Source organism: Carcharodon carcharias, chromosome 32 (genome assembly GCF_017639515.1).
Source record: "Carcharodon carcharias isolate sCarCar2 chromosome 32, sCarCar2.pri, whole genome shotgun sequence".
Lineage (NCBI taxonomy): Eukaryota > Metazoa > Chordata > Chondrichthyes > Lamniformes > Lamnidae > Carcharodon > Carcharodon carcharias.
The window spans coordinates 5,831,503-5,898,443 of NC_054498.1; the positions used below are offsets into that span (position 1 = coordinate 5,831,503).

A 66,941-nucleotide genomic window follows, 5' to 3' on the forward strand; every position below is an offset into this window, starting at 1 on the left:
TGCTGAGAATGAGGTGGGATTGTCCAAGGCAACTGGGCTGGCTTGATAAAGGATAAGTGGGACAGAGACAGGAAACGTTCCACTTCCTTTACCAGGAGCTGTGGAATTTAACCCAACAACACTGCAGCCGCCTTCAACATTGCATCTGTTTTTTGAGAAAAAACTCAACAGTTATGAGGTGACCTGAGAGAAACTGAGGGGAAACCAGCCCCTAAAGGAGTGGAATAGAGATTCTGTCAAACCAGTTGAAGGTTAACTTCATGTTTTTCTTGGTGGTGGGAGATCCCATTTACTGTCAACTGGGGTCGACAATGAAAGTTGGTAAGAACAGTTTAATTTAATCATTGAAGTGATTTCTTTTCTTAATTGAAGTGTTGTTGAAAGTGAAGAATTCAAGAATCTGTCTCTTCTCAGATTGCAATCTGTTTAATTGAATTGGCAGCGAATGTTGTCTGGTCATTTTGAACAAAGCACAGGTTGTGTGAAATTTCTAATGAATCCATCAGAAGTAATGTTTAAGGGTAACATTCCCCTTTTCCTTCCAGAGATCAGATTTGTATTGCGTTCCCAGTGTCTCGATGTAAAGTATCGAGGGTTTGTGGAATAGGATTAATTCATTTGTTTCAGTCTTTCATTTAAATCTCTTCAATCATCACTAACCCATTACATCCAACGGGGCCTCCGTTGGGTTAAGGTGACTCCAAGATGTCTGGTTTGATGATAAAAGCATGGGACAGAGTTGGCATTCTGTGCCAGATTCAGTAATCAGATACCTAGGCCTGAGGGGTTGGCAATGCTGATCATTGACCAGCCTGCCTGGTTCATTATTAGCTCTGCAAGCGTTGATCACCAGACTCTGCATAGCGTTGCTGCCCAGCGTCCTAATAGATTGCTTCGTTTTGCATGGACAGTCAAAGGGCAGTCGATCTACCCTGGTAAACCTCATCATGGGTTTGACTGGTTTAACTCTAACATTGCTGCACTGTCAGAGGTGCCATGTGTCAGATGAGACATCAAACCAAGGCCCAAACTGAGGGGAAAGATCTTCTCTTATCATCACTCCGCAAGAAACAAGTCAGATTAAACTCCAGCGAGATTCTTCACTGGAAAATTGATGTTAATTTCAATGGTGATCTATTTTTGGAGGTTATTCGACATGCCAGTTAGCTGGTTCAGACATGTTATTTGCCTCTGTGGTGTCTGGAATCAAAGACTGCAATCTCAGGGTGGGGTGGGAGTGCCTACGTAAGCCATGAAAAGACGATTGTAAAATTCTGAACAGTCAATGTCAAGGTGGGATTGTAGGGGGGCAGTGGTGGGGTGAGGCAGTAAATATCCTTATATTCTGGGAGGTTTATTTGTGACTTCACGGTCACTGACATTGTCAAGTCTCCAGTCGAGCAAGGTGGTTTCTGACAACAGATTTACTGAGCAACTTGTGAGATGTGGGGTTGACAGTGCCTCATGAATAATGCATGTATTTCTGGGCCTTTGTCACCTTGGATAGTTCCTTGTTGATGGGGGTTGAAGTGGAGAAGCCTGTGCTGGAAACATTCTGTAATGGTGAAGCTCATGGCTCTCGAATTCTCTCCCCAAACAGCAAGTGTCCCTTTGAGAAACTTAGGTGAAGGGTCAAAGTTCACAATAGCGGAAGCATGAGCAAGAGAGAAAACTGAGCAAATCTGGCAGTTTGGCAACATCATGTTTGTTTTAGGAGACTCTAGGTTTCGGGATTAAATGGAAGACAAGGGGAGGTGAAGGTTTTCAAAGCTTTGATTTTCAGGAAGGAATGAGTTAGAGCAAGAGATTTCAACACTCAGGAATTGGGAAGAGGAAGAGAAAACAAAGTGGGGCATTTGGACAAAAGAGGAACATCCAAGATAACAAAAGAAAATAGAGAAATAAAGGTTGTGTGTGAGAGAGAGGTGGGGGGTGGTGGGGTTGTGGTTGAAAGCCAAGAAGGAGGTGTTGTGTAAAGGGATAATAGGTATGGGCTATGCTAATATATGACGTAGATGATGATGTATCACTGACGCTAGTCAGTCATGTGTTAGACTCTCTCACTCTTAGAGAGAGAGGTTGGAGTCTTGTCTAAGAGCTCTGTGCCTACTCTGTATCCTGTTTAGAAATAGTACTAATAAACAAGTGTCAAGCAGATATCAGAGAATGTCTACAGTTTGTCTATGGGCAACGGGCAGTGGGTAGTGGGCAGTGGGCCATGGGTAGTGGGTAGTGGGCAGTGGGTAGTGGGCAGTGGGTAGTGGGTAGTGGACAGTGGGTAGTGGGTAGTGGGTAGTGGGCAGTGGGCAGTGGGCAGTGGGTAGTGGGCAGTGGGCAGTGGGTAGTGGGTAGTGGGTAGTGGGCAGTGGGTAGTGGGCAGTGGGCAGTGGGCAGTGGGCAGTGGGTAGTGGGTAGTGGGCAGTGGGCAGTGGGTAGTGTGTAGTGGGTAGTGGGTAGTGGGCAGTGGGTAGTGGGCAGTGGGCAGTGGGCAGTGGGTAGTGGGCAGTGGGCAGTGGGCAGTGCCTCCAATGGGGAAAGATGACCTCACAGCAGATATCAGCTCATGCCATCTCCAAACTGGATTTCAATTGCCTGGAGCAAGAATGAGGAATTTTACGGAACATTTTTTTTCTCCTTATTGACCCTGGGTTTTTTTTGGCCTGTCCCAGTTGGTCACATGGCTGATGACAGGTTGCTGGGGGGGTGGCGTTGGGGGTGAGGTTAGTAACAAGATGGGGGGAAAGAGGTAGAAGATGGGCTTGCCATAGCTCCAGCCATCATGGTGTGTGGGTTAGGCTTGATGGAGAATTTCCCATCCATCATTTTGATATGTTCATATTATAAGTACATATTCACAAAATCAAACCCAGTTACTTAACCTACCTTTCTATAATTGGTCATGGAATAAAAATATCTCCAAGTTTCTTTGCTCTAAACAGAATGGATAAGGTCTCTGTGATATTAAACTGTAGAGAGCTGTGTTTCTTTGTACCTTTACAGGCCGACCAGGGTCTATCGTCTCCCCGAACCGGCCGTCCACTGCTGACACTAGTGAAGATAAACCAGGGTATTGATGGGACAACCTGGAATCGAGAGCTGGTAGACCGGCCTGGAAGCTGGTGCCAGGGGTGTGGGTGCTGAGCTCAGAGTCACAGGGCTTGGGGAACCAACTCATTCGCCGGGTGAAGTTTTGAAAAAAAGAAAACCTGTATTTATAGCGTGTTTCTCATGACCACCGGATGTCTCAAAACTGCTTCCCAGCCAATGAAGCACTTTTTGAAGTGTAGTTACTGTTGTGATGTAGGAAGCATGGCAGCCGCTTTATGCACAGCAAGACCCCACAAACAGCAATGTGATAATCACCAGATAATCAGTTTTTTTTGTGATGTTGATTGAGGGATAAACATTGGCCAAGACACCGGGGACCTTTTCTTCCAAACGGTGCCAGGGGGATCTTTCACATCCACTCAAGCAGGCACATAGGGCCTCAGTAATAGCGTCTCATCCGAAAGACAGCACCTACAACACTGCAGCACTCCCTCAGTACTGCACTGGAGTGTCAGCTTAGATTTTTGAGCTCAGGCCCTGGAGTGGGCCTCGAAACCAGAATCTTGAGGTCCAGAGGCGAGTTTGTGGCAGTATTTCTTTCTCTGTCCTTTGGCACGTGGTTAGTTATTTCTGCTTTCCAGAGGTCACGCTTGATTAACCAACCACACTGAGGATGGGAAGAAGGTAAATACAACTGAATGACTGATCATTAATCTCCCTACAAGTGAAACTGATGATAAGGCTTGTGTTTGTGGTCACCACGGAGCATGAACTAGTGAAAGAATCCATTTTGAATTTACTGCTCCCGCAGTTACATTAAAAATGAGCAACCTTCAGAGCTTGATCCCAGCAACCTTGGGATCCAATAGCAGTGGACAACCATATCTATCGTTGGCAAAGACAGCTACCCAGGCAATTCTATATCTGCTCATCTTAATCATTGCTCTTCCATTGAACACCCTGGTCCTGGTGTTGCTCTACAAGTGTCGACCTCTAAGGAGCATCCCCAATATGTTTGTGGTGTCCCTGGCCCTGGCTGATTTTCTGATTGCTCTTTTAGGCCTGCCCGTCATCGTCATAGCAACCATTGCCCAGAGCTGGCCCTTGGGTGGGACCATGTGCCAAACCTCAGGCTTCCTAACCTTCTCGCTGAGAAACGTCTCTATCCTGTCGGTGGCTGGGATTGCGGTGGACAGGTATTACGTTATTGTGAGGCCGTTTATACTCACCATAACGAGGGACAAAGCTAAGAAGATGATCGTGTTCCTGTGGTGGAGTGGGCTGCTCTGTGGAATCCCACCGCTTTTTGGTCTCGGCCTTTACAAGTTCTCTCCTACAAGATGTTTGTGTGATTACAGCTGGTCCGATGGAGGCTCCAGTCTGGCTTATGGGATCTACCTTTTCATTTGGATCTACGTGACATCTTTGCTCCTGGTCACCATCTCCTATTACTTCATATACCAAGTCACCCGTGACCACATGAAGCACAAAGCCCAGCGTTTCACCAGTAACCTGTCTCCAGAGCAGGAAGGCAGCTCCATCCCTACAGAGCTGAAGTCCTTCAGACTATTGCAGGCCAGCCTTTCGAGAAAGTGGGCGAGCTTCATATCTTCCAACTCAACCTTTAACTTGAACGCATCCAATGTAGCAATGGAGTCGAAAACAGCAAGAACCATTGTTGCTGTGATAACAAGCTGCCTTGTGACCTGGGTGCCCTACTTCATTTTGAACTTTCACCCTGGCTCTTTGTCTGACAGCAAGGTTCCCAGGATGTTGGACTTCTTAGCAACTTGGCTGAGCTTTGTGAACTGTGCCCTGAACCCAGTTCTCTACGCCCTCCTGAACCAACAGTTCAGACGCTGCTTCAAGGAGAACATTCGCATGTGGTTTAGACTCTCTGCCCAGCAAGTTTCAGAAGAGGTTCCAGGACCAGCTGTCATTGCCCAGAATGGGGGCATCACCAATGGCCGAGCGGACAATGGAAATGACCTGGCTCCTTTCTCTGTCATTCGAGGTAATGTCACCTTTCTCCTTGTTTCATTCTGAGCTTGGGAGAGGAACTTAACTTTTAGATGGTTTAAATTTCTGGCAGGTAATAAAGCACTTGATAAAGCACTACATAATTGACTTATTCTAAAAATAGAAGCACATGGAATTAAAGGGTCGGTGGTAACTTGGATTAGGGATAAGTGAGCCTTTGACTTACTGGCAGCTTCCTTAGGAAGGCAAATGGAATGTTGCAGGGGGAATGGAGTATAAAAGTAGGGATGTTTCGCTAGATTTGTAAAGGGCGTTGGTGAGGACACACCTGGAAGATTGTGTACAGTTTTGGTCTCCTCGTTTAAGAAATGATTTAAGTGTGTTAGAAATAGTTCAGAGGAGGTTCACAACTGATACCTGGGACGGTGGGGGGGAGGGGGGATTATCTTACCAGGATAGGTTGGACAGACTGGGCCTGTATCTGTTGGAGTTTAGAAGAATGAGAGATGATCTTTTGGAAACATGTAAGATCCTGAGGGGACTTGACAGGGCGGATGCTGAGAGGGTGTTTCCACTTGTGGGGGAGACTAGAACCAGGGACACAGTTTAAAAATAAAGAGTGTACCATTTAAGATGGAGATGAGGCAATTTTTTTCTCTCAGAGAGCCGTGAGTCTTTGGAACTCTCTTCCCCAGAGAGTGGTGAGGGCAATGCTGTTGAATATTTTTAAGGCAGAGGTAGATAGATTCTGGACTAACAAGGTATCGAAGGCTATCAGGGGCAGGCGGGGATGTGGACTGGAGGCCACAATCAGATCAGCCATGATCTCGTTGAATGGTGGAGCACTTTCGAGGGGCTGAATGGCCTACTCCTAATTTGTATGTTTGATGCCCACTTCTCGAATGAGAGGGTGCGGGGTTCAAATCCCCATCTAGACATTTCTGACAAGTGGAGACTGGAGCTTTGGTTCAGAATTAAGAATTGACATCCAACGGGATCGTTGTGTCTGTTGGCTGTGTGGATGACCCCTCTGTATAGGACTAACCACCCTCTGCCACCATCAGACGGTAGAAAGATAGTCACAGTCATGGGAAAAGGCAGACTCTTAATCCTTCCACTGTTCTCCCAGGGGAGGAGTAAGAAGATACAAGAACACCCCCTGTGTGTGATGTGTGGGGATGTTGGGTATGGATAGGGTCACATTCATGTGTGATTTTCCCTGCACACAACTCACAGTCGATAGCTGAGAATGTGCATTGGAGTAAGATATTACAGAATGCTCAGTAAGAGTGAAACCTGGACCTCAGCAGGGAGACAACATCTTCAGGAGAGGACAGGACTGTGTATTATACCCTGGTTTCACACTCACTGCTCAGATCTCTTTCTCCCATGGCTTCAAACCTTTAGCTTGCTCTTTGTCCTGGCTCTTTGATGATTGTAAATCTGGACAGGAGATACATACCTATTAATCATAGCCTTAATCATGTGAAATTGAAGACAGGGATCTCAATTTCAGGGCCCCTGAAAACTGCAACACTGTCTCTGCAGGTCAAGGGCCCATTGTTTCTGCTCACTGGCTCCTCTTTGGTGTATTAAGGCGCCATTTGGTTATCACACCCAACTGGTCCCAGGAAGATGCCATAGGGCGTTTACTGTTGTTAGAGAGGAGGATGGAGAAAGGGTAACCTGATAGAAAGAGTAAGGAAAAGAGACAACCCCAATGTACAGGCAGCATTGAATGAGGGAATGTGAGAGGCACTGAAGAAAAGAAGAGTGAGAGAGCCAGAGAGAGAGAGGGGACAATGAGAGAAAGTGAGGAGCAGAGAGAGAAAGTGTAAGAGGTATACAAAGAGTGAGAGGTATAGAGAGAGGAAGAGTACCAGAAGAGACATTGAGAAAGTGAGAGAGAAATGGAGAGATAGTTGCAGGAAGGGAGAGAGAGAGCTTTTATTTTCTCTGTGGCAGTGACACAGGGAGATTGACCAACATAGAACTAACTGGAATTGGGCTCACACATTGGGGGTAACAATGTTTACTGACTCCAAACACAAGGCAGTATTTTTTGGGCTGGAGGAAAGTTTGTAGTGAAGTTCCCCTGGAGTCTGTATTGGGACCCTTGCTTTTCCTGATTTTTATTAATGATCTAGATCTTGGTGTGCAGGGGACAATTTCAAAGTTTGCAGATGATACCAAGCTTGGGAGTTTTGTGAACTGTGAGGAAGACAATGTAGAACTTCAAAGGACATTGACAAATTGGTGGAGTGGTCAGATAGGTGGCAGATGAAGTTCAATGCAGAGAAGTGTGAGGTGATGCATTTTGATAGGAAGAACAAGGTCAGACAATATAAAATATGGGGTGAAATTTTGAAGGGGGTGCAGGAGCAGAAAGACCTGAGTGTCTATGTGCATAGATCATTGAAGGTGGCAGAACAGTGGAGAGAGCAGTTAATAAAGCATATAGTGTCCTGGGCTTTATTAATAGGGGCTTAAAGTACAAGAGCAGGGAGCTTATACTGAATTTATATAAGACACTCCCTAGACCTCAACTGGAGTATTGGGTACAGTTCTGGGTGCCACATTACAGGAGAGATGTGAACACACTGGAGAGAGTGCAGGAGAGGTTTACAAGAATGGTTCCAGGGGTGAGAAACTTCAGCTATGAGGATAGATTGGAGAGGTTGGGACTGTTCTCTTTGGAGAGAAGGCTAAGAGGAGATTTGATAGAGATGTTCAAAATCATGAGAGGGCTGGACAGAGTAGATAGGGAGAAGCTGTTCCCGCTCATAAAAGGATCAAGAACAAGAGGGCAGAGATTTAAAGCGATTTGCAAAAGAAGCAAATGTGATTTGAGAAAAAATTTTTTACACAGCGAGTGGTTTGGGTCTGGAATGCGCTGCCTGGAAGTGAGGTGGAGGCAGGTTCAATTGGGGCATTGAAGATGGCATTAGATGACTATTTGAATTGAAACAACGCGGAGGGGTACGGAGAAAAGGCAGGGCAATGGCACTCGGTCATCATGTTCATTCGGAGAGCCAGTGCAGACACGATGGGCCGAATGGCCTCCTTCTGAGCCATTAAAATTCTGTGATTCAGTAACGTTATCAGAGAGTAGAAGTTGATGCAGATTGTTTCTTCATTGCAGAGCTGCAGAGATCAGAGTCACCGGCATTCCCTGGAGATTCCTCACTTTACAGACCACGCTCAGCTTCCTTCCAGCGGAGAGGTAGTCCTGCTCAGAGACACCCCAGCCATATAGCCGTGTGAAACTGAGAACAGTAGCAAATCTACTCTGCAAGTGGTCAGTGATGCTTGGAAATGGACAGTGACCCCCTGCAATGAAGTGACCTCCTTTAAATGGGCAGTGACCCTCCCGGCGATGGGCAGTGATCCCCAGCAGTGAACAATTAGCACCAAATCTCGGTTTTCCTATATTGAAACATTTATGGATAATTTTAATTTACAGGCAACAGGAGATAGTCAATGCGTGGAAATACAATGAACCTGGATGATCAATGTGGGTCCCTAATGGGAGTGAGAGGTCTTTCAGTATCCCCTATAATTAGACACAAGGAGGATTCAGCTTCAGATTTGTCCCTTGGATTTATTCAGTTCCCACTTGCTGCAGTTAAGAAATAACATCACCTTGTGTTCTCAAAGTTGAATACTTCTGAAAGAAAATCTTTGGCAGCACAAAGTTTGCTGCTCTCGTGGGTCCAAAGGACTGAATCTCCCAGATCTGAGAACAAATATGAGGAACTGGCCCATCTGGGTAAGAAATACTTCCCCTACCCAAAGCCTGAGAAACATCAGATCAAAAGGCACATTGTATAAGAGCTGGTTGATGCAAAATCAACCTTTGCCTTTCAGTGGTTTGCCAACATGTTATTAAAACTCTTGTAGGTTGTTGGGAATGTGGATAATGGAGCTCTAGGTGCCAGTGTTACTCGAAACTCTGGCCCCAAAACTGAAGAGAAATGAAATAAATTATCCTCGGAATCTAACTAGGCTATTTTGGGATGTTGATTTACAGATTTCGGGGATTAGATTGTGAAATTCAGGTGCTTTTCCCACAGCAACCACAGTTCCTCAGGAATAGTCAGCCTCCTGGGGTTAGTGTTCAGGTGGTGCGGTGAGTCTTGATGCAGAGTGTTGGCAAGCTGACAGATCATAGGGGGCATTGCATTCCCTCACAGATGGCTAGAGCCGCAATTGTGCAAACATAATCAGTGGAGAGTGACCAGGAGACTATTTAATTCCCTTTTAAAGATTAAACATGGCGACGGAATGCAGGTCTGGTCTACGATTACCCCACACGGTGACGGGACACAGGTCTGGTCTATGATTACCCCACACGGTGACGGGACGCGGTTCTGTGTCTGTGATTCCCCCACACGGTGACGGGTCTGTGCCTGTGATTACCCCACACGGTGACGGGACGCAGGTCTGGTCTATGATTCCCCCACACGGTGACGGGACGCGGGTCTGTGTCTGTGATTCCCCCACACGGTGACGGGACGTGGGTCTCTGTCTGTGATTCCCCCACACGGTGACGGGACGCGGGTCTGTGATTCCCCCACATGGTGACAGAACGCGGGTCTGTGTCTGTGATTCCCCCACACGGTGACGGGACGTGGGTCTGTGTCTGTGATTCCCCCACACGGTGACGGGACGTGGGTCTGTGTCTGTGATTCCCCCACACGGTGATGGGTCTGTGTCTGTGATTCCCCCACACGGTGACAGAACGCGGGTCTGTGTCTGTGATTCCCCCACACGGTGACGGGACGCGGGTCTGTGTCTGCGTTTCCCCCACACGGTGACGGGACGCGGTTCTGTGTCTGTGATTCCCCCACACGGTGATGGGTCTGTGTCTGTGATTCCCCCACATGGTGACGGGACGTGGGTCTGGTCTGTGATTCCCCCACACGGTGACGGGACACGGGTCTGTGTCTGTGATTCCCCCACACGGTGACGGGACGCAGGTCTGTGATTCCCCCACACGGTGACGGGGCGCAGGTCTGTGATTCCCCCACACGGTGACGGGACGCGGGTCTGTGATTCCCCCACACGGTGACAGGACGCGGGTCTGTGATTCCCCCGCACGGTGACAGGACGCGGGTCTGTGATTCCCCCACACGGTGACGGGACGCGGGTCTGTGTCTGTGATTCCCCCACACGGTGACGGGACGCGGGTCTGTGATTCCCCCACACGGTGACGGGACGCGGGTCTGTGATTCCCCCACATGGTGACGGGACGCGGGTCTGTGATTCCCCCACGTGGTGACGGGTCTGTGTCTGTGATTCCCCCACACGGTGACGGGACGCGGGTCTGTGTCTGTGATTCCCCCACACGGTGACGGGACGCGGATCTGTGATTCCACCACATGGTGACAGGACGCGGGTCTGTGATTCCCCCACATGGTGACAGGACGTGGGTCTGTGATTCCCCCACATGGTGACAGGACGCGGGTCTGTGATTCCCCCACATGGTGACAGGACGCGGGTCTGTGATTCCCCCACACGGTGACGGGACGTGGGTCTGTGATTCCCCCACACAGTGACGGGACGCGGGTCTGTGTCTGTGATTCCCCCACACGGTGACGGGACGCGGGTCTGTGTCTGTGATTCCCCCACACGGTGACGGGACGCGGGTCTGTGTCTGTGATTCCCCCACACGGTGACGGGTCTGTGTCTGTGATTCCCCCACACGGTGACGGGACGTGGGTCTGTGTCTGTGATTCCCCCACACGGTGACGGGACGCGGGTCTGTGTCTGTGATTCCCCCACACGCTGATGGGACGCGGGTCTGTTATTCCCCCACACGGTGATGGGACGCGGGTCTGTGTCTGTGATTCCCCCACACGGTGATGGGACGCGGGTCTGTGTCTGTGATTCCCCCACACGGTGACGGGACGTGGGTCTGTGTCTGTGATTCCCCCACACGGTGACGGGACGTGGGTCTGTGTCTGTGATTCCCCCACACGGTGACGGGTCTGTGTCTGTGATTCCCCCACACGGTGACGGGACGTGGGTCTGTGTCTGTGATTCCCCCACACGGTGACGGGACGCGGGTCTGTGTCTGTGATTCCCCCACACGCTGACAGGACGCGGGTCTGTTATTCCCCCACACGGTGATGGGACGCGGGTCTGTGTCTGTGATTCCCCCACACGGTGATGGGACGCGGGTCTGTGTCTGTGATTCCCCCACACGGTGACGGTACGCACCTGAAGGGGAAATAGTCCTCATGGAGTGACCAGATCTTAGTTCAAGTCGCTCTGAGCCAAGACAAGGTTGAAGAGATTATAAGTAACCAACATTTTGTGATTTTAGGTGGTCCAGAAGTTTATTTATTTAGTTTGGAGGGGTTATGATATCCAGAATTTTAATATGTTTAATGAGACATCACTCTCATGTTGAAACTTTGATTACAGAGGGATTAGCGTCGACTCTGGGCCAGGGGGGCTGGGATCTTGATATCTTGCCCTCTCTGGAGTTTCTTCTCACACTCAATTAAATAGTTGACTCCATCAACTACCAACTGAACCAGCTCCACCTGGAGAATGAAAGAAGACATTCAAGTTTATCTCTGTACAATGGAAGGAATCAGGCTTGTTTTGGTGGAAAGAGAACTCTCTCCATTCCCCTGCCCTTCCCTCTCACCTCCTTCTCCCACGCATCCACCTGCCCCTTCACTTCATCTCCTCCTTCCTCATAAGCTCCTCCCACAAAGAACCACCTTAACCTTTTCCGCAGCCTCTGTATCCCAAAGGAAACTTGCCCCCTATCTGTCCCCTCTCCTCATCTGGTACCCTTCTCCCCGAACCCCTTTCTCTCCTCCCCCAACCATCTCCCCTGAAGAACCTTGTCCCCTCCTTCATCCTTTCCCATGAACTCTCCCCTCGTTCCCTATCCCACACCCCCCCCCATCCCCTCCCAGTCCCATCTCTTCTATCCCCTCCCCGACTTCACCCCTCTGCCCTGCCCTCTCCCCCCATCCCACAGGAATGCGAATTTCGGGTAACTAGTAACTGACCTCTGATTTCCCCAGGCGGTCCAGGTTCGAGATGTCAAACACACTGCCCACAGCTGCAGTGTCCACTCCCCCTGTTCCACGTTTCTGCAAACGCAGGTTGTCCAGGATTTTTGAGAAGCGAGGATCCTGAATCAGAAATATAATTTACACAACTGGTGGCTCCTGTCTCACCATCTCCCGTCTGTTAAAATCTCACTCTTTAGGTAAGTGTTAAAGACTGGGAGCGGCAATGGGATTGAAGACATTTAGGAAAGGGAAGTGTGGTCTTTGTGGAACAGTTCACCAGTGCAATTTGTTTTCCCTACTCTTTAAACTATTTGTACTGAGAAATAAGCCACCTGAAGGGTTGCCAATTTGGCTTGGACATGAAGCTGGAGATTTCACCACATGACCTCCTGCCTTCAACCTGGACGCACTCACCACTGGTCACTTAATGTCCATCCTCACCATCATGTCTCATGACTAATCAGAAAGCAAAAAGACTCTTCCAACCAAATATAAACAAAAAACTGGCCTCCATTGACATCATATCCTTTTCCATTTCAGTATTAACATGGATCATTCACACAAGAACAGAATGACACAAGTGAGCTGTACTGTACAAAGGCTCAGGTAATTTTAGTTAAGGCTGTGCTGTCAGTTAAGAACGGCACAGAGATGATTAATCCTCTTTTTTTCCAACTAAACTCACTTTATCTTGGCTCACATGTTGGTACTTACTTCCTGATTGATGTTGGGAATTGGTTTACCGGATAAATGAAGAGTATTAATGAATGATGTGTGGCCTGGAGGGACTTTCAAATTCTCCTGGATTTTGAGAAGTTTTTTTCTCTGTGGATTTTGTGTTCATTACAGCAAGAGGCCTCGCTAATAGGAATGAAAGACTCTTATTTCAAGAACTCCCAGGACAGGTTAGATACAGAGTAAAGCTCCCTCTACACCGTCCCCATCAAACACTCCCAGGGCAGGTACAGCACGGGGTTAGATACAGAGTAAAGCTCCCTCTACACCGTCCCCATCAAACACTCCCAGGACAGGTACAGCACGGGGTTAGATACAGAGTAAAGCTCCCTCTACACTGTCCCCATCAAACACTCCCAGGACAGGTACAGCATGGGGTTAGATACAGAGTAATGCTCCCTTTACATTGTCCCCATCAAACACTCCCAGGACGGGTAGAGTATGGGGTTATATGCAAAGGATAGCTTCCTCTACACTGTCCCCATCAAACACTCCCAGGACAGGTACAGCATGGGGTCAGATATAGAATAAAGCTCCCTCTAATCTTTCCCCATCAAAAACTCCCACGACAGGCAGAGTGTGGGGTTAGATGCAGAGTAAATCTCCAAATACACTGTCCCCATCAAACACTCCCAGGACAGGTACAGCACGGGGTTAGATACAGAGTAAAGCTCCCTCTACACTGTCCCCAGTTACACTCCCAGGACAGGTCCAGCACGGGGTTAGATAGAGAGTAAAGCTCCCTCTACACTGTCCCCATCAAACACTCCCAGGACAGGTACGGCACAGGGTTAGATACAGAGTAAAGCTCCCTCTACACTGTCCCCATCAAACATTCCCAGGACAGGTACAGCACGGGGTTAGATACAGAGTAAAGCTCCCTCTACACTGTCCCCATCAAACACGCCCAGGACAGGTACAGCACGGGGTTAGATAGAGAGTAAAGCTCCCTCTACACTGTCCCCATCAAACACTCCCAGGACAGGTACGGCACAGGGTTAGATACAGAGTAAAGCTCCCTCTACACTGTCCCCATCAAACATTCCCAGGACAGGTACAGCACGGGGTTAGATACAGAGTAAAGCTCCCTCTACACTGTCCCCATCAAACACTCCCAGGACAGGTACAGCACGGGGTTAGATACAGAGTAAAGCTCCCTCTACACTGTCCCCATCAAACACTCCCAGGACAGGTACAGCACGGGGTCAGATATAGAATAAAGCTCCCTCTAATCTTTCCCCATCAAAAACTCCCACGACAGGCAGAGTGTGGGGTTAGATGCAGAGTAAATCTCCAAATACACTGTCCCCATCAAACACTCCCAGGACAGGTACAGCACGGGGTTAGATACAGAGTAAAGCTCCCTCTACACTGTCCCCATCAAACACTCCCAGGACAGGTACAGCACGGGGTTAGATACAGAGTAAAGCTCCCTCTGCACTGTCCCCAGTTACACTCCCAGGACAGGTACAGCACGGGGTTAGATACAGAGTAAAGCTCCCTCTGCACTGTCCCCAGTTACACTCCCAGGACAGGTACAGCACGGGGTTAGATACAGAGTAAACCCTCTACACCGTCCCCATCAAACACTCCCAGGACAGGTACAGCACGGGGTTAGATACAGAGTAAAGCCCCCTCTACACCGTCCCCATCAAACACTCCCAGGACAGGTACAGCACGGGGTTAGATACAGAGTAAAGCTCCCTCTACACTGTCCCCATCAAACACTCCCAGGACACGTACAGCACGGGGTTCGTTACAGAGTAAAGGTCCCTCTACACTGTCCCCATCAAACACTCCCAGGACACGTACAGCACGGGGTTCGTTACAGAGTAAAGGTCCCTCTACACTGTCCCCATCAAAGGTCCCTCTACACTGTCCCCATCAAACACTCCCAGGACACGTACAGCACGGGGTTCGTTACAGAGTAAAGGTCCCTCTACACTGTCCCCATCAAACACTCCCAGGACACGTACAGCACAGGGTTAGATACAGAGTAAAGCTCCCTCTACACTGTCCCCATCAAACACTCCCAGGACACGTACAGCACAGGGTTACACCGTTCCCATCAATGAGTCCAAGCCCTGACCCCAGTAGAGCTTCCTACAGTGCCATTGTGACCATTGCTATTTCCTACACCAGTGGCCTGTGGACTTTTCTCTCTTCAAGTCAGGTTCGGTTCAATCCTGTCTCATTTGCACAACTGATTATGCCAGTATCAGTTTACTTTGTTGTGGGCATGAATACCTCATGTAATCACTGCCTCCTAATTTGCTACTGAAGTTCACATTGAGTTCTGTCAGTATCTGAAAGAGAAAGGCTTATGGTTCCTTCTGGTGATATTCTGAGCATTTTCAATGTTGTTTTGGAACTTACTGTGCCCTTAAAGAATTTATTTCAGTGTCGTGCTTTGTGCAGAGTGTTGATGTCCATTATAGTCCATCTGGTAAATAAGATTGAAATGGTACCTTGCTGAGCATGGGTAGTTTGATGTGTACCCCAGCTCGGAGTCCCGTACCCAGGTTTGATGGGCAGGCCAGGATGTAGCCAAGTCTCTCGTTCCACATAAACTCCCAGCCTTTCTCGGCGATTAGCTTCTCAACCTAGGAAAACATGGTCTGTATCAAAGCTCAGTGTTTGTATCCAGTTTTCATGCAGGTGGCAAGAATGAATGGACAAACAGTATTACATTAAGTGTACAACACACAACAAGGACATTTGGCCCAGGTGGTCCATGCTGGCATTTATTCTCCACATCAGCCTCCTACCATATTTCATCTAACCTCATCAATCTATCTTTCTGTTCCTTCCTTTCTTGTTTGTTTATCTAGCTTCCCCTTAAATGTATCTAAACTATTCAACTCAACTACTCCACCTAGTAGCGAATGTTCTACATTCTCACTACTCTCTGGGTAAAAAGATAATCGCTCCTAAAATGTAGCAATGATTCCTAGACAGACAAGAGTAAGGTTTCAATTCTGCTCAGTCTGTAACATCCCCATACTTGGGACACAAGTTGTGGTTTAAATCCCACATCAGTGGCTTGAGTGATAATCTAGGTGACAGTCCAATGCAGTAGTGAGGGAGTGAATTATCAGAGGTGTCTTTCCCTTGTCACTTAGATGGATGTTAAAGATCCCATGGCACTATTGGAAGATGAGCATGGAATTCTCCCAGTGTCCTGGTCAATATTTCCCCTTAACCCCAAACCACCAGCCGGTCATTCACCTCATGGCTCCTTTAGGGTTTGCAGAAATATTGCTACTTTTGCCTGGACAGCAACAGCCTAAAAGTAATTAATTCTGTATGAAACTCCCAGAGTTGGCTCTGAGAGATGTGATATTAATACTAGATATTGACCAAGCCGATAAAGATTCATTTCACTTGCTACAGGTTGGTGTTTATTGAATGGGATATGTTTCTCTTGTTACGTCACTCCGATTATTGGGATATCTTCTGCTGTGAGCGAAACCTTTAGGTCAATGGTTGATGTCAACCAATGGGTGGCTCTTACACCGGTGACTTGACTCAACAGCAGCTTGCATTTATATAGTGCCTCTAATGTAGTAAAATGTCTCAACTTGCTTTACAGAGCTGTTACCAGACAAAATTAGACACAGCCAGACAAGGAGCTAGTGTGACAGGTTAGCAAGAGCTGTGTCAAAGAGGTAGGTTTTATGAAGCTCCTTAAAGAAGGAAAATGATACAGAGAGACAGAGAGATTTAGGGCGGGAATTCTAGAGTTCAGGACCCAGGCAACTGAAGGCATGACCATCCATGGTGGAGCGATTAAAATCAGGGATCCGCATGAGACCAAAATTGTAAGGATACAGTTATCTCAGAGAGTTGTAGAGTCAGAGGAGATTACATGCAGAGGGAGAGGTGAGGTCAAGCAGAGATTTGAAATCAAGGTGAGAACCTTAAAATTGAGAGTACGAGAGCCAGTGTTGGTAGGGGGCACAGGGTGATTCGTGAACAGGACTTGGTACGAGTTGGGGACAAACAGCAGAGTTTTGGATGAGCTCAGGTTTATGGAGGGAGGATGATGGGAGACTGGTCAGGAGATAAAGTCATTGATAAATGGTCACAGCTGGGTGGCGTTGTGCTTTCAGTGGGCACCCAGAAAGAAACGTGGAACTGTATTCGCTTGTACTCATCCATTGTGGGTTATTCAAATTATAACGTACATAAATGAAAGACATGGATTTAAGGCACGACCCTGCACACTCTCCATCATGGATACCAGCACGCTGGAATGAATCACAGAAGCTTGAAAAAAGTGCATTTTCACAAGTAAAAATTGCAGAGTTGCCTGTGGGACAAGGAGTGGTAGTAAATTGTTGGGGTTTCACTGTGAAAGCTGTATTCTGTCTGTCATCTGAGAAAGTAAATGGCGATATGGCAACAGGCACTTGATCACAATACCCCATTATGAGTCAGCACCTATAACACTCGGGGGGGGGAAACTAACTGAAGGGGCAATTACTCTGAATAATATTTATGATACTTTTGCTGTAAGAGAGGCTAAATCATAATGATGAGTTAAATACAAAAATTCATTGTGGATTGGGGGACACACACAACATGCTTAAAAATCCCCCAAACACAATGCAGTGTCTATCCTTATCTTTTTTGTCTCACAGTGTTCTCAAAACCAGGTGATGGAAAGGTCATTATCGTGAAAAGCCAGGATTAATGACAGGCATCACAGTGAGAGTTTGTGTGGGAGGGGACTTCAGTGAATAGAGTTCTCTTCAATAGTTAAAATGCCGCAGAGCTGATTTTGATGTAATAGTTTGGTGCCCATTTAAATTCAAGGGAGGTTGTGGGAAATGAAATGCTTTGCAGTCTTTAGTGTTATTGCCCAATCCTCAGCCTGACCAACGATGAGGCATACAAAAGCCAGGAAGGACTAGAAAACTGAAGCATTCTGAACAACGGAGAAAAGGAGGGACAAGTCTGAAATTTAAAGTTGAAGGGATTGAAACAAAGGGCAGCTTCTGAAAGTGAAGAGGAAGCAAGCTATCCAGGGGTGTGGGGAGGGGGTGTCCTGGGAACCTTTCCTCCTAAAGCAAGTTAGATAGAATCTCATAGCACAGAAGGAGGCCCTTTGGCCCATTGTCTCTGTGTTAGCTCATTGAAAATGCTATCCAATTATTCCCACTTCTCCTGCTCTTTCCCTATAGACCTGTAAATTCCCCTGTTGAAAGTTATTATTGAACCTGCTTCCACTGCCCTTTCAGGCAGCGCATTTCAGATCATCACAATTCACTGCATTAAGACCATAGGCCACATCTGCTGCCAGTGCCATGCATGCTCTGAGCATCTGCAGTTCGAGCATGTTGTTCCATGACATCATTTGGCCTGCCCGAGTCGACAGTGGCCAGGACCAAAGATGGCGCAGCTGAAATGGTCACAGCTGGGCAGCGTTGTGCTTTCAGTGGGCACCCAGAAAGAAATGTGGAACTGTATTCGCTTGTACTCATCCATTGTGGGTTATTTAAATTATAACGTACATAAATGAAAGACATGGATTTAAGGCACGACCCTGCACTCCCTCCATCATGGATACCAGCACGCTGGAATGAATCACAGAACCTTGAAAAAAGTGCATTTTCACAAGTAATAATTGCAGAGTTGCCCATGGGACAAGGAGTGGTAGTAAAGTGTTGGGGTTTCACTGTGAAAGCTGTATTCTGTCTGCCATCTGAGAAAGCAAATGGCAATATGGCAACAGGCACCTGATCACAATAACCATCAAGAGTTGACAGGGGATTTCCCAAGAGCGTTTGCCCAGGGAGAGGAGTAAGGGGATGGGGCTGAGGAGGATGGGGACCCCCATAAATACTGCCCAACACTCCCTGTGGACACCCCTACCTACTGATACACACCCCGGGAACTGACGAAATTTGAAACACACACGTGCAATCCTTCTGACATTACCCACACTGTGCAGCCCTTAACTGCACATGTGCACAGAGGTCTGCACATGCGCAGACTGATACCGGCAGTCTGGGCACTGCGGAATGATGCCAATAGATTACCGCGCATGAGCGGACCAGTGCGCGTGCACAGACCGCCATCTTGCGTAGGCAGGAGACACAGCGAGAAAGATTTCTTCTTACCTTCTTTCTGTCAATCGTCTTAAATCTGTGTCCTCTGGTTACCCATGAAAGTAATCACTCTCTATTTACTCTATTAAAATTGGATATGTGCTTGAAGGGGAAAAAAATTTGCAGGGCTATGGGGAGAGAAGGTGGGAGCAGTGTAACTAATTGGATAGCTTTTTTTCAAAGGGACGGTACAGGCATGGTGGGCTGAATGGCCTACCCATGTACCATCAGATTGTAATGGAGAGGGAATCCTGGTGGGTTGGTTGCTGCTTGGAGCGGGTTACCTCTTTGAGACCACGGCAGAACTTCTCAAACACCCGCTTCATGTTCCCTCCCTTCTCCATGGAGATGATTCGCGTGTGGTCTTCCTCATTGACCCAGATTAAGAAAGTCTTCTCATTATTGTGCCTGTGGAGCAGGTGAGAATAGAGCAAGTTTAAGTAGTTTTTGTTTAAAGAAGGCACCCTTGTTTTTAGACCCAGAAACACTCGCTTTCATCGTCCTGCACCACCTTGTGCTTGCCGACTTACATTGCTTCCAGATCTCCTGATGTTTCAGATCCAGATATTGAACTTTCTTCCTGGCCTTATCCCTTTCCCAATTCTGTGATCTCTGGAATCTTCTCCCTAAAACTCTCCACCTCTCTCTCCTCCTTTAGGGACCTTCTTAAAACCCATCTTGTTGACCCAGCTTTTTAGTTGCCGCACCCCCCATTTGCCATATCTCGTTCTTTGGTTTGAGATCAATTTTAATTTTTAAAATTTTGTTAAATGCCTTGGGGCATTTTTCTATATTAAAGATGTTATATATAAAATATATTGTTGTTGATTGGAAAATTTTACTTTTAGAATCCTACTGCACAGGAGGCCATTCATCCCATCATGCCTGTACTGTCTCTTTGAATGAGTTATCCAATTAGTCCCACACTCCCTGCTCTTTCTCTATAGCTCTGCTAATGCTTACCCAATTTGAGTGTTTACCCAATTACCATTTGAAAGTTACTATTGAGTCTGCTTCAACCACCCTTTCAGATCATCATAACTTGCTCTATTATAAATAATTTCCTCATCCATTCTAATTCTTTTTATCAGCAATATTACTTTAAATTTACAGGTGAGACCAGGGCAACAGCCTCAAAGCTGATAACAGGTAAATCTAGAAATGGTACCAGAAAATCTTCACTCTCGTCCAGGTACCCAGGCAGTGAAGGATGGAACTGGAGCCTATCTTTACACACTTTATAAACTTTTATTTACAGAAACACACATTACAAACATGCACCTCCTAACCCTGTCACCATAGTTTCAATCTGCACCCCAGTTAATGCTTACCATCTGAATACAATTACATACTAAATTACTTTATAATGAACAATTCTTCACAATGGCTGCTACATGAAAGAAACTCTTAGACAGAATAATGAAGATTAAAACCGTGAAGTTATTTAAAGAACATATGGATGCTGCAGGGTGGGGAATGGTGGGGTTGGGGAGTAGTAGGGCCTTTCTTGAAGGCGTTTGCCCTCAGCTCATCTGTTGCTGACACTGTCACCCATGCCTTTGTTGCTTCCAACTTGACTCTTCCAATAACTCCCGGCTGGCCTTTCATGGTCTTTGTCCAAAACTTTGCTCTTACTCACCCATCACCTCCTTCGTTCAGTGATGCATGCTGGCTCCCAGTTGAGAAATACCTTGATTTTAAAATTCTCGTCCTTGTTTTACAATCTCTCTGTGGCCTCACCCCCGTCCCTATCTATGTAACCTCCTCCAGTCCCACAATCCGTCAAGATATCCTGGCCTCTTGAACATCCCCAATTTCAACTGCTTTACCATTGCTGGCCATGCATTCAGCTGCCTGGGCCCTAAACTCTGGAATTCCCTTCCTAAACCTCTCTGCCTCACTTCTTTCCTTTCAGATACTCCTTAAAACCAACGTCTTTGAACCAGATTTGGCCATCTGGTCCAACCCCTCCTTTTGAGACTCATCAGCAAATTCTTTGTTAAAGTTTTGATTTCCTAAGCCAGCTTTCAGTGCCAGCTTTCTTTCTGTTGCAGATGGTCCTGACTTGCTGTGTGTTTCCTATATACGTTTGAAAAATGATTGCTTTGGCTTTGGGCCAGTGTGTGTCTGGGAGCCAGCTTGCTTCTTCGATATTAAGATAAATCAAACAGACTCCTCTTTACCAGCCTATTACTGAACTCCCGCTAATCCACTGAGAGAACGCCTGGCTTGGGAATAATGGACCAGCTATAGGCCAGCCTTACCCTGCAGAGTTCTGCAGTCTGTTGTCATGTTGCCTGGAAACAGTGCCCCATAACTCTGGAAACCGGGATGAGTGAGTGTGCAAATGATTAAAGTCAAACTCGGGGATTTGAAACCCAGATATTCAGTTGAATCATCGCCTACTCACAGTTTTAACTTGAAATAAACAAAAGAAAGTCTAAATTAAAATATTGAGTGTGATTCTGCGCAATGCACACCACATTGGTGCTGCTAATGTAGATTAGATTGGCTACTCTGGTTGGAGCCCTTCCTGGAGGTTTGGCCATGTAATGTTCTGACCACATGACATGTGACACACAACCACGTGACATCTGATCACATGGACATATAAGCACATGACTTGTGCAAATGTTGCATTTACCTTATTAAGGTTGCTTCCCGTTGTCCTTGAATATTTTTGCTTGTGATTTTGCACCAATACCCATGGTAGAAAAAGTTCCAAGAACTGGGAGGTCTCCATGAGCAGGAGAATTGGGGAATCCAGAGGGAGGGAGGGAAAGGGGAAACTGGGAGCCAGAGGGAAGAGGGGAACCCATTGCAGCTGTTAATCCGAGCTTGATGGGATTACTGACTCATATACCCGTTCTCCTCTTCTTCCCTCTGCTGGGATTCCAGTCCCCCGGCTCCTGCACCCTTCAATCTCCATCCACCTGTCTTGGTTCTGTAATCCTCATTACCCTTGCCTAACAAAAACTATCAATCTCGCTTTTGAAATGTTCGATTGACACCCTGCCTCACCCATAACCAACAACCCCAGCTACACTACACTCCCCCCACACCCCACCTCCACGCCTCAACAGGTTGTTGGAAGGATTTTGCATGATTGCTTCTGGACATCACGGCTGAATGGAATAGATTTCTAGAGCCCCAGTGCAACCCATCTGACCACGATTGGGGCTTGAAGGTGGGATGCTAGTTATACTGAGGAACTCACCAGATGCCACGGGCATCAGGCCAATCCCTGGCCATCCCTGCAGAAGTCAGCAAAGGTGACACTGGTTTGTCAAACAAGAAGTGATCCTATGGAGAAAAATAATTACACTTATTAAACCTGTTTGCTCAGGAACATATAATGTTAGAAACAAAGCTACTCACAGAGAGCAACAAGTGTCAGCCATGACTCAATAATAGCACTTGTGTCTCTGAGCCAGAAAGTGGTTGTTTCACATCCCACTCCTGAGGCCTGAGTAAATAATTTTCACTGTCGCCATCAAACACTCCCAGGGCAGGTACAGCTCGGGGTTAGATACAGAGTAAAGCTCTCTCTACACTGTCCCCATCAAACACTCCCAGGACAGGTACAGCACGGGGTTAAATACAGAGTAAAGCACCCTCTACACTGTCCCCATCAAACACTCCCAGGACAGGTACAGCACGGGGTTAAATACAGAGTAAAGCTCCCTCTACACTGTCCCCATCAAACACTCCCAGGGCTGGTACAGCACGGGGTTAGATACAGAGTAAAGCTTCCTCTACACTGTCCCCATCAAATTCTCCCAGGACAGGTACAGCGCAGAGTTAAATACAGAGTAAAGCTCCCTCTACACTGTCCCCATCAAACACTCCCAGGACAGGTACAGCACTGGGTTAGATACAGAGTAAAGCTCTCTCTACACTGTCCCCATCAAACACTCCCAGGACAGGTACAGCGCGGCGTTAGATACAGAGTAAAGCTCCCTCTACACTGTCCCCATCAAACACTCCCAGGGCTGGTACAGCACGGGGTTAGATACAGAGTAAAGCTCCCTCTACACTGTCCCCATCAAACACTCTCAGGACAGGTACAGCACGGGGTTAGATACAGAGTAAAGCTCCCTCTAAACTGTCCCCATCAAACACTCCCAGGACAGGTACAGCACGGGGTTGGATACAGCGTAAAGCTCCCTCTACACTGTCCCCATCAAGCACTCCCAGGACAGGTACAGCACGGGGTTAGATACAGAGTGAAGCTCCTCCTATACTGACCAACAATGTCCCTCAATCTGAAACTGAGGAGAGCACCCCCTATCACAAAGGATGGTGCCCTCTAAATATGACTGTCAATCTTCATAAAATGAAGGATAGTGTGATGTTATGGGCCCATTAGAATTTGGTTAAGACTTACCAAAATCTTTTAAAGTTGAACCCTTACAGATACAGGAGACTTTCATCCCAGTATCTGGGCTGAATTTGAGTCCAGTTGGGAAATGCTAGTGTCGAACTCATTGTACCAGCCAGTTCCCTATCACTAAGATTAGGTACAAGTTTGATGTCTTACATCAATGAGTTGTTGCTGCTCCTTATCCGTCATGCTGGTCAGACTATAGTATTTTCCAGCTAGGTCTCCCTTTAATCCGGCCAGTGCCTCGACAGTGACCTTCTCCACCTCTCTTCTCTCAGCCCGAGTGCAGGCAGGGGGCATACTGAGTCCTCGGATACTTCGACCAGTTCTCACACGTGAGGAAAGAACATAATTTTCATCAAACTGTGCATTGCGAATCTGAAAAGAGAATGTTGTGAGGTATTGCTTATTCCTCAGTAGGTTTGATGAAGTCTTTGTTGTCTTTAGCAGGTCTTTATTAGCTACTAGAATGATTACAAATATACAGTTAAGGTACAAGCTAGTGCAGTCTCCATGCTTGCCTATACACACAGCTCTGCCCAACACTACACTGACTCCTAGGTATGGGTCATGTATTCTCTTACATCACTGTGCTCACAATACTCAGTCCCACATTAACCTACATGTGCCAGACCCGTAAACAACAGAGAACAAAGACAGGAAACTAATTTAAAGTTTGTGCTTTGGCTGAGATAGTTTGTGGTAGCAGTATCTTTTACAGGGCTGAGGCTGTGATCGTCACACAGTCTCTTGGAATTGGGTCTTGGGGAAAATCTTGATTTTGTGTGTTAACTTAGAACAAGCAATAGTGAGTCAGCAGCTCATGTTATATCTCTCCTGATTTTTATTTCCATTGTTCACTCACTTAACCCCCTCCCACAGCCCCATGTACACCTTCCCCTATCACTGACTCTACCCACTCTTTTAATCCCCTCCCAGAGCCCCATGTATACCCTCCCCTATCACTGACTCTACCCACCCATTTAACCCCCTCCCACATCCCCATGTACACTCTCCCCTATCACTGACTCTACCCATCCATTTAATCCCCTCCCACAGCCCCATGTACACCTTCCCCATCACTGACTCTACCCACTCATTTAATCCCCTCCCACAGCCCCATGTACACTCTCCCCTATCACTGAATCTACCCACCCATTTAATCCCCTCCCACAGCCCCATGTATACCCCCCCCTATCACTGACTCTACCCACCCATTTAACCCCCTCCCACAGCCCCATGTACATTCTCCCCTACCACTGACTCTACCCACCCATTTAATCCCCTCCCACATCCCCATGTACACTCTCCCCTATCAATGACTCTACCCACCCATTTAATCCCCTCCCACATCCCCATGTACACTCTCCGCTATCACTGACTCTACTCACATGTTTGTTCTTATGTTTGTTCTATATACATCTCCAACTCACTTTACTTGCGTCCAGATCTGTGGGATGTTTCATAGTCCTTGGATCATATCCGTTGTGCCTATCCATAATCACAGGGTCAAATATGTCAGCAAAGACCTGCATCATGGGAGGAGACATTGTTAGGAAGTGTTCCATGAAGATAGAGTCAAGCAACATCAAAGAATCCAGCACAATAAATGGAGTAAGACACCATCACTCACAGAACATCATGGACAGTCACAGGTCAATTGATTACAGAATCACAGAATCACAGTGCAGAAGAGGCCCTTCAGCCCACCAAGTCTGCACCAACATGTGAGAAACACCTGACCTACCTACCTAATCCCACTTACCAGCACTTGGCCCATAGCCTTGAATGTTATGACGAGCCAAGTGCTCATGCAGGTACTTTTTAAAGGATGTGAGGCAACCCGCCTCCACCACCCTCCCAGGCAGAGCATTCCAGACCGTCACCACCCTCTGGGTAAAAAGGTTTTTCCTCACATCCCCCCTAAACCTCCTGCCCCTCACCTTGAACTTGCGTCCCCTTGTTGACTGACCCTTCAACTAAGGGGAACAGCTGCTCCCTATCCACCCTGTCCATGCCCCTCATAATCTTGTACACCTAAATTAATTAATTGATTAATAACAGTTCTCAGAGTGAGTACAATCAAAACTCTCCTTTACAGTTGCAGAAAGTTTTCCGATGGTTCTAAAACAAGTTGTTAAAAACTTGTAAGACTTTTGGTTTCTACGGTCATCAGGCAAGGTAACTGAGCACAGAGGAATGGAAAACCTTGGCAACCCAGTGTTTCCAAAGTGGATAAAGCAATGATTGAATACAGAGTAAAGCTCCCTCTACACTGTCTCCATCAAACACTCCCAGAACAGGTACAGCACGGGGTTAGATACAGAGTAAAGCTCCCTCTACACTGTCTCCATCAAACACTCCCAGGACAGGTACAGCACGAGGTTAGAAACAGAGTAAAGCTCCCTCCACACTGTCCCCATCAAACACTCCCAGGACAGGTACAGCACGGGGTTAGATACACAATAAAGCTCCCTCCACACTGTCCCCATCAAACACTCCCAGGACAGGTACAGCACGGGGTTAGATACAGAATAAAGTTCCCTCTACATTCCCAACAAACATTCCAACATTGAGATTACTGACAGTTATTTCACATACAAGTTTCACCTTGCAGCTTGAGACGTCCTTGATGCCATCAGTCTGGCCTAGACATGACACATGGCATGGAGATTGAAAACCTGCTAAATTCAACCCCTCCCCATCAACATCTCTGTTGATGTAGCCCATCCATTTTTGTACCAAGCGCTGTGTGGTGTGTCTGTTCTTTGTCAAAAGCAGCCTGTTAATGCACTCATGTGATGTGTATGATTTTATTCCTGGTGTACAACCTTGGGAACTGCAATGAATCAATGTCAAATATTTAAAGCAGTCCAGTTGTTGAAATATTGAATGTCACCAGAAATAGCGATGTACTAAGTTTAGTATGTAATTGATGAACAAAATTAATGTGTAAATAATACGCTAACATTTCATTCTGCATGTCTTTGGGTAAGAAGCACCTATCAGTTTGTCAGTAAACAGTGCAGATTGGAACATCTGTTTGTTTAATCTTTGCTTATGTTAATCATTTGTTCATTATATTGGCTTTAATATGCTTTCAGTCAGTGATCTGTAAGTTGCAGGTCTGAGATAATGTGTTCCATTGACAGCAGTCTGATCTTCCCACTTACATATTCTGATGTTGCAAGCAATAATTCATTCCCTTTTACTTCTCGAACCTGCCGCATTATGTGACCCCCTCATTCATTCATTGGGACTGGATTATCTTTTCCAAGGCAATGTGATTCAGATTGGGTTTAAGCTCTTTTCCTGTAGATCACTTTCCCACCCAATGATTCTTAGAAGAAAAGAAATGTCTTGCATTCTGCCCAGCATGAAGTGATGCAGCTTTGATGGTCCAGTCGTCAACTTTGGACTCAGGTGAAGAAACATATTTCAGGAAAGCACTGAGGTCAGAAAGAGTATGAAAGAGAACAAAGTAGGTGAAACAATCTCGACTGGCCGACACGAGTCTGTGTTTTAAGACCCTGCAAACCCTAGATTATTGTTGAAAAGCGAGACATGTTGCTGAAGCTTTTTATCTTGCATTCATCAGGACAAATGCAAGAATGTCAAATTTCAAAAGATCACAACAATTTATACTACAAGAGAAAAGGGTGCTGATTGGTTGGCAAGTTGACTCTGATTGGCTGAGGCATTGCCATGGAGAAAGTAACAGAACTATCAGCTTCACCAATCTCCCAGGTAATTTGAAAAAGGTACAAGGCTTGAACATATTCTTTTTGTTTGCAGAGAGCAGGTCCCTGTGTATGAAAGTATGTCGCTTCAAGAAAGTGTAAATGAGACACATTATGAGCTCAACTGATTATCTTAAATCGGCTGTTGGTGTAGCTAGTAGCACACTCAGTTCATGTCAATACTTCACTGATACTGTGCCTGCAATAGGCCATAACTCAAAAGAATTTTGTTGTGCTTTAAGTGAGTTATTTCTGTGTTTTCTCTGTGTCCATATTCACTGCACAGTTATCCTCACCTCATAGGATTCCTCATCCCCTGCCACCATGCCCACGGTCTTGATGAAAGGATGTCCAGGATTGTCCACTCCGGTCTGAATGCACTGATCCAGTGTCCAGCCACTGGATGTAGACTTATCCCGAAGTTTGGCGTATATACCAGGGGTCAGACAAGAGGACATGCAGTTGTTGTGCTTCCGAAGGTCAGGATAGTCTGCACTGAGAATATAAAGCAGAATGATTATACAACCACAACAATGTTTGCATTTCTATAGTGCCTTTAAAGTAGTAAAAAATGGACCTTCACAGAAATATAATTAGAACAAGAACTGACACCAAGAAGGAGACATGTAGATGAGAGATGAAGAACTTGGTCATAGTGGTAGGTTTTAAGCCGTGTCGGAAAGGAAGACGTGGAGCCTTACTGGACTAAGCATGGTTTTGAGAATTAACCCTACTGGATAATAAAATGACTTCTGACTCGAGCTAGTGTCTAGTGACATTGTGGGCAATTGTCTGACTGAATTTGTTCAAGTTTGCGGTGCACTTAGGTGAAATCACATCTTGGAGATGACACCTGAATTCAGTCCTATCCTTGGCTGGCAGACACACATTTACATTTACTGAGTGTCAAGTTACTGGATAGAGCAGAACCCGTGGGTGATACTCCCCTTCTAACAACAGCAGGAAGGCTGTAGTTGGATATGCTAGAAGTACTTCTATTAATGCAAGTACTGCACATAAACTAGGGTATCAACAACTGCATTGATGGGACAGGTAGACTTTTTAAATTATTTTTAACTTAGATCTGTAACTTTGCTAGGTGAGAGAAGTTTGTGTATCTCAAGGCACCAAATTAGTTTTTTAATTCAGTGAAGAAGTTCCATGAGCAGTGTTTTTTACATCTATCAACATACCACAGGATCAACAATGAATGTTTTTATTAATGATCCAGAAAAATTATTCCTCTATCGAATTAACTGCCCGTGTGCTCGATCTGTAAATTCAAAGTTGCTTTATCCTGGAGGACTGTCCACTCCCTGCAGATAATTTCACTGGCCTGAATCTCAGGTTTCTGTTGTACAACAGCAGGTAGATATTAGACTAAGATTGGCACTCACACCTGAGTCACAGGGGTATGCATTCAAGCCCTACTTTAAAAACATGAGCACACAATCTAGGGCGACACTGCCAGAGCAGTACTGAGGAAGTGATGTCAAGGGCATTGTCTTTCAAAAGAAGCATTAGACTCTCTTTCATCCTTCATATTATATGACCTCAGTAAAACAATAATTGTTCTCTTCACAAAGCAATGGCTGAATCATTACATCTTCTTTCCTCTGTAATTTTAATAAAGCAATGATGATCTTGTTTATTTTATTTTTTCAAAGATACAATCTCTACAATGTTTGCACAAATCCATCTGTCCACTCTCACCTCTTGCATTTGATGATTTCACCATAAAGTCATTTATAATCATAGCCTCTCAATTTTTTAGATATCAAACACAACCCCCTAAAATTATAACTGGCTCAAAGAAGTTCAGTTTCCTTTTTTGCTACCAAATACTTTGTTCCTCCCTAGCAACTTTTATCCCTGCCAAAAGAAAATCTGTCCAAGATTTCAATATTGTTCTCATAATTGGGAATTCTCTTCAAATGCCTCGATATGAGAGCAGTTTTCAAATCTTCTACTAAATACAAGAAAATGTTTATCATGTGACAGGTGATCATTCTCTTACCTCTTGTCTAAAATGTCACTGTTGCAATCTTTCTTATCTTCGTTTTATCTGTCCAGCCATGATTATTGCTCTGGACTTTACTTTCCAAGATTTCAATATCTTGCACTTTGTATCTTTTCTGTATCTCACTGCATTGAAATCAAGATTCATCTCACTCTTTCCCATTTTAATTTATTCTTTGCAAGGCCACATATTGTGGAACTCCTCAGGGGGAGATGGTGGTGTACAGTGAGACTAGTAATCCAGAGGTCTAGACTCAACTTCTGGGGGCATGAGTTCAAATTCCCAACAGCTGCTGTGGTGGAATTCAAATTCAATTAATAAATCTGGAATTAAAAGCTAGTCTCAGTGGTGGTGACCATGAAAGTACCATTGATTGCTGTAAAAACCCATCTGGTTCACTAATGGGAAGGAAATCTGCCATCCTTACCCGGTCTGGCCTACATGTGACTCCAGACCCACAGCAATGTGGTTGACTCTTAATTGCCCTCTGAAATGGCCAAGCAAGCCACTCGGTTTGAGGGCAATTAGGCATGGGCAACAAATGCTGGCCTTGCTAATGACACCCACATCTCATGAAAGAATTTTTTAAAAACCTCCTTTCCCTATTCTCCATAAAATCAAAACTTTTTTTCCTTTATTCTATGCCATTTCAGAAAGCCACATATAGACCAGACTGGGTAAGGATGGCAGATTTCCTTCCCTAAAGGACATGTGAACCAGGTGGGTTTTTATAGCAATCTATGGTGGTTGTTGTGGTCACTATTACTGAGACTAGCTTTCAGTTTCCAGATTTATTAATTGACTTAAAATCCCATAAACTGCTATGGTGGGATTTGAACCCATGTCCCCAGAGCATTAGACTGAGCCTCTGGATTACAAGTCCAGTGACATTACCACTCTGCCACCATCTCCCCCAAAGTTTGGTATCACCTGATTCCAACACCTCTAATTTTACCTCATCTTTTCTTGTTTCATCCTTCAGTTAAGGCCTGAAAAGTACATCTTATCACTTCACCTGGAGTTCCCAATATTTTTTTAAAATTGGAACAGAGCCAATTATACATTGAGTAACACACTAACCTATTGATGACCGCCTGCTAATCTTTAGTAGATTATTAACATTCTGACCATCTGCTTAAATCAATTTGGTGTTAAATCTGACATCTGTGGTCTAGCCAGCATTAACTTGGTATTAAACCCTCTAATCTGGAGTCTTAGGCCAGGTTAGCAGCTATAATTGTCAATCAGATGTAGAAAATTGAACACCAACTAGCAACCTAATATGACTCATGCAGAAACCTCCTTAGAATGAATTTCACTATCTCTGACACAAAAACAGAATTACCTGGAAAAACTCAGCAGGTTTGGCAGCATCGGCAGAGAAGAAAAGAGTTGACGTTTCGAGTCCTCATGACCCTTCGACAGAACTTGAGTCCAAGAAAGGGGTGAAATATAAGCTGGTTTAAGGTGTGTGTGTGTGTGTGTGGCGGGGGGGGGTGGGGGGGGGTTTTGGGTGGGGGGAGAGAGAGAGAAGTGAAGGGGGTTGGTGTGGTTGTAGGGACAAACAAGCAGCAATAGAAGCAAATCATCAAAAGATGTCACAAACAACAGAACAAAAGAACACATAGGTGTTAAAGTTGGTGATATTATCTAAATGAATGTGCTAATTAAGAATGGATGGTAGGGCACTCAAGGTATAGCTCTAGTGGGGGTGGGGGGAGCATAAAAGATTTAAAAATATTTAAAAATAATGGAAATAGGTGGGAAAAGAAAAATCTATATAATTTATTGGAAAAAACAAAAGGAAGGGGGAAACAGAAAGGGGGTGGGGATGGGGGAGGGAGCTCAAGACCTAAAGTTGTTGAATTCAATATTCAGTCCGGAAGGCTGTAAAGTGCCTAGTCGGAAGATGAGGTGTTGTTCCTCCAGTTTGCGTTGGGCTTCACTGGAACAATGCAGCAAGCCAAGGACAGACATATGGGCAAGACAGCAGGGTGGAGTGTTAAAATGGCAAGCGACAGGGAGGTTTGGGTCTTTCTTGCGGACAGACCGCAGGTGTTCTGCAAAGCGGTCGCCCAGTTTACGCTTGGTCTCTCCAAAATAGCTCCACTAGAGCTATACCTTGAGTGCCCTACCATCCGTTCTTAATTAGCACATTCGTTTAGATAATATCACCAACTTTAACACCTATGTGTTCTTTTGTTCTGTTGTTTGTGACATCTTTTGATGATCTGCTTCTATTACTGCTTGTTTGTCCCTACAACCACACCAACCCCCTCCACTTCTCTCTCTCTCCCCCCACCCAAACCTCCCCCCACCCCCCCCCCCCCCACCCCACACCTTAAACCAGCTTATATTTCACCCCTTTCTTGGACTCACTCAAGTTCTGTCGAAGAGTCATGAAGACTCAAAACGTCAACTCTTTTCTTCTCCGCCGATGCTGCCAAACCTGCTGAGTTTTTCCAGGTAATTCTGTTTTTGTTTTGGATTTCCAGCATCCACAGTTTTTTTTGTTTTTTTCACTATCTCTGAGTTTACTGCTGCTTATTGATTTACCTCCTGAGCAGTTGTATGAATGACAAAGACAGATTGATGTCAAATTACTAATATATTATGAAGGCAACTCTTGATCAAAACTTGATACCTAGTTCTAAGGGTATTTTTCTGTTATTTGATATAAAGGGCTCTTAAACTGAACATCGAGGTCCAAGCTGGGTTTCAGTAACATGTAAAGATGAGGCTGTGAAATTTCACAGTCTTCACTTGAATTGTGAAAAACACCTTGTGTTGCAATTATAGACTGTGCCTGCAAATCATGGGCTAAGTTTGGAGAAAGCATTATGAGCTGTGTTATCACTGGGGTGAGAGACAGGTGTATCATCGGTGGTGGGATCAATTTGAGATGATGTATTAAAAGTACCAACTAATATTACATCTCAGTGGACTGACTGTACTTTTCCCCATAGTGACTGGTACAATATGCTAAATAAACCCCAAGACAATATGTCACCGTGTTCAATTTTCTACATCTGGTTGACAATTATAGCAGCTAACCCGGCCCAAGACTCCAGATTAGAGGGTTTAATACCGGGTTAATGCTGGCTAGACCGCAGATGTCAGATTTAACACCAAGTTGATTTAAGCAGATGGTCAGAATGTCAATAATCGACACTCGCGTTCCAACTCACTAATATTTCTATATCTTGCACTTTCTGCTACCCAATATTGTAACCTGGTGTGAGGTATTCTTCACATTCCCAGCGCTCCCAAAAATAACATTTCAGCTCTTTTCAAGCATTGTAGAACCTTTAATGAGCTTGGACACCTTGGATCGGTGTGTTGGTGTTACTTGAGTTTCTGGTTTTGCTGTATGCTAACAGCATAAATCATGAGGTTTTAAGACGAGAGGGTTTGGGATTGTTCTCCACGACAACAGAGACGCCGCGAAACAGTCGACATTCAGTGAATCGGGGAAAGATTCAGTGAGCTAAATCCACACAGAGCAAGATCTTTTAAGCTTTTACTCAGAAGGCAGCAGCAGCAGCACATTTTTGGAGATGGGATTAGTGTTTCAATCTGTGCTTTAATCAACATCCTGGCATAACAATTCTTTGATCAGGTTTGGAAAAGAGTTAAACATCACCGAGTGCATCTGCCACCCAACCCCGGCTTACTGTCTCGGATGAGATAAAAGTTTTCGTTTATGGGATTAGACGAAGGCCCTGGCTGTTTGCCAGGGTGGAATCTGGAGGGTGTGTGTGTGCAGAGCCGGGGTAAATGGTGGGGGAGGGGGTGGCTGTGCGGCACAGGCAAGGCTGCTGTATTATTCGGTTGACCTTGGGGTCACCCGTTTAACTTAAGTCGATGATTTAACATAGAGAGCCCGCAACGATATAAACTGGGCAAGCAGCACCACTCAGCTGTCTAATAATCAGATACCGACCGAGAGTAAATTATTTTACCAATAAACATGTTGAGCTGATTCTGAAATGATCGATGTATTCATTCCATTGCAAGCTGGGCTGTTTGTTATCTAACTCCGCTCCAGCCCGCCCCGGCTGTTGAGATGATGCAGTGGTTTTTATGTGGCTCTTACCTGGCGGGGTACAGCTTCCTCTGCTCGCTCCCCGCTTTCACGTGCTCCCTGGTGAGCAGGAACCCGGCCGCCAGAGAGCTTGCTCCCACCAGCGTGAGGATGCCGCTGGTCTTCCTGTTGGTCAAGACCCGAGAGAAAGTGCTGGCCATTTTCAGAGCGAGTCCCAGGAACCTGCGGGGAGAATGGCAGCAGGAGGATTGAGAGCAGAAGGGACGTGATGTGAATCTAGAGGCAGTTGGAGTGAGCGCAAGGCCGATTACAGCAGCGTGCGTATTGAAAATGCCGCAGTGAGCGCATTCCTGAGCTAAATCAGGCAGCACTGGCACAGAATGTCACGCATTTCCCTCGACAAAACACTCACATATACCACATCAGAGAAACCTTTATTATTTGCCCATCCTGTCTGATTCCGTAGGTTCTAAGCTCCACGCACATTTTAAACTAATATCACTAACCTCAGTTCATCTTTTCACAATACCCCCTTTTTTTTGCCCTTCCTTGGATTATTAATGCTCCTATCCACCCACAGCCATTAATCCAATGGCATTTTCCCACCTGTTTATTGGCAGTGGTATGTTATTTACAAAGTCACTGCCCTTTAATTTGAACGTTGTATACATCGGATTGTTTGTCATCCGGATGATGTCGGGAGCACATTCCACAACTGGTTCGAGCCGTGGGAGTTTACTGGTGTTAAAAGCTCGATGTGGTGAGCAGCAAGGACAGCGCACAGACAAAGCCCCACTTTCAGGACCACAGAGGGTGGACAGCGCTCAGCGCTACCAGTCCAAGGACCCAAGGCAGGAGACGCTGGGGACATGCCGCAGGTCGAGTAGGTAGTTGTCAGTGGACAGAGCAGCCGAGTTAATGTTTCGCTTGTGTTTTTGTCCCCCCCCGCCCCCCAAGAATGCTGAGAGTATCAGGAACCCCACACGAATATTGCAATCCCGCAGAGATTTTTCTCCAACCCCAGACACCACACACAGACTATTCTCGACACCCCAAATCAAACCAATCCCAACACTGACCCGGCTCAAATCAGTTTAGCGGCATGTAACCCGAGACGATGGACCCTCCAACAAACGCCAGACAGCTCCATCAATTGCCAGTAATAATTTCCCCTGAACGCAACGCAGCAATCACGGAAGTGGCTGTACCAAGGCACACCCTGTACAGCACACTCTGCATTCAACCCTCATCAGCACAGGATGTATCAACATAAAACACCGGACACCCTCAATCCCAAAATGTTAGACCTCACCAGCATGCTTTCTGTCTGCATGCAGCGGTGCTGCTGCCTTCCAGCTCCCTGTACAACATGGGTCTTATGTCCAAACGTCCTTTCACATGCACGAGTCTCTCCAGCTATTTAAAGCTCTACAGATAGTGATTCCCCTAACAAAACTGCATCATTTACCAGCAATCCCTGTCCTTCTGAATGTCCTGCAACACACCAAGTGTATCCCTCCTCTCCAAATTTTGTTCCGCTACCAAGACCACCCCTCCCCCCGCACCCCCCCCCCCAAGCCTAAACAAGAGAATGTTCTTCATGCAGAGAGGAGTGAGAACGGGGAACTCACTACCACATGGAATCGTTGAGCTGAATAGCATGGGTACACTTAAGAGGAATCTAGATAAACACACGAGGGAGAAAGAAATAGGAGGATCAGTTTAGAAGAAGGAAGGGGGGGGGGGAGGAGGCTCGTGTGGAGCATGAACACCAGCATGGACTAGTTGGGCCGAATGGCTGTTTCTATACCGTCCATTCTAGGTAATGTTATGAACCCTAATACCTAGCTATATGCAGCACCCCCGCCCTTTACACAACATGCAACATTTTTCAGCTAAACGTCACCATAGAAATTCCTCCATCCATACAGGATAGAGGGATTCTTCAAACATACTGTAATACTTAACCATTTCAGAACTTCAGATCATCCAATGACTCTCCACTTCTCCTGTCCAGACCTACTATTGCACGCAAAAGTCCTTCTATCCAAATATGATAGACTACAGTTGCAAACTTTTTCCTATTAAATGTCCTAAATACTTTCCTCCAAATAATAATAGTCCAATTCATCCATACTACATCGTATATCTTTCTTCACCCAAATATCTTACCTGTACTCCCATTATTCAAACACTATTTAACACATCCATGTACTGACATACCCTACAGTCAAAAACAACAGCTACTTATATATATAAATTCCCTTGACACAATAAAACAGCCCAAAGTGCTTTAAAGGAGCATTATAATGCAAAATTAGATAGCGAGGCACATAAGAAGGTAAAAGGGCCAAGGACTTGGTCAAAGAGTTAGGCTTTAAGGAGCATCTTAAAGGAAGGAAGGAAGGTAGAGACATGGAAAGGTTTACAGAGCCAGGGTCCACACCACTGAAGGTGCAGCCACCAATGGTGGAGTGATTGAAATCAGGAATGTTCAAGAGGTCAGAATTAGATAAGTGCAGAGATCTCAGGGGGCTGTGGGGCTGGAGGAGAATACAGAGATAGGGAGGGGCCAGGCCACAAAAGGATTTGAAAACAAGGATGAGAAATATGAAATTAAGGCAAGAAGTCACTTGTGGGAGGGTTGTACAGGTCCCCTAACAGTAACCATATGGTAGGACAGGGTATAAAGGAGGAAATAATGGGAGCTTGTCAGAAAGGTACAGCAATAATCATGGAGGATTTTATTATACATATAGACTGGAAAAATCAGATGGGCAAAGATAAGCTAGTTGAGGAATTCATAGAATGTTTTTGGGATAGTTTCTTAGAACAGCATATTCTGGTGCCAAGCAGAGAGCAGGCTATACTAGACCCAGTAGTGTGCAATGAAGTGGGATTAATTAATGACTTCATAGTGAAGGCACCCATAGGTAGCAGTGATCATAATATGATTAAGTTTTACATTCAGTTTGAGGGAGAAAAGAGTGGGTCTAAGACTAGTATCTTAAACCTAAAAATGGGCAATTATGAGGGCAGGAAAACAGAGTTAATTAAAGTGATCTGGCAAATGAGGTTAAGGATTAGGTCCAGAGAAATGCAGTGGCAGACATTTAAGGGGATATTTCAGAATACAAGGAATAGATGCATTCCAATGATTAAGAAAAATTTCAAAGGGAGTACCCACCATCCATGGTTAACTAAAAAAGTTAAAGATAGTATAAAACTTAATGAAAAAACATATAATTGCACAAAGATGGGTGGCAGGTCAGTAGATTAGACAGAATATTTTTTTAAAAAGCAAAGAATGACCAAAAGATTTATAAGGAAGGAAAGATTAGAGTATGAAAGAAGGCTAGCTAGAAGTATAAAGACAGATATTAAGAGTTTCTATAGATATTTAAAAAAGAAGAGTTAACAAAGTAAGTGTTCATCCTATAGAAATTGAATCTGGGGAATTAATAATGGAAGATAAGGAGAGGGCAGATTAATTGAACAGGTATTTTGCATCAGTCTTCACTATCCAAGATCCAGGTAACAAGTCAGAAATAGCTGTAAATGAGGAAAAGGAAGGAATGGAGGAACTCAAGAAAATTACAATCACCAGGGAAGTGGTATTGAGCAAATTGTTGGAGCTGCTGGCTGACAAATCCCCGGGTTCTGATGGACTTTACCCTAAGGTCTTAAAAGAAGTGGCTAGTGACATGGTTGATGCGTTAGTTTTAATTTTCCGAAATTCCCTAGATTTGGGGAAGGTTCCATTAGATTGGAAAATAGCACATGTAACTCCTTTATTCAGAAAGGGAGGGAGACAGAAAGCAGGAAACTACAGGCCAGTTAGATTAACATCTGTCATAGGGAAAATGTTAGAAGCTATTATTAAAGAAGCTAAAGCAGGACACTTGGGTAAAATCAAAGTAATCAGGCAGAGTCCACATGGTTTTGTGAAAGGGAAATCATGTTTAACCAGTTCTTTGAAGAAGTAACATATGCTGTGGATAAAGGGGAACCAATGGATGCACTGTAGTTAGATTTCCAGAAGGCATTTGATCAGGTACCACATCAAAGATTACTGTGAAAAATCAAAGCTTATGGTGTAGGGGGTAACATATTGGCATGGATAGAAGATTCAGTAGCTAACAGGAAACAGGGGGTAGGCATAAAAGAATATTTTTTCTGATTGGCAAGATGTAATGAGTGGTGTGCCACAGGAATCAGAGCTGGGACCTCAATTCTTTACAATTTATATAAATGACTTGGATGAAGGGACAGATGAGATGGTTGCTAAATTTGCTACTGACACAAAGATAGGTAGGGGAGTAAGGTGTGAAGAGGGCATAAGGAGGCTACAAAAGGATATAGATATATTCAGTGAGTGCGCAATGATCTGGCAAATGGAATACAATGTGAAAAAATGAGAAATTATTCATTTTGGCAGGAAAAATAAAAATAAGCTCATTATCTAAATGGTAAGAGATTGCAGAGCTCTGAAATTCAGAGGGATTTGGGTGCCCTAGCGCATGTATCGCAAAAGATTAGTATGTAGGTACAGCAGGTAAGTAGGAAAGCTAATATAATGTTCTTATTTATTGCAAGGGGAATTGAATACAAAGTAGGGAGGTTGTGCCTCAGTTATACAGGGCATTGGTGAGACCACATCTGGAATAGTGTGTACAGTATTGGTCTCCTTATTTAAGGAAGGATGTAAATGCTTTGGAAGCAGTTCAGAGAAGATTTACTAGGCTAATATTTGGAATGGATGGGTTGCCTTATGAGGAAAGGTTGGTCAGGCTAGGCTTGTATCCACTGGAGCTTAGAAGAGTAACAGGTGATTTGACTGAAACATATAAGATCCTGAGGGGTCTTAACAAGGTGGGTATAGAGAGGATGTTTCCTCTTTTGGGAGAATCTAGAACTAGGAGTCACTGTTTAAAAATAAGGGGTATTTAAGATAGAGATGAGGAGAATTTTTTTCTCTCAGAGGGTCGTGAGTCTCTGGAACTCTCTTCCTCAAATGGCAGTGGAAGCAGAGTCTTTGAATATTTTAAGGCAGAAAAGCAAGGGTGTGAAAGGTTATAGGAGGTAAGTGGGAATGTTGGGATGAGGTTATCGTCAGATCAGCCATGATCTTATTGATTGGCAAAGCAGGCTTGAGGTGCTGAGTGGCCTATTCCTCTTTCTAATTTGTATGTTTGTATAACATTGTTAGTTCAGGAGACAATGTTAGTTAGCTAGCATTGGGGTGATAGGTAAACTTGGCCTGGTGTGACTTAGGACAAGTGCAGCAGAGTTTTTGATGATGTCAGATTTACACAGAGTAGAATGTGGGAGGTCGGCTAGGAGTGTGTTGGATTCGCCAAGTCTAGAGGGAACAAAGACAAGGATGAAGATTTCAGAAACAGATGAGCTGAGGCAGGGATGGAGTTGACTGATATTATGGAACTTGTGGCAGTCTTAGTGATGGAGAGGAGATGGGGTAGGAAGCTCAGCTTAAGGTCAAATGATACTAAGTTCGTGAACAATCTAGTTCAACTTCAGGCAGTTTCCAGGGAGAAGGATGGGGTCTGTGGGTTGGGAATGGAGCTTGTGACAGGGACTGAAGACGATGGTTTCTTTCTTCCTGATATTTAGTTGGATGAAATTTCTGCTCATTCAGCGCTGGATGAGAGGCAAGTAACCTGACAATTTAGGGAGTGTAGCGGTGTTGGAAGAGGCGGTGCTGAAGCAGTGCTAGGTGTCATCAGTGTACAGGTGGAAACTGATGCATTTTCCATTGGTGTCACTGAGGAGCGACATAGGAGCGGGCCAAGGATAGATCCTTGGGCGAATCCAGAGGTAACAGCACAGGAACAGAAAGAGAAACCATTGCTAAAAACAAAAAACTGCGGATGCTGGAAATCCAAAACAAAAACAGAAACAGAAATACCTGGAAAAACTCAGCAGGTCTGGCAGCATCGGTGGAGAAGAGCACAATTGATGTTTTGAGTCCTCATGACCCTTCCCCCCACCCCAACCCCATATAACCCCCAAGAGAGGCAAAGAAACCCCACCCAGTGTCAATCAGGGAGAAAATTCCTCTCTAACCCCTTCCCTGCTTCTCAAGGCAATCAAAACTAATCCAGGAGGTCACATGGGCTAAGTGTTACCTATAAAGGTATTGTTTCTTTGTTAACATTGTCACTATCCATGTTGTATTATACAGTCAAGTTCTGATAACCTTTGAAGCAATCTCAAAGAGAATGTTACATTTAGATTGGAATTTCCATCGCCTCCATACAAAATCCAAAAACGTTTAATCAGCCACATTCACCAATTATTTCAAAACTATGAGCGATATTGGTCAAAACCATGCATTTTAAATTATAAAAAAACTTTCAAAAATGTGTTTGTGAACTTATATAGAGCACTTAAAATCAGATAACAGGAAGGTGTTGAGGATTCAGCACCAACCTTCTTCACTTCAGCTGTTGTGATAATTCGAGTTGGATGTCTCCTTGTTCTAAGTGTGAAATGGGTCACAGGCAGAGAATATCTCATTTTGGAAAGAGAAACTGTATACAAGTGGTACACTTTGTTCATCCCATGCTGTGGCTGGAAGTGTACCAACTGATAGCTTAAGTTGGTATTGTACAATGTGTAGTACAGATATCTAGTTAATTGTCTGAAGAGTAATTCTGATATGTACATACTAATTTTGAGTCACTGTGCAGCAGCAGCAATAGCAGTAACTTTCCTGCACATTTCCCCGTCTGTCAAAAAATACAGATCTTACAACTCCCTGCACACAGCTTACTCATAAACAGGTATTTTAGGGTCTTTGAAGTTCAAGGTTCCTGGGATATAAAGTAGCATCAATATCCCCAAACACCCTCCTGCGTTTGCCTATTGAACATTAATTCCTTTGCTGTGATGGCCTGTAGATGTGAAACATACTATGATATTCAAATTCCCTGCTGGTAGCTTTACATGGAATTTACGGCACAGGAACAGGCCATTTGGCCCATCTCATCTATATTTGGTGTTTATGATCCACACAAAACTCCTCCCATCCTTCTTGATCACACTATCAGGGTAACCTTCAGCTTCTTTCTTCCTCGTGTGTTTATCAAGTTCCTTGAATGTATCTATACTAGAACCATAGAATGGTTACAGTGCAAGAGGCTATTCAGCACATTGTCTCTCTGCCAGTTCTCTGCAACAGCAACTCAGCTCATCCCATTCCTCCACCTTTTCCCTGTAACCCTGTAAAATCTTTTCCCTTTAGATAATTATCCAGTTCCCTTTTGAAAACCACAGTTGAATCTGTCTCCACCACATGCTTGGGCAGTGCATTCCAGATCCAAACTACTTGTTGCATAAAGAAGATTTTCCTCATATTGGCTCTGGTTCTTTTGTTAACTACCTTAGGGTTCTTGACTTTCTGCTGATGGGAACAGTTTCTCCCCATTTACTCTATCCAGACCCCTCATGGTTTTGAACATGTCTAACAAATCTCCTCTCAACCTTCTCTCCTCCAAGGAGAACAGCCCCCGCTTTGCCAATCTATCCACATAAATGAAGTCTCTTATCCTTGGAACCATTCTCATAAATCTTTTCTGCGCCCTTTCTAAAACCTTCACATCCTTCCCATTGAGGCTGAACCAGTGTTTTATGAAGGTTCATAACTAACTTGCTTTTGTACTCTGTTGCCCCTAATTATAAAACCCTGGATTCAATATGATTTATTAACTGCTTTCACAACCTGCCCTGTCACCCTCAATGATTTATGCACATATACACCCAGGTCCCTCTGCTCCTACATTTCCTTTAGAATTATACACTTTATTTTGTGTCACCTCCCTTCATTCTTCTGACCAAATGTATCACTTCACACTTCTCTACATTAAATTTCATCAGCCATGTGTCTGCACATTCCACCAGTCTGTCATTATCCGCCTCACAGTTCACAATAATTTCAAGTCTTGCATCAACTGCAAATTTTGAAATTGTGGTCTGTACACCCAGGTCTAGGTTATTGATATAAATCAAGAAAAGCAATGGTCCCTCTATATTTCATCCTCCAGTCAGTTAATAGGCTTGAATGAAATAATTAACTTGTTGCATAATGAAATTCTAGCTATGCTAAAGATTAATGATTCAAAATACCAGATGGTTCAAAATGACATTCCTACTGGCATTAATATTTTTCATTTAAAAAGCAGAGTTTTATTGATGTTTGGGGACTCAAATGATTAATACATAGGAAATCAACATAATACTAGATTTAGAAATTATTTGGCCAGCACATCTGCTTGGAGCTCCTGCACCTGAAAATTTGGCACCACATCCCCAGTCATATTCCTCTTTGTGGGATCTTGCTGTGCACAAATTGGCTGCTGTGTTTCCTACATCACAACAGTGACAACACTTTGGAAAGTAATTCATTAGGTCTAAAGTGCTTTGGGGTGCCCTGCAGTTGTGGAAAGTTCAACATACATGTGAGTCTCCTTTCTTTTCTGAAGCACTGACTCACGTTGGGGTTAAATTCCAGAGATAATGGCTCCACTCAGGTACTCTGCCCAAGCAGGCATTTTGCACCTATGAACCGAGACAATGATTGTTGGCAAGCCGGTCACCATGAACACGTTCACAGTTGAGTTCAAGCCTCTCTTGGCGTGACATGAAGGTATTTAAAATGATGAGAGGTTTCAATAGAACAGACAGGGGGAATCTACCTCCGTTGGCTTGAGGACCAATAACCAGAGAATACAGGTTTAAAATAATTGGCAAAAAAAACAGCGGGGAGATGAGGAAAATTTTTTTTAATCATTGAGTTGTTGTGATCTGGAATGTGCTGCCTGAAAAGATAGTGCAAGCAAATTCAATAATAATTTTCAAAAGGGAATGAGATAAATACTTGAAAAGGATAAATTTGGCAGCTTATGGAGAAAGAGTTCCTTCAGAGGGCTGCCACAGGCAAAATGGGCCAAATGGCCTTCCTCTATGCAGTGGGCTGGATTTTCACCCCGGTGCTGGGAAATCGAAGTCAGAAATGTTTCCTTGGGGGAAACAGTGACTCATTCAGATACTCGGGCAATGGCAGCAGGCACATGGGAGCATCACCACCAAGCCACACACCATCCTGACTTGGAAATGTATCGCTGGGTCAAAACCTGGAACTCACTTCCAAACAGCACTATGGGTGTACCTACCCCACATGGACGGCAGCGGTTCAAAAAGGCAGCTCACCACCACCTTCTCAAGGGCAATTAGGGATGGGCAATAAACACTGGCCCAGCCAGCGACACCCACATCCCATGAACCAATTGAAAAAAAACCTCATTAATTGGTCCCAGTTAAGGATGGTTGGTGGGCTATGGAAGCTGGAAGGCCAATCAGAGGCCTTCCAGTTTGAGAGGAGCTGTAATGGAAGGTAAGTAAGTGAGAGGGTGCTTTCAAGTGGAGGCCTCCTCTCTACAACTTTTTAAAATCTGTAATTAAAAAATAGATTCCGCTGCCTGGCCACCAAGTGTGGGGGCAGATGTGAGGGGGGAGCCAGTCTACTGGTCAGTCTGTGGCTGCTCTTGCACTTCAGAAGACATGGAGGGCCCCTAAGCCTGCCTGGAGAATTGGTCTCCTGTTGTTGGGTGCCCTCCTCCAGGACCTCAACTGGGTCCCTGCTGCCTGTTGACTGGAAAATTCCAGTTGGCCTTTTTTTTAATTGCCCTCAGTTGGACTCTTAATGAGCCTGATCTGCCCCCTGCCACCTCTGGTCGCCCTGCCAAGCCCCGTGCCACCAAATGACCCGGGGGGGGGGGTGTGGTGGAGGTGAGGGTCTGGCACAGCTGGCTGGTGGGATTATTCTTCTTTGCCAGTCGCCTCTGATCCCAGCCCTTGCACGTGTTCTGAAAATTTAGCTGTGGACTCTCTATGCCTCCACTTTCCAGCAGCAGTCGCTCGATTGGGAGCAGAAACCTTTCACCTTTGGCTGCCAAGGCGGAAAGATGCTGAGGTCAAAATGTTGTGTTCTATACCAGCTGAGGGCATCTCTAGGGGCTTTGTATAGAGGGGTTAACTACGGGAAAGTTACAACGCAAAATGCAAAAATAAAAGTCAACACAGGCTTGCACGCTTAAATCACCAGGATATAATCACAATCTCTAAAATGCAATGTGAGGGTGTGGCAATTTGAACAAAGTTCTTCTGGATTCTTGCCAGCTACAGTCACAAGAAAAAGATTTACCAGCTTTTCAATTCTTTATGCCAGGAAAAATGTGATTTAAGATGCAATTAAAAATCTATATATTTTTAAATAAATGATCAAACTTTAGATAGTTTAAGCTTAGTGTTAAATAAGTAGAATCCAAAAGAGAATATATGTTAAATGGAGTTATGTTGTGCAGATTCACCTGTAATTAAAATATTTTCAAATACCCTACAATTAAAACTCACATGAATTAATAATAAAACATTGATATGATATACTTTTCTCTTTTCCTCGATGCTTGACGATCAGGTAAAATTGTGTTTAATGTGAAAGGTGAAGGAGCACAGTAAACCAGGAAGCTTTATTACAGTGCAGATAGAAAGCGATATAATGAGCATCGAATGAATATGAAAGTAAAACTACTTCAATAAGAACATAACACACAATAAGAGGATATTGTACATTAAAAAGAGTTACCTACTTAAAGTTAATCTCTCACCGTAAGAAGTGTTGAGTCTCAACTGCTGAACTGGAGAGTGGGAAGAACAAAGACGAAGGGAAACAGATTCAGGTGTTCCAAGTACGTCGTCGAAATCTGATTGGAGGCAGAATGACCTACATTGCCAAGTTCGGAAAGGTTGCCAGATCTGCTCTGATAACAGTGGATCATTCTAGTTATGGCTTCACTTGTCTTTCATCAACATCTGTTGGTTGAAACAAGGAATCATTGCTCACAGGTCTTACCTTGGTGGCTGTGGGGAAATTTGAAGAAGATATTTTTTCCCAAAGAGAATATTTTGATAATATCTCTCTGCCACAATCCTTTGTATCATTCACTATTCTGTTGGAAACTAAATACTTTAAAACTCTTCAGTAACAGATGCATCTACATAGCATAGACTCCAGAATCAATTTAACAGATTCTCATCCTGAATTCCGTTTAGTTAATGTTATGCCTAGACTATATAAAGTTTTGCTAATTTGTTAAAAAAGATACATATTTTTAACCAAATTTTAAATCGCAGTGCTCCTCTGGAATTTCGTTGTGTTTTTCTCAAGCTCCCCCCAGTGCAAGTATTTCTCCTACTCCATTTGAACAAACCAGATCACTAAAATGATACACAGAAGGCTTTGTATGAACCTCAGGAAGTGTGGAGTCTTGGGAGTTCAAAAGGTTGACCTTGTGAAATGCAAAATGATTCTTTCTCTAGAGATGGCATCCTGCATCTCCCCTCTTCCTAAAAAATGAAAGGTGACAGGAATGTGTGGGCAGCATCCATACCTCCAGGTCAGGAACTCCACGTTCAAGTCCCACTTCAGGATTTGATGTTCCCAGGAGGTGTATTTGTAACTTGGCCAAACAAGTTGATAATCAGCCTGTAAATCCTTCCAACACGCTTGAAGGCAGGCAGTAAGAGTGTGAGAGCTTCCTGGTCAGCCATACTGCAGAAGGCAGCAGCAAACCACTGCAATACTTGGCTAAGCATAATCATGGACCAATCCAATGGAAGTCCATGGTTGCCAATGCCCTCTCTGGGGCATAGTTCCTGGAGGAGGACGGGAATGTTCTATGAAAAATCTCTAAATTCATATGAGTTTATTCCATTGGAAATGGGTGTAAACTTTACAAAGATATGTACCTTTTTTTCTCCTAATGTTCCCTTCTTCCCTTCCCTCACACATCGAGTCATTGTGATCCGGAATGCGTTGCCTGAAAGGGGAGTGGAAGCAGATTCATCATAACTTTCAAAAGGGAATTGGATAAATACTTCAAGAAGAAAATAATTGCAGGTCTATGTGTAAAGAGCAGGGAGTGAGGCTGATTGGATAGTTCTATCAAAGAGCTGGCAGAGGCACAATGGACCAAATGGCCGCCTCCTATTCATTCATTCATTCATTCATTCATTCATTCATTTATTCATTCATTCATTCATTCATTCATTCGTTCATTCATTCATTCATTTATTCATTCATTCATTCATTCATTCTTTTTTCGCTCTTTCTTTCTTTTGCTCTTTCTCCCTCTCTCTCAATCAGAGATTAAATCCTTTGATTTTTACGCCACACCTAGCATTGCATGTACCCCCAGAAACCACCAGGGCATTGAATTTAAAATGTGAAATGTGAAATGCCTCACTGGGTTTATAATAGTTTGCTTCAGAATTGAAACAAATTTATTCAGGTAAGGTGTGGCTTTATAGTGTGTTTGCAAAGCAGGTGGAGGTGTATATACATAGTAAGGCTCTACATATTACCTATGCTTTGATGCTGACTGTGCAAAGTTTTCACCCATTCAGGACTTGGAATAATCCATTTCATTATGGCCATGTCTCCTTCTGGAGCTCTGGTTTTATTGTTTTAGTTATCCGGGTTCTTAAATCTCAGCCTGTCCTTGATCCCAATCACATCATAGCCCAGATCATCTCCAGCAAAGGAGCAAGAGTGGGAGGTCAGAGAAAAGTATTTTAATTTCAACAACAATACTTGTAGCCATGATTAATCTATTTGGGGTGGAAATGAATATTTCACTTCAAAGATTGTGACAATTTTCCTATCAAGTTGCCTCGTGTTGCAACTTTAGTTAAACAAGCTGTGAACTATAAATGATTACTGCCAGCAGCTTCAGATGTCAGCTATCCTATTTTCGTTTGTCACACCTAATTAAAGGTTGAATGTTCAGAGTGCCCTTGTTGCTTCTGACACTCTAAAGTAACTCAGAAGGATTATATTGTCATTTGTTGGATAATTTTAGCAACAAAGTGGAATAGCATCAGCAGTGAAATGTTGCCAGCGAGTGGACTATCCAACCATGATTCACACTTCTCCAAGGTTTACCTCCAACCTAAAGATGACTTTACAAAACTGTACAGAAGTACAATTTAGCATCTTGTTAACTGTGCAGCATGAAAACACTCATGCAGAAGTGTGCAGTGTCGATGATTATCAAGAAGTGGATTATTTAACCCCAGTTTGGAATAAGAGCCATTGAAGAACTGCTCTGATTTCAAGGAACAAGGTATCGCTACAGCAGTGACAGCAGTGAATAATGGAGTGAGATTTGCTGTCCCATGGATTGAACATGGTGAGGCATTTCACTTTTTAAATGCACAATTCAGTGCCCTGGCAGTTTCTGGGGGTACATGCAATGCTAGGTATGGTGCTGAGGCATTGAAATCAAAGGATTCAATCTCTGATCTATGCAGACTTAGTCAAGCCCAGTTGTAGTGGTGATTCAGGTATTCCAATTGAGATCTGTACCCCTGAATATACAGAGAAAGAAAGAAAGGAAGACTTAGACTGTTACAGCAGAGAAGGAGGTCATTCAGTCCATTTGTGCCTGTGCCAGCTCTTTGATAGAACTATTCAATCAGTCTCACTCCCTGCTCTTTCAACAGATAACAGGGGGGTACTGCAGACCAGGAAGTACAGGACATCCAGTGGGCACTACAGCAGGAAATGGTTCAGCTGGAATTGAGCCAGTTCCTTCAATGTGATGGAGGAAGATTGCTGCAGTAGGTTCAAGCTCGAGAGAGGGACAGCCGGCAGTGTGACTGAGGGAATGAGAGACCTGCCATTGAGTCCCTTAAGATCTCAGATTTCCAAACTATGAGTTGGTGCCAATTTTTAGTAAGTTGCAAACAATGATGACATTGATCCCACAGAACTCTTAGCTAAAATGGGGCAAATCAGAGTCTATCACTTCACGTACCTGATTCAGGAATGCTTGGTGGTGACAGTGGGCAGAGCAGGTATTTCATTACCTAGTTCCGACATTACTCAACACTCACCTGCTGAAAGAGGGAATGGGAAAGCAGCACAAGAGAACATCCACTGCAAATAATAAAGGTAGTTTTGAGACTGATGTTCAACTTTACATTGAGTGGTTAACAACAACAACTTATATTTGTATAGCGCTTTTGATGTAATGAAACGTCCAGAAGCTCTTTCATCACAACACAAAATCTGATACTGAGCCACATGAGGAGATATTAGGTCAAATCATCAAAAGCTTGGTCAAAGAGGCAGGTTTTAAGGAGCATCTTACAGGAGGAAAGAGAGGTAGAGAGAAGGAGAAGTGTAGGGAGGGAATTTCAGATCTTGAAGTCTAGGCAACTGAAGGCAGGGCCACCAATCATGGAGGAATTAAAACTGGGGAGCCACAGGAGGTCAGAATTAGAGGAGTGCGGATAGTTTGGAGGATTATGGGGCTGGAGGAGATTACAGAGATAGAATGGGGTGAAGCCATGGAGGGATTCAGTGTAGGTCAGTGAGCACAGGGGTTACTGGGGGAACAAGATTTGGTGTGCATTAAGACATGGGCTGTAGAGTTTTGGATGACCTCAAGTTTAAGGAGAGAAACATATGGAAAACCAGCCAGGGATGCTTTGGAATGGTCATTTCTAGAGGTAACAAAGGCATGAATGAGAGTCTGGAATTTTCTGACCCCATTGGCATCAGGTGTCATGGTGGGCCTGAGCAGACAATGTGACAAGAAGGCCAAAAATTGCTTTCACGTCATTGTGAAACCAGTTTGTGATTGTCCACTCCACCTGTCCATGGCGGGCTGTGTTCCCTGCTGCTGCACATCAGGAACTTCATTTTAATACATCTGTATCTCATTATAAGCCCAGCTCCCCGGAACCATTGCCCCCCATGCTGGATCATCCAGGAGTGTCAGTGTGCAATCACGTCTGTACATAAGTGAAGTACACCTGGCGATCTGTCCTTCACTCGGGACTCCGAGGTTTGTTTGCCCACCTTACTTCAGGCAGCACTCGCATCATCAGGCTTTGCAGGCAGCACCACATCACTTTTAGGGGGGCTCGTGGGCAGGTCTCTACCTACCAGACCAGCCGTAAGGTGGGGGAGTCTTTTCAACACCTGCAGGGCTGGGTGTTGCTTGGGGAAGGGGGAGAAGTGACCTTAGGCAAGAGAAGAGGCTGCAGGGCGAGGGCTGTACTGGGGAAGGGGGGTATCCCAGGGTGTGTGGGGGCACATGTTGATCTGTGCAAGTGGCCTCAAGATGGTGAGGGCTGAGGAGGCAGTCTCCAGAGGAGATGAGGCCGGATGGAGATGTGAGGGCGAGTGTGAGAGAGTGAGTGTTGATGGCCCTTGAGCTGGCAGTGAGTGAGATGCCAGTGAATGTATAATGGGCTTGTGAGAGTGTGAGTTTAGAGTGGTGAGTTGGTTGACTTATCCTGGTGGCACGGATGAGATCATTCAATCATTTTCTGCACTGGATGGCTGACCTCTTCTGTGCAGCATTGGCACTGACCATCTCTACCACCACCTCCCAAGCCGGAGTGGTGAGGCTGATGGGCCTCTTGCAGCCAGAGTGCGGGTAGAGGACATCGCCGTGGGCCTCCATGGTGACCACAATGTGTCACTGAATTGGAATGCTGCACCCTTCTTGGCTTTGGGGGCCATGATTTCACCGGTGCCCTCCTGAGCCGCAAGCATTGAGAAGTGTGGGGGCGGCTGCGGTTAAAATATGGTGCCCTGCACGAGGAAGGAGCGAGGGAATGGCGTGGCGGGCAAATCTGAGGCCACCAGCCAGCGAGACGGCGTGTTTCCTGTGACTGCATAATTAATAAGGTGGGAATGGGACAATACGGTGCAAAAAAGCTGCCACTTCGGCCAGTGGGTAACACCTCCTTTTTCCCACCTGCCCCTGCACTTAGTGCAAATCTGTGATGATTCTGTCCAGAGTTTCAGCAGCAGCTGAGCTGTGATGGGGTGAAGTCAGGCGATATTATAGAGATGGACATAGGCAGTCTCAGAGATAGCCTGAATATGAGATCAGCAGCTCTTCTCAGGGTCAAATGTGACACCAAGGTTGTGGACAGACTGGTGTAATCTCAGGCTGTTGCCAGGGGTGAGGGATGGTGTTGGTAGCCAGGGAACAGAGTTTGGAATGGGGACTGAACACAGTGGCTTCATAGGAAAAGTAACAAAGCCAAGAATGCTGGAATTATTCATGAAACGTTTGGATGCTGCAACAAGTGGAACCCGGGGATCTTTGTGGATAAATAAACTAAGATGGGCTGAATGCCTTCTCATCTGTTATTATTTTGTGACCTCTTAAAAAGGCCAGGATTAAAACCATATGTTGTTTAAATCATGAGTTTAATGCTGTGATGATGTTCACGATTTCTACTCTTGACAAAGATTCGGGTCTTTTTTTCCATCCAACTTCCTCCCTCTCTCTCCTGAAGGTGCTGATTCTTGCTGAAGTACAGTTCCACATCCACAATCTCCTGCGAGTGGCCACTTATCAAATGTGAGGCTAGAGACTGAGGGAAGAAGCTAACTCGCCGGGCGCTAATTCCATGGGATCGGGTGGAATGTCAGGTTTAAACCCTGCTCAATATTGGTCATCATTGAACGTCAGTGGGGAGCAGTATCTGGTGGAAAGTCAAACCAGTGTTACAGCTGGTTCCATCAGCTTCTCGATGGTTAAAATCAAATGTTAGTGGGGCACTGGGGTTGAGGTTTTCAAAAGCAAATTCAATGCTTTCCAGTTGGGACTCTGCCCTAGGTAGATATCAGGTGCAGGGACCCAGACTGATGTTTTTTTCTCTCACTAGACCAGGGCTGCTGAGAATAATTATGCTTCCACCTTAGTGAGATGAATTAGGCATTTCCCCAAACTGGGATGTCAGGCAGCTAAATTGTACCTTTGCATGTAAAGCTCCTTGTCCCGTTTCGTCAGCCTTTATCAAAGTCTAACTAATTTTCATCTTATCTCGGTAAGGTAGGGCTGTGGTTTGTTTGGAAAGTTCCATTGAAACACGGCCCTAAATTACTGACCTTTGTAACTGGCTACGTGCTAACAATTAAAACCTGTAAACGCTTCATTCATCAAGTGTGCCAGACACCAAGATCATCATTTAGGAATTTCTCTTTAAACATTTCTAGCCTCTAAAAATGAGGTCGCCATTCTAACCTCATCTTTCCCACTTGTGGATCCTCCAGGGTGGGGTCGAAAGCACATAGGAAGCCCCCATGCAGCTGTCAGATTGGTCGCTAAGAAAGCATTTTAACTCTCAAAGCCTGAGCACCTGTTTGCAGCCTTGCCAGGGTCACTGAGGTTAGTGCACAGCAGGTTCAGCTTCTTCAGGGAAACTGACAAGCTGGGAAGGCTTTGATCAATTACACTGAAGAGCCTCAGCCTTGGCCAGGTGAAAGGTTGCTGTTCAAAGTACAAGTGCTCTCAGGTGACAGGTGATTGTCAACCTTTTGGAAGGCACTTCTTCCGCCTTGCGTTCCATTCACCTTTGGCTGCACTTTCCTGCTGCTGACCTTCACCATGACACGATAGCAGCTCCACCTTCCACCTCTACTGAGGATCAAGAGCAGAAGACCACACCACCGTCAGCTGCTTCAGCAGCAGCACCAGCTGTCTCCTTCACGGTCACCTGCCCCTTCACAGCGTCGATGGGGTAGATACCGAGATCCAGCTAGAAGGGGCAAGACTCTAAACACAGCGTCCAAAGGCAGAGATTCAGCTTTCTCCAGCAAGTCATGTTGGTCACGATTATCCCACTCTACAGCCCTCTCCCAGCGATGAGAGATGTGAATTATAGAACCACGACCCGGAAGGAGGTCATTTTGCCCCATCGAGGCCATGTGATTTCAGGCTTCTGCAGTTTACCAGATAAGATCAGGATACAGCATTATTGCAATGATAGCTGAGGAGTACCAGTACAGATTGATGTTATGATCACCATATTTGAACCTTTCCAAATAATAATCAGAAGGAAGCTGATGGATAGGGTTGGATGACAAGTGGTTGCAGAAGAAGAAGGATTGGCCAGGGTTCCAGTGCCTGATTCTATCCATGAATTGTGGTGGTACATGTGTGCATGGATGTGGGATGATTTTGAAGTTTGTCTATGACTTGCCTTCCCCAAATCCTGCTGTCGTCAGGTCACCTGTCAATGCTCAGGCTTACATATAAGGAATAGCAACACAGGAGTTAGAAAGGGAGAGGAGAGAGAGAGTAAGGGGGAAGAGAGAGGGACAGAGAGGTGAGAGGGTAAGCAAGAGGAGAGAGGGATAGAGAGATGATAAGGGAGAGGAGACAGATTAATCAAGAGGAAAATGGTTAAGGGAGAAAAGAGAAGGTAAGCAAGAGAAGAGAAGCAGGAACTGGAAAAATTGAAAGTACTATCTAAATCAATTGCTTGACTGGGTGCTTGAGCACCATTAACCCACTCCTGTCTCCATTTGACGGTAATATCTTAAACTTCCTTCTTTCCTTAGGCAGTCCCTCTGGATTGAGGATAACTTGCTTCTATTCTGGTTTGACCGGTTCCCAGGTGGCTGATAAGTTCAATGCACGATCTGCAGACTCTGCCACATGCCGGTCAGGTGGTGTTTGAAGGATGGGCAGATGGATTGTTTGGCAGTTTGTGTGTTCCCTCCGATACCTCGACTTCTCCTCTATGCATTGCTGATGAAGCCTCCCGGTGTGTTCAATATCTCCCCGAATGAACCTTCTCCAATTTGGCCGATTGCAATAGGAAGCTCCTATGAGTCGGCGGGGATGTTTGACTTCTTCAGAGATGCTTTGAGGACACCCCTAAAGCGTTTCCACTGTCCTCCTGGGAGTCTCCTATAGCAACTGAGTTCAGAGTAGGGAAGTTGCTTTGGGAGTCTAGTGTCAGGCATACGAATGGCATGACCTGCCCAGCGGAGCTGGTTTTGAGTGATCAGTGCCTCAATGCTGGACATGTTGACTTGGGAGAGGATGCTATTGTTGGTCTGCCCTTCTTGTCGCCGGGTTTGGAGAATCCTGCAAAGGCGCTGCTGGTGGTATTTCTCCAGTGCTTTGAGGTGCCTGTTGTAGGTTATCCAAGACTCCAAAGCATATAGGAGAGCAGGGGTCACTGCTGCCCGATAAACCATTACCTTAGTCTCAGGTTTGAGACCCTGGTCCTCACATAAACTGAAATGTCATATCTTGTCAATTATTAACTTGTTGGTATGTTTGATAGTTAGGGTTGTATATACACCAGCTGACAGTGTGAAATGCACTCAAGGGTATCTATTTGTAATGTTATCCGTATAACACACTAAACAAACATTGTCATCTATGAGACTTAAAGAGGCTAACAGTTGCAAACAACTTTTGATGGAAACCATCAAGTTCTTCTATCTGGAGGAAACAACCTTAAGAAGCTGGCAGTAAGTAAAATTATGTTGGTATCATGCAAAAGGGCACTTAAAACACTTTTGACCTTCCAGATTGAGATCCTTCAGGTGAAACCCTTTCATCTCAAAACCAGTTTAACTCCAGTAGAGACAGCACATTTCCTTATTAGCCTGTGCTGGGCTGGCACATGGGATTAATCTAACTCTCCTACCAGTTAAAAGAGAAATGCAAATGAAGCCATGGTGAACCTTAACCAAGAGCGATGTTTTATGTGAGAGACTAGACAGTGAGCATCAACAGCTCAGTAAATTCAATGGTTCATAGATCAGGTAGCTCTTCCTTTTGAAACTCGAAAGGGAAAAGCTCTCTGATCGATGTGGCCTCTTCACTTCTGTGAACAACGGGGGAGGGGAGTAGTGATGGTCTCGGTAAATGGACAACATAAATTGAAAATCATCACCTAAAGAAGAAAGAAAGGGATTGTAAGTTTCCTATGTGGTGGGTTCTTTGAACAAGGAACGCAATGAGGCGTATCAGAATCCAAAACAAGTTTTAAAAAGGAAGTGGATAAGTGTAGAAGAATGGAAAAGGAATGGGAAGAGGGTGGGGGAATGGGACTGAGCTGGCAGAGATGCAGTGGGCCGATAGGCCCTGCTCCATGCTGTAAAATGCTGTGGTTCTGAACTTGACCTTTTTCTAGCCTTTTGATTCAGTACAAAACTGAGTGATATATTTATCCATGGCCTCATTGGCTTGCTATCTCACAGAATCATTTTAATGTCTTTTTAAGAACTATTACATAACTATTAGCGCCTGTGCTGCACCATTGACTGATAAATCATTGTGCTCTACTGTAACCTTGCCTGTTCAACAAGGTCTCCCTCTATTTGCCAAACTAATACAAATAATTATTAACTATAGTCCGGAACAAACTAGTTTCCAAGGTGATCATGAATTTCCTGATCACTTTCAGAAGTTTCAGTGGGTAAATTTAATTAAGTGCTTCCGAAAAGTTAAATTGATTGAGACAACAGGGCATACAGACGGTTGGAGGGGTGGGTGGGGTAGGGAAGTTTTGCGTTGGCTGAGCCTAGCTGATTTAACAGTTTGGTCACTAGATTACCTTTGGACTGGGGAATGAAGAAAGTCAGCCAAGGATTTTAGAACAGTTTGGAGTTCAGTAGAATGAGAGGCAACTTGAGTGAAACCTTTAAGATCCTGAGGGGGTCTTGACAGGGTGGATGTGAAGAGGATGTTTCCTCTTGTGGGAGAATCTAGAACTAGGGGTCACTGTTTAAAAATAAGGGGTCACCCATTTAAGACAGAATTGAGGAGAAATTTTTGCTCTTAGAGAGTAGTGAGTCTCTGGAACTCTCTTCCTCAAAAGGCAGTGGAAGCAAAGTCTTTGGATATTTTTAAGGCAGAGGTAGATAGATTCTTGATAACCAAGGGGGTGAAAGGTTATCAGGGGTAGGGGGAGTTTACAATCAGATCAGCCATGATCTTATTGAATGGAGGAGCAGGCTCGAGGGGCTGAGTGGTCTACTCCTGCTCCTAATTCATATGTTCTGATTTTGTTGCTGGTTGCTGCTCAGTGGGCTTGGTTGGAAAGTGCCTTAGCTGGTGCATTAGGAATTTCTTCAGACTGAGGCTTGGGACCCTATTCAGCCAATTAGTGTGGATGAGCCTCCTTGCCCATCTGTTGCATGGTAATACTGGTCTGTAAGGTGAAATTTTCTGACATACAATACCTGATCTTTGAGACTTTGAGACATTTACTTATGCACTCTCCAGAATCTGTTTCTATGTGTTGATGATACATTCCACCATGATCCTGGTGCCCACATGTTTCTTGGTAGATGTCTGGTCACTTTTTGTTCATGGCTATTTCCATGGAGTTCTGTGCTTGAGAAATTATCAGTTGCCTAGGAACCATGCAACTGATCTTCCTCTCTTCCAAAGTGAAGGTATTAAGATCATATATCACCTGCACCTTAACGCAATGGAATTCCTTTCTGTTCATGGAGATATTGGGATTCAGGGCAATAACCCATTTTGAAGTAGCCTCATACTGTTGTAAGATGTTGTGTGTAGCTTGGTAAGACTCATGATGAGGTTTTGAGTTTTATTTGGTTTAACAGTAAATGTTTATTATCTACTTGTAAATGAAACAATATATACAGTATAAGGTCTAAGTTAGGAGATGTCTCCATGCTTGCCTCTACACATGTCTCTGTCCAATACAAGACTGCCCTCTAAACTTGGGTCATGTGTTCCTTTAAACCACAGTGTGGGTAGCACTCTACCCAGTCCCATGTTAACAATTCTATGCCAGACTCTTATACTACACATACTAGTGGCTTTCCAGTGGGAATAGTATGTGATTGTCATCTTTGGCAAGCAATGCTTCTGCCCCTGCTATATAAGCACATAAACACATACTAATTAGGAGCAGGAGTAGGCCATTCAGCCCCTTGACCTGCTCTGCCATTCAATTAGATCATGGCTGATCTGATTGCAACTTCAACTCCAGATTCTCACCTATTCCCAATAGGCTTCACCCCCTTGCTTATCAAGAATCTGTCTACCTCTGCCTTAAAATTATTCAAAGACTCTGCTTCTACCACCTTTTGAGGAAGAGAGTTCCAAAGACTCACAACCCTCTGGGAGAAAAAATTCTCCTTATCTCTGTCTTAAATGGGCGACTCTGTATTTTTAAACAGTGACTCCCAGCTCTAAATTCTCCCACAAGAGAAAACATCTTCTCCACATCTATCTTGTCTAGATCCCCCAGGATCATATATGTTTCAATCAAGTTGCCTCTTGCTCTCCTAAACTCCAGCAGATACAAGCCTAACCTGTCATAAGCCAACACTCCCATTCCAGGTATTGGTCTATTAAACCTTCTCTGATCTGCTTCCAATACATTTACATCCTTCCTTTAATACAGAGACCAATATTGTACACAGTACTCCAGATGTGGTCTCACCAACACCCTGAATAACTGAAGCATAACATCTCTACTTTTGTAATTAACTTCCCTTGCAATAAACAATGACATTCTATTAGCTTTCCTAATTAATTGCTGTAGCCTGGAGTTGAGAATAAGGATGGTAGTGGCTCCAATCTCATTCTATCAAATGGCTGACTAGGATTCTCCCCTGCTCTTACTGCCTGCCATTAGTGTGTAGCTCTTATAGAGTCAAAACAATTAAACCAAATCAACAAAATTGGGATAAATCAGGCACAGCCCCTAATTCAGGTCAGCTGTAAAACCAAGAACAAAGTTTAAAGGAACCTTACAAATTTTAAATCAAAATGTGATTAAAGGGGTCAACAAAACACCCCAGTCCCCGCGGTGCCCACCGGGCACGGAAGGCCTCGAGAGTGCCAGCAGACACTGCGTGCTCCCTCTCCAGGGACATCCGGCCGCGAACGTAGCCGCGGAAGAGGGACAAACAATCGGGCGGGACTCCCCCGTCGATCGCCCGCTGCCTGGACCTGTTAATGGCCAACTTGGCCAGGCCCAGGAGCAGGTTCACGAGGAGGTCCTCCTCCTTCCTGACCCCCTTCCGCACCGGGTGCCTATAGATCAGGAGCGTGGGGGCTGAACTGCAAACAAAACATCAATAAAAGGTTTTTCAGTAACTAAAAAGGGAGTGCAGCCTACAACACCCTATATATGCATGGACCACGGACTCCACAAGACCGCAAAAAGAGCACGTGTCCTGAGAGTCCGTGAACCTATGCATTCTCCTATTATAGGGGACTGCTGCATGCAACACCCTCCAACCCAGGTCCCCGATAGAAAGGGGGAGGACACCTCCGTAGAGGGCCTCCCATCGGGGGCCTCCGCCGCCGGACGGCAACAAGGCACGCCAGGGTGTGTCCGGGCGACGGACAAGGGCGAGAAAATGGAAGGTGTGCAGCAGCAATCCGTACAAAAAGCCCCCCTTTGCCGTGCCAAAAGGCACAGAGGGCATGTCCCCGAGGCGGCTCATATTGCGGGGCACCAGCACCCGAGGGAGGGTTCGGGGCTTGGGGCCAATGTGGAATTCTGTCTGTACAGGGGAACGCTCAGATGGAAGACCACCGCGCACCGGGGCCACCTCAAGACCCAAAATAACGTCGGGTCCGAGCACGACCGTTCTCAGGTCTTGGATGGCATCGGCTGCGACCTGGACACCCACAGACGCGCGTCGCGCCAACTCCTGCGGGAGCATCCAGCCCAGTCCTCCGCCACCCAGCACGTCCCCGATCCTGGTCACCCCTGCGGCCACAGCCCTCCTCTCCGCCAGACACTGAAAAGGACGGAGGGGCGGATTCCTGAGCAGCGGCTCTCTGACGATAGCCGCTACTCCTGACGGGGGAGAGCTGCATCGCAAGGCGACCATGTTCCAGACTTTGATCAGGTCCTGGTAAAAGACGGGCAACGCCTGCAAGGAGCCACCGAGGCCCAGCTGCTCTATAAACAGGAGCTGCACGTCATAATTCAGGCCGTGCACCTGACGCAAGAAATACGTCGTCAGGGCACACCATCTAGGAGGAGGTATCGCTGCAGGGTCTGAAGGCAGAAAGTCGCCACCTGTGTGCGTAGGCACACTAGCGCCTGACCACCCTCCCTAAGCGGGAGACTCAGAACCTCGGCAGCGACCCAGTGCAATCTTTTGTCCCAGAAGAAGTCGACTAACAATTTCTGGATTCTTGTGACAAAGTCCGGGGGAGGGGTCAAAGTGACCAGTCGATACCACAACATGGCGGCGATCAGCTGGTTTATGACCAGAACTCGACCTCGGTAAGATAGCACTCGGAGCATTCCTGTCCAGCGCCGCAGGCGAGCGGTGACTTTCGTCTCCAGTTCCTGCCAGTTTGCCGGCCAGGATTCCTCAGCGGGGCAGAGATGGACCCCCAGGTAGAGGAGGCTGGTCCTGCTCCAGGTGAAAGGCCTGAGCTCCTCGGGTAGGGGATCCATTTGCCACTGACTGACCAGGAGTCCAGAACATTTACCCCAGTTGATCCTGGCAGAAGAAGCGGCAGAGTAGACCTCCTGGCACTCGCGCATCCTCCGCAGGTCAGCCGGGTCACTAAACATAAGGAGCACGTCATCGGCGTAAGCCGAAAGGACCACCCCGATGCCCAGCCCGCACAGAACCAATCCCAACAACCTCCTCCGCAAGAGGCGCAGGAAAGGCTCCACGCAAATAGAATACAACTGGCCAGACAGGGGGCAGCCCTGACGTACCCCTCTCCCAAAGCGAAGGGGCGCCGTCAGGGACCCGTTAACATTCACTGGACACTCCGCGGCTGTATACAGAAATCGGATCCGGGCGACAAAATGCGTCCCGAACCCGAACGCTCTCAGAGTTCCGAGTAAGTATCCGTGATCCACCCTGTCGAACGCCTTCTCCTGATCGAGAGACAGGAAGGCGCTCGACAGACCAGCCCTCTGGGAATGGTGGATGATGTCCCAGGCCAGATGGATGTTATTATAAATGGTTCGGTCCGGGACGGTGTAGGACTGGTCAGGGTGGATCATGTGGTCCAACACGGTGCCGAGCCGAGAAGACATGGCTCGGGCGAAGATTTTGTAGTCCGTGCTGAGGAGGGAGACCGGGCGCCAGTTTTTAAGAAGGCGGAGCCATTAGTGTGTATTGAAGGATTTATAAGTTGATAATTAACCTGTTTGGCCTCATTATGAGCACACCTTCCTTGGCCATCAAATCCTGGCGTGGGACTTGATCCTGGAGCTATTACTGGCTCAGAGGCAGGGGGTGCTACCCACCACACCACACGACAACCTCACCCATTTATACAGCTTCATTATTACATCTTGCATTCCTAGCAAAAAACTCAGGCAACATTGCCTTCAGGTCACTTGGTATTTGTTGGCATATTTTGGGGCCTTTAGAGAGGGTCTTGCACATTGCGTGCGAGAACCCTACTGTATAGAAAATCCTGCCGACGGAAGAATGTGTGCATCAGGCGTGAAATAGGCTTAAGGTTACTCGCCTGATTTCCCGATCCAGACCCATTCCACTGCGATAGTGAATTGGAAAATCCGCACAGCATCCTTTGATTTCACATAGAGTTTCCACAGCTCCTCTGCTGTGAAAAACCGCTGCACACAGTTCAGCTTCCTCCTTTCTGCCAACTTGATACAATGGACTCAGAGATGGGAGGTTCCAGCCTCATTTCAGAATTGGGCACACAGGGCAGAAGTTTTTTTTTGCTTGTCAGGCGGGTGCGCACCCGACCCGAGCGAGGGTAAAATGACGCGCGATGATGTTGGGCGACCGTCGCGCGCTTGCGCGATATTTCGGTCGGTGGGTGCACGCAGGAGTTGGAACCGCGCCCGTCATTAATCAACAGGCCGGTCACAGCCCTTGACAACCCAACTGATGGCAACTTAACATTGCCCTTGCGATTTTCCGCACATCGCGCGGGCAAAACGGGCAGGCGGGCAGCCTGCTATTTGCAAAACCTCACCTCACCCACGAGCAGGATAAGAAGGGTCAGCAGCATCGTCAATGTGAGTAGTGAGTAGGTACACCCACGGTGCTGTTAGGGAGGGAGTTCCAGGATTTTGACCCAGCAACAGCGCAGGAACGGCCGATATATTTCCACGTCAGGATGGTGAGTGACTTGGAGGGGAACCTCTAGGTGGTGGTATTCCCATTTACCTGTTGCGCTTGTCCTTCTAGATGGTAGTGGTCATGGGTTTGGAAGGTGCTGTTGAAGGAGACTTGGTGAATTCCTGCAGTCTTATCTTGCTGCACATGATATACACTGCTGCTACTGTCCGTCACTGGTGGGGGGAGTGAACTTTTGTGGATGTGGTGGCAATCAAGCCAGCTGCTTTGTTCTGGACGGTGTCCAGCTTCATCAGTGTTGTAGGAGCTGCACTCATCCAGGTAGGTGGACAGTATTCCATCACACTCCTGACTTGTGCCTTGTAGATGGTGGACAGGCTTTGGGGAGTCAGGAGATGGGTTATGGGTTACTCGTCGCATGATTCCTAGGCTCTGACCTGCTATTGTAGCCACAGTATTTATATGGCTGGTCCAGTTCCGTTTCTGGTCAATGGTAACTCCCAGGATGTTGATGGTGGGAGATTCAGTGATGGTAATGCCATTGAACATCAAGTGGCAATGGTTGAATTCTCTCTTGTTGGAGATGGTCATTGCCTGACATTTGTGTGGCGTGAATGTTACTTGCCACTTGCCACTTGTCAGCCCAAGCCTGGATATTGTCCAGGTCTTGCTGCATTTGAATATGGACTGCTTCAGCGTCTGAGGAGTGAATGGTACTGAACGTTGTGCAATCATCAGTGAACATCCCTGTTTCTGACCTTATGATGGAAGGAAGGTTATTGATGAAGCAGCTGAAGATGGTTGGGCCGAGGACACTACCCTGAGGAACTCCTGCAGTGATGTCCTGGAGCTGAGATGACTGACCTCCAACAACCACAACCATTTTCCTTTGTGCTAGGTATGACTTTTCCCCCTGATTCCCATTGACTTCAGTTTTGTTCGGGCTCCTTGCTGCCACACTCGGTCAGATGCTGCCTTGATGTCAAGGGCAGTCACTCTCAACTCACCTCGGGCGTTCAGCTCTTTTGTCCATGTTTGAACCAAGGCTGTAAGGAGGTCAGGAGCTGAGTGGCCCTGGTGGAACTCAAACTGGGCATCAGTGAGCAGGTTATTGCTAAGCAAGTGCCGCTTGATAGTACTGTTGATGACCCCTTCCATTACTTTACTGCTGATGGAGAGTAGACTGATGGGACGGTAATTGGCCGGGTTGGATTTGTCCTGCTTTTTGTCTATAGGACATACCTGGGCAATTTTCTACATAGCTGGGTAGATGCCAGTGTTGTAGAAATACTGGAACAGCTTGGCTAGGGGTGCGGCAAGCTCTGGAGCATAAGTCTTCAGTACTATTGCTGGAATATTGTCAGGGCCCATAGCCTTTGGCATATCCAGTGCCTTCGGCTGTTTCTTGATATCACATGGAGTGAATTGAATTGGCTGAAGACTGGCATCTGTGATGCTGGGGACCTCCGGAGGAGGCCGAGATGGATCATCCACTCGGCACTTCTGGCTGAAGATTGTTGCGAATGCTTCAGCCTTATCTTTTACACTGATGTGCTGGGCTCCTCCATCATTGAGGATGAGGAAATTTGTGGAGCCTCCCCCTCCAGCAAGTTATTTAACTGTCCACCACCATTCATGACTGGATGTGGCAGGACTGCAGAGCTTGGATCTGATCCTTTGGGTGTGGGATCACTTAGCTCTGTCTGTAACTTGCTGCTTATGCTGTTTGGCATGCAAGTAGTTCTGTGTTATAGCTTCATCAAGTTGATATCTCACTTTTAGGTATACTGGGTGCTGCTCCTGGCATGCCCTCCTACACTCTTCATTGAACCAGGGTTGATCCCCTGGCTTGATGGTAATGGTAGAGTGGGGGATATGCCGGGCCATGAGGTTACAGATTGTGTTTGTTTACAATTCTGCTGCTGTTGATGGCCCACAGCACCTCATGGATGCCCAGTCTTGAGTCGCTAGATCTGTTCGAAATCTATCCTATTTAGCATGGGGGTAGTGCCACACAATGCATTGATGAAGGGTATCCTCAATGTGAAGGAAGGACTTCATCTCCGCAATGACTGTGCGGTGGTCACTCCTACTGTTACTGTCATGGACAGATGCATCTGCAGCAGGCAGGTTGGTGAGGATGAGGTCAAGTATGTTCTTCCCTCTTGTTGGTTCCCTCACCATCTGCCATAGACATAGCAGCTGTTTCATTTAGGACTCGGCCAGCTCAGTCAGTAGTGGTGCTACCAAGCCACTCTTGGTGATGGACATTGAAGTCCCCACCCAGAGTGTATTCTGCACCCTTGTCACCCTTAGTGCTTCCTCCAAGTGGTGTTCAACATGGAAGAGCACTGATTCATCGGCTGAGGGAGGGCGGTACGTGGTAATCAGCAGGAGGTTTCCTAGCCCATGTTTGACCTGATTCCATGAGACTTCATGGGGTCTGGAGTCGATGTTGAGGACTCCCAGTGGAACTCCCTCCCGAGTGTCTACCACTGTGCCACCACCTCTGCTGGGTCTGTCCTGCCAGTGGGTCAGGACATACCCAGGGATGGTGATGGTGGACAATGTCTGGGACATTATCTGTAAGGTATGATTCTGTGAGGATGACTATGTCAGGCTGTTGCTTGACTAGCCTGTGAGGCAGTTCTCTCAGTTTTGGCACTAGCCCCTAGATGTTGGTAAGGAGGACTTTTGCAGGGTCCACAGTACTGCGATTGCCATTGTCGTTTCCTGTGTCTAGGTCGATATCAATGCCGGGTGGTCGGTCTGGTTTCATTCCGTTTTTGTGACTTTGTCGCGGTTTGTTACAACTGAGCGGCTTGCTAGGACATTTCAGAGGCCAGTGTCATTGCTGTGGGTCTGAGGGCAGCAGATTTTCTTCCCTAAAGGGCAGGAGTGAACCAGATGGGTTTTTACAACAATCGACAATGGTTTCATGTCATCGCTAGACTTTTAATTCCACATTTTTACTAAATTCAAATTCCACCATCTGCCATGGTGGGATTCAAACCCATTACACTGTGTTGCAGGATTACAAGTCCAGCGACAATACCACTACGCCAATGCCTCCAAGGTTGGGACTCCGGGGTAGTTCCAGGTTTGTCAGTGTGGCTGGGACTTGGGGTAATACCAGGTTTACGGGTAAAGTTGGGGCTCTGGGGGTAAAACCAGGTTTGTGGGTGAGGTTGGGGCTCTGGGGGTAATACCAGGTTTATGGGTAAGGTTGGGGCTCTGGGGGGTAACACCAGGTTTGTGGGTGTGGTTGGGACCCTGGGGAATTGTCAGGTTTGTGGGTGCGGTTGGGACCTGGGGGGTAATACCAGGTTGGTGGGTGAGTTTGGGGTTCTGGGGGTAATACCAGGTTGGTGGGTGTGTTTGGGGCTCTGGGGGTAATACCAGGTTGGTGGGTGTGTTTGGGGCTCTGGGGGTAATACCAGGTTTGTGGGTGTGGTCGGGACTCTGGGGGTAATACCAGGTTTGTGGGTGTGGTCGGGACTCTGGGGGTAATACCAGGTTTGTGGGTGTGGTCGGGACTCTGGGGGTAAAACCAGGTTTGTGGGTGTGGTCGGGACTCTGGGGGTAATACCAGGTTTGTGGGTGTGGTTGGGGCTCTGGGGGTAATACCAGGTTTGTGGGTGTGGTCGGGACTCTGGGGGTAATACCAGGTTTGTGGGTGTGGTTGGGGCTCTGGGGGTAATACCAGGTTTGTGGGTGTGGTCGGGACTCTGGGGGTAATACCAGGTTTGTGGGTGAGGTTGGGCTCCAGCAGGTTTGGGGGTGCAGTTACACCTCCACGCCTCCAAGCGTTCGGCTGGCGCTGTTTACCCAAGACCTGCAGATTATGATCTCCGGCTCTGATTGAAAGCTGACGTCACAACCCCCCCCCCCCCCCCCAAACACACACACACACACACACACTCCGGCGGTGCCGCGCGCTCCGGTGGCTATCAGGTTAAGATGTCAATCATGAAGCAGGCAACTTCCGGTGTCAGGTTAGGTTGGTCGGGAGGTTGCTAGGGGCGTTTCTAACCGGGGCCTAAATATTGAATGAAGCCAGAAAGATGGAGGTTGTACAGAGTGAAGGAAACTTCACTCGGAAATGAGTCTTACGGACCGTGTAGTGAGTACTTAAGAGGTGTAGGTTTATTTTATTCTTTGATGCACCTGGAAGCCATAGGTAGAGTCATAGAGGCCTACAGCACAGAAAAAGGCCCTTCGGCCCATCGAGTCTGTGCTGGTCAAACAAGTACCGAACTATTCTCATCCCACTTTCCAGCACTAGGCCCATAGCCCTGTATGCCATGGCATCGCAAGTGCACATCCAAATGCTTCTTAATCGTTATGAGGGTTTCTGCCTCTACCTCCCCCTCAGGCAGTGAGTTCCAGATTCCCACCACCCTCTGGGTGAAAAAAATTCTTCCTCACATCCCCTCTAAACCTCCTGCCCCTTACCTTAAATCTGTGCCATCTGATTATTGATCCCTCCACCAAGTGGAAAAGTTCCTTCCTGTCTACCCTATCTATGCCCCTCAGAATTTTATACACCTCAATCATGTCCCCCCCTCAATCTCCCCTGCTCCAGGGAAAATAACCCCAGTCTATCCAATCTCTCCTCAGTACTAAAACTCACCAGCCCAGGAAACGTCCTGGTAAATCTCCTCTGCACTCTCTCTAGTGCAATTACATCCTTCCTATAACGCGGATTCCAGAACTGCACGCAATACTCTAGCTGTGACCTAACCAGTGTTTTATACAGTTCCAGCATAACCTCCCTGCTCTTATATTCTATGCCTCAGCTAATAAAGGCAAGTATCCCATATGCATTCTTAACCACCTTATCTATCTGTCCCACTACCTTAAGGGACCAGTGGACATGCACACCAAGGCCCCTCTGATCCTCGGTACTTCCCAGGGTCCTACCATTCATCGTGTATTCTCATGCCTTGTTTGTCCTGCCCAAGTGCATCACCTCACACTTATCCGGATTAAATTCCATTTGCCACTGATCAGCCCATCTGATCAGCCTGTCTATATCTTCTTGTAATCTAAGGCTATCCTCCTCACTATTGACCACCAATTTTCGTGTCATCCATGAACACACTGATCAACCCTCCTACATTCAAGTCTAAATCATTTATATATACCACAAACATCAAGGGATCCAACACTGATACCTGTGGAACCCTATTGGACACAGGCATCCAGTCACAAAAACACCCTTCGACCATCACCCTCTGCTTCCTGCTACTCAGCCAATTCTGGATCCAATTTGTCAAATTGCCTTGGATCCCATAGGATCTCCTATGCGGGACTTTATCAAACGCCTTGCTGAAGTCCAAGTAGACTATGTCAAATACATTGCCCTCATCTACACACCTGGTCACCTCTTCGAAAAATTCAATTGAATTGGTCAGACATGACCTCCCCTTAACAAAACCACGCTGACTGTCCTTGATTAATCCTTGCCTCTCCAAGTGTAGATTAATTCTATCTCTCAGAATTGCTTCCAATAGTTTCCCCACCACCGAGGTTAGACTGACAGGCCTGTAGTTCCCTGGTTTATCCCTTCTTGAATAACAGTATCACAATGGCTGTCTTCCACTTCTCTGGCCCCTCTGCTGTGGCCAGAGAGAGATTGAAAATTATTGCCAGCACCCCTGCTGTCTTCTCCCTTGCCTCAATCAACAGCTCGGGATACATTTCATCAGGGCCTGGAGATTTATCTACTTTTAAGCCTGCCAGACCACTTAGAACCTCCTCCCTTTTTATGCTAATTTCTTTAATTATGTCACAGTCCTTCTGCTTGATTTCCATACTCATGTCATCCCTCTCACTTGTGAACGCCGACACAAAGCATTCATTTAGACCCCTACCTACGCCTTCTGGCTCCACACACAAATTACCACTATGGTCCATAATGGTCCCTACTCTTTCCCTAGTTATCCTCTTACTCTTAATGTACTTGTAAAATAAATTTGGATTTTCCTTTATTTTACCTGCCAATGTTTTTTCATGCCCCCTTTTTACTCTCCTAATCTTCCTTTTAAATTCCCCCTACATATTCTATACTCCTCTAGGGCTTCCGCTGTTTTGAGCCCCTGGTATCTGCCATAAGCCTCCCTTTTTCTCTTTATCCAATCCTGAATATTCCTCGATATCCAAGGTTCCCTGGATTTGTTGGTCCCGCCCTTTGTCTTTACTGGAATATGTTGGCCCTGTACTCTCCCTATTTCCTTCTTGAATGAGTCCCACTCCTCTGACGCAGATTTACCTGAAAGTACTGCTCCCAGTCCACTATGGCGAAATCATATCTGATCTTATTAACATCAGCCTTCCCCCAATTTAGAACTTGGATTTCTGGCCCATCCTTGTCCTTTTCCATAACAACCTTGAATCTAATAGAGTTATGATTACTATCTGCAAAATGCTCCCCCACTGATACCTCTACCACTTGACTGGCTTCATTCACTAAAATTAAGTCCCTCTCTTGTAGGACCTTCTACGTATTGGCTTAAAAAGCTCTCCTGGATGCATTTTAAGAATTCCGCTCCCTATAAACCTATCACACAATGACTAACCCAGTTAATGTTGGGAAGTTGAAATCCCCCACTATTACTACCCTTTCTCTGAAATTTGTCTACATATCTGCTCTTTTATTTCTCTCTAACTGTTTGGAGGCCTATAGTACACTCCCAGCAATGTGATTGCTCCATTTTTGTCTTTCAGTTCTTCCCGTATGGCTTCATTTGAGGAGCCTTCTAAGATATCATCCCTCCTTACTGCTGTAATTGATTCTTTGATAGTTACTGCAATACGCCCTCCTTTTTTTACCTCCTTCTGTGTCTCGCCTGAAGACCCTATATCCTGGAATATTGAGCTGCCAATCCTGCTCCTCTCTCAACCATGTCTCTGTGACAGTAATGACATCATACTTCCATGTGTTAATTTGTGCTCTCAACTCATCTGACTTATTTGTCAGACTCCTTGCATTAAAATAAATACCATCCAGCCTTGCCAAACTCCTTTGTGCCTTAACTGGCCTTTAATTTCTATGCCGTCCAAACTCACTTGCTCTCTCTTCTAATTTTGGCTGTGCATCTCTCTCTCCCCCTGCTGAACCTCCTCTCGGCATCCCATCCCCCTGCCAAGTTAGTTTAAACCCTCCCCAACAGCACTAGCAAACCTCCCCGCAAGGATGTTGGTCCCATTCTGGTTCTGGTTCTGGTTCAGGTGCAACCTGTCCTGTCATTTGATTAATATGCGATACCCCTCCTCTTTTACCTCCTTCTCTGTCTATATCCTGGGCATTGTTGGCTAGACCAGCATTTATTGCCCATCCCTAATTGCCCTTGTTCAGAGGGCATTGCAGTGGGTCTGGAATCACATTTAGAGGTGAGGACAACAAATTTCCTTTCCTAAAGGACATAAGTGAACCAGATGGGTTTTTAAACAACAATCATTTCATGATTATCACCAGAGGGATTAGTGCCGATTCTGGGTAGGGGGGTGGGGGGTGGAATTTGGATGCCGTGCCCCCTCTGGAGTCTGTTCTCACACTCGATTGAAAAGTTGACTCCGTCGATCAGCAGCTGAACCAGCTCCACCTGGAGAAGGGAACAACATTCAGGTTTAGGCTTAACGTCTATACAAGGTGGGGGATCGGACATGTGCGTGATTGTTTTGCTGGAAAACAAAAGCCGCTTCTACTACCCTCCCACCCCCACCCCACCCAATCCTGTCCTCTCCCACAAATTCTCCCTCATTACATGAGTGTGCTGTATGTAGTTGGGTAACTAGTAACTGATTTCCCCACACGGTCCAGGTTGGAGATGTCAAACAAGGCGTCCACTGTCTCCATCTCTCTCCCCCGTTCCATGTTTCTGCAAACGCAGGTTCTTCAGGA

At 45.8% G+C, this 66,941-nt stretch overlaps 2 protein-coding genes across 7 annotated transcripts; one reads left to right on the forward strand and one right to left on the reverse strand.

The window, feature by feature from the left end:
* Positions 1 to 75: 75 nt before the first annotated feature.
* On the forward strand, positions 76 to 9,029 carry LOC121272050 (tyramine receptor Ser-2-like). Its single transcript, XM_041178452.1, has 3 exons — positions 76 to 321; positions 3,001 to 5,062; positions 8,171 to 9,029. Exons 2-3 carry the CDS (start codon positions 3,871 to 3,873, stop codon positions 8,290 to 8,292), a joined length of 1,314 nt encoding a protein of 437 aa, XP_041034386.1. The 5' UTR covers positions 76 to 321; positions 3,001 to 3,870; the 3' UTR covers positions 8,293 to 9,029.
* Positions 9,030 to 11,350: 2,321 nt separating this feature from the next.
* LOC121272052 (creatine kinase U-type, mitochondrial-like) lies at positions 11,351 to 43,866 on the reverse strand. Of its 6 annotated transcripts, none has more exons than XM_041178454.1 (10): positions 43,788 to 43,866; positions 33,154 to 33,324; positions 27,334 to 27,532; positions 24,731 to 24,826; positions 23,454 to 23,675; positions 22,131 to 22,216; positions 19,198 to 19,321; positions 15,269 to 15,403; positions 12,060 to 12,185; positions 11,351 to 11,579 (listed from the first exon to the last, which is right to left on the reverse strand). In XM_041178454.1, the coding sequence occupies exons 2-10, from the start codon at positions 33,300 to 33,302 to the stop codon at positions 11,463 to 11,465; spliced, it is 1,254 nt and encodes a 417-aa protein (XP_041034388.1). In that variant the 5' UTR covers positions 33,303 to 33,324; positions 43,788 to 43,866; the 3' UTR covers positions 11,351 to 11,462. The 6 variants fall into 6 exon arrangements, with proteins under 6 accessions (XP_041034388.1, XP_041034387.1, XP_041034390.1 ...); XM_041178453.1 differs by having other exon boundaries at positions 43,770 to 43,841; XM_041178456.1 differs by lacking the exon at positions 43,788 to 43,866 and adding an exon at positions 34,415 to 34,432.
* Between the last annotated feature and the right edge of the window lie 23,075 nt (positions 43,867 to 66,941).

Bases quoted from the DNA above. Each gene is read 5' to 3' on its own strand.
- LOC121272050 (XM_041178452.1), top strand. From the start codon at position 3,871: ATGAGCAACCTTCAGAGCTTGATCCCAGCAACCTTGGGATCCAATAGC. The intron at 5,063-8,170 runs GTAATGTCACCT...TCTTCATTGCAG, and splicing joins TCCTTTCTCTGTCATTCGAG to AGCTGCAGAGATCAGAGTCA.
- LOC121272052 (XM_041178454.1), bottom strand. From the start codon at position 33,302: ATGGCCAGCACTTTCTCTCGGGTCTTGACCAACAGGAAGACCAGCGGC. The intron at 24,827-27,333 runs GTGAGGATAACT...CCCATGATGCAG, and splicing joins GGGATGAGGAATCCTATGAG to GTCTTTGCTGACATATTTGA. The intron at 12,186-15,268 runs GTACCATTTCAA...TTTCTGATTCAG, and splicing joins AACTACCCATGCTCAGCAAG to GATCCTCGCTTCTCAAAAAT.